The sequence below is a fragment of the Triticum aestivum genome, chromosome 2A (genome assembly GCF_018294505.1).
Source record: "Triticum aestivum cultivar Chinese Spring chromosome 2A, IWGSC CS RefSeq v2.1, whole genome shotgun sequence".
NCBI lineage: Eukaryota > Viridiplantae > Streptophyta > Magnoliopsida > Poales > Poaceae > Triticum > Triticum aestivum.
Genome location: NC_057797.1, coordinates 780,474,475 through 780,546,563, shown reverse-complemented (window position 1 = coordinate 780,546,563; position 72,089 = coordinate 780,474,475). Strand labels below are relative to the sequence as shown.

Here is a 72,089-nt window from a genome sequence, read left to right as displayed (position 1 = left end):
CTCAGGTAAGTCTTCAAGGTAGACTCCCGAACCTTCACAGACTTCGTTCACCGGCAATCCACAATTACTCTTGGATGCTCAGAACGCGACGCCTAACCGTCTGGAGGATGCACAGTCCTCAAGTGTAATAAGTCTTCAGATCACACAGACAAGAAGACTTAAGTGATGCCCAATTTACTCTGGCTCTGGGTGGTTAGGGCTTTTCTCCTCGCTAGGGATTTTCTCTCCAAGGCTTCGAGGTGGGTTGCTCTCAAACGACAAAAGCCGTGCACTGAAATCTGAGCAGCCAACCGTTTATGGTTGTGGGGGTGGGCTATATATAGCCACTTGGCAACCCTGACCTGATTTGTCCGAAATGACCCTGGGTCACTAAGGAACTGACACGTGTACTAACGGTCGGATTTTGAACTCTCGCGGCAACTTTACTTGGGCTGCAAGTAAAGCTGACTTGTCTGACTCTGGACAAGATTTTTCTCTCATTGTCTTCACTTGAAGACATAGGATTTGAATTAGGCATCACTTCAGTCATCCTGACTGGTTTTCTTGGACCCCACTTAACAGTACGGTGGTTCCTATGACACAACATGAATAAAGTAAAGCTACGAAAGATCTAAGTCTTTGAGTTCCAAAAGCTTCATGGGGAGTCTTCATATGTCATTGTCTTCGACATGAATGTCTTCATGAACCACCATTGTCTTCAATATCTTCATACATTTTTGGGGGTCATCTCTGGTAGCTAAACCGAATCAATGAGGGACTTCTACCTGTGTTATCCTGCAATTCTCACAAACACATTAGTCCCGCAACTAGGTTTGTCGTCAATACTCCAAAACCAACTAGGGGTGGCACTAGATGCACTTACAATCTCCCCCTTTTTGGTGATTGATGACAAACTAGTTGAAGTTTTCAACGGGGAATATAATTTGTGAAATTGTAAAGGAATTGTCTTCATAAGCAGCAATGGCTCCCCCTGAAGATGTGCATGTTAAGTGATTTGCTTCTGGAATGCAAATGCACACAACAGGTTGTATTTGTGGGAATCCGCTTCAACTTATGATGACAATCCATCATGCACGTAAAGATATATGAAGATAATGATATGCATAATGAAAAATGGACGTCTGCGAAATGATAAGAGTGCGGAAATTATCGTCGTACATGCGGAATTTATCTTCGCAAGAACACAGTAGCAGACGACCATCAAGTTTAAGTGTTACAACTCAAAGAACCAAAAGTAGCAAAACGAGAGTTGTAAACACGAAGCAAAATGCAAAATATAAAGCACCCGCCCATATTATTGACCCGCTTGAAGACTATAAACATCATATGCTTCTCCCCCTTTTGTCAGTGATGACCAAAAAGGTTTGAAGACATAGAGTTTTCTATGCGTTCCCAGGCGCAGCAGGGTCGGTGGAGGCGTTTGGTGGTGCAGGTGAGCTTGGTGCAGTGACGACGCGCGCTGAAGACATCGGTGGTGATGTAGCGTCGTCTTCTTCTTCAATGATCTTGGCAGATACTGTGGCAGCAGAAGAAGAAAAATCCGAATCTTCAAGAGATGGTGTGCTTCGCATCACAGCTCTTCTGGGAGGTGTGGTATCAAACTTGAAATGCTCTTTGAAGCCATCCTCATGAAGATCAGCTTCTGGGCACATCATGGTGAGACCTTTCCAGGTGCGGCGACAGGTTTCGTGTGCGACGAATGCATTCTTGGTTGCCAGATTGCGGATGCGATTGACGTCTTTCATGATGCACTTCATCTGCCTCTTGAGCCAGTCGTGATGCCTATCTTGCTTTTGATGCAGAGCCACAAGAAGTTCACGATCAGTGAGTGTACGAGCTCGTTTCTTGGGTCTCTGCCCAGCTTCGCTGTCAGTGGCTTCAGTGGATGCAGGGGCACGTGTGGTGCCAGCCATTGGATAGACTCTGGAAATGGCTTCAACACCTTCATCATGTGGAGTGAAGCTTTGGTGTTCTGCATTCTGAAGACTTAGTGGCTGTTTGGCAGGCTCAGGATAAATGGCTTCAGCTGAGGTGTCCACATCTGGTAAGAAGATCCTGTGGTTGCGGGCTGAGGGCTGATAGGAGATTGCAGAGTGAAGCTTAATCAGCCTCATCACCCAGGGAGCATAGATCTTCAATCCAAACAATTCTGTGGCTGACGCTGCAAGTTGACGGATGAAGAGATCCTGTGCGTTGAAGCATTTGCCATGCATAATACAGAAGATGAGAGTCTTCATGGCACCTTCAAGCTTGGCATACCGAGAGTGTCCCTTAATGGGCCAGAGAGTCCGCCTTATGATATGATATATGGTTCTGGGCAGGTACTCTAAGTCTTCAACGAAGAACTCAGTTGGATAAGGTGCATCATGTGCCAATGGCTTCATCATGGAGAGCATCTGACTCATATTTGGTTCTGGACGCTTAAATATGCTCTCAGTTGCTTCAGCATGGAGTTGGCATCCTTCTTCAAAGAATTCGCCAGGAGTGGGAAGGCCAGTAAGCTCAATGATGTCGAAAGCTTTGGCTTCATGATGGACATCTCCTGTCATCCACTCCAGGACCCATGTCTTCGGATCTCGGTTGTAGCCTTTTATATGCAGAGTGGCATAGAATTGAAGCATAAGCTCTTCGTTCCAGTGCTCTTCGTCAGTGATGAATGGCAGTAGACCCACTTGCCTGAAGCAATCAATGGCTTCTTCCAAACCAGGCAGACCAGCAACAGCTTCAACCTCAAGGCGCTGGTGGGGAAAGATGCGGCCTTGGTTGTATAGAATGCATGAATAGTAGCTGCGCTGTTGATGGCTCCAGAACCTATCTGATGCAATCTGTGCCCTTGAATAAGGGTTCGCGGAGCTGTTGAAGAAAGTGTTGTCTGCCCTGAAGTTGTTGATGTTGAAGGAACCAGGAGCTGAAGCAGGACCTGGGAACCTTGGCAGTCGTGGAATTGGCTTCTGAACCTGAGGCCTGTGCGCAATGTGATAGTTGAATTGCGGGCCGGCAGCAGACTCTGGTGCAGAAGGTTCAGGGTCAGCAGTTTCAGTATGATCTGAAGCTATTGTCGGAGAGGGCTCCACATTGGCTTCAGCATTGTGTGTGGCAGCCTCAATGTTTTCATCCTCAGCACGTGCAGTGAGAGGAACGGACTCAGGCACGTTCTCCTGGAGAACGGCCTCTTGTTGGGGTGGTGGAGTTGGAGCTTGGGGTTCCTGTGGTGCTTTCTCATTGTCTTCGGCTGGTGCAGCCGGAATGTCGTCAGCAGCTTGAGCCCTTGGTCCTCTGCGAAGCCTACGGAATGCAGGCGATGCTGGTGGAGTTGCAGTGGTCTGGGGCTCATCCTCTTCCTCCTGTGGGCGATCTTCCCACGATGCATCTTGTGTGATTGGCGTCAAGGGACGACCAATGCTGAGCAATTCACTCGATTCGAGCTGAGGAAGGACTGCATCATCTTGTACATTGTCTTCGAGACCAATGTCTTCAGCAGCGGTGGGGTCGGCTGCTGGAATGTCTTCATCACGCTGAGCCTCGGTGAGAGCAGGCTCATGGACGGTCAGCTGACGATCTTCATTAGGACGGTGAACGGAAAGGGGTTCAACCATCAAGGGCTCTGTGGGAGCAGCCCGAGACTTCTTGGACTTGCGCTTCTTGGCGGTGGGATCTGAAGGAGAGGCTTCAAAGTGTTTCCTCTTCCTTGCTTTGGCTTCGGCTATCCTTGTCTTCTTAAGCTCTGAAGCGGGTGAGCGCTTTGGCTTCGAGCTAGGCTTGGCGGTGGGGAAGACAATTGGAATAGCTTCTTGGCGTGGGGCCTCTTCTTCAGCCACGGTGGGCGTCTTCTTTTTCTTGGCGGCCATCCGGGGGTCGATGCCGGGACGCCCAAGTGCCTTTCGCTTTTCGGCCTCGTTGTAGGCCTGTACGCAGAGATCAGCCAAATGCTTCATGCGCTCGCGGGATCCCTGAGCCTCTGCACGTTTCTGCATGAAGTTTTCCTTCAGTTCATGCAGCATGACCTTGAAGTCTTTGATCTCCTGGACGCTGAGCGTGGCCATGTTTTGCTTAAACTAAGCCTTCTCAAAATCTATCTTTTGCTTCAGTTCCACGATGCGCTGGGCAATAGCGAGTTCTGAAGCGATAGCTCCTTGGAAGGCCACGCTGAGGCCAATGGGCAGCTGCAGATCGTCAAAGCTGATGTTGGGCGTGTCAAACCACTCATCTATGAAGCTGTGGATGATCTTTGCATCGAACAGAGGCAGATCGTTGAAGATTTCAGCCTCCTCCTTGCTCTTGATGAGCTGCTCAAGAGCGTCATCACCAAGATCTTCGTCACTGGACAGATCAATGTCTTCGCAGCGAAGAACGGCAGCGACAATTAGCTCTTTGCTGGTGTGTGGCTGTGGTTTCTTTGCATCTTGAGGCTTGGAGACTCTTGATAAGCCTTCAGACTGCACACTGGCTTCAGGAGGTGCAGTGGCCAATGGCTTCGCTTTGGAGATCTTGGGGGAGGCGACTGGCTTGGAAGCTTTTGGCTTCTTCTTCATCTGCTTTGGCTCTGGGGCAGCAGGAGCATCATCAGACTCAGTGTCTGCTGGAGGGTCGTTCACGGTAGTCCCTTGGACTATAATGTGAGTGATGAGGCCGTCGAGATTGGCAAATGGCCCGATGACATTGGGATTAGCGTCGCGTGTGCCATCTGCTCTTGGTTTGGAGGGACCAGGGTTGAAGTCCAATCCAAACTCCTTCTTGTTTTGCTTCGCAGAGTTCTGGGCAAATTGGAAGTTGCGCTTGAAAAGAGTGTCATCGCGACACCAGAGAAGGGACGATGGATGTGCATCAGCTGGCTGATGTCCCCTAACCATGCATGGAAAGAAACCTTGAGCTATGGCTTCGTCTCTGGTTCGGGGTACAAGATTCTTGTACAAGGCATCTCCCCATGGCCGCTTGATGGCGCACTTCTCTGCATATTCTTTGGTGACGAAGCGGTATAGGAACCACTGCTCCGCCCAGTACCTGCGAATCCATTGGATTCGTGTCTTGCGCTGAGCATAGGTTTCTTCAGGATCTGTTTGGTACGTTTCTGCCAAATCTGCAGGCAGATCCTTTGATGTGTCACCCCGTCTCTGTCTGCCTCCCTTCCTTGATGGTTTCTCGGATGCCATGAAGCTTAACTTGGAAGGCTTCAAAAGCTTCAAAGGCTTCAAAGCTTTCAAAGGCTTCAAAGGCTTCCTTTTGCTTGACCAACATGAACTTGCTTCAGGTGAATTGATGTGACGCTGTAGGAATTCTGCAAATGAATGCAGACTATGAGAACCAAAAGATTCTCCCACGGACATGTACCTGTGACAGCATTAAGGTGCGAGGGAAGGGGAAGAGGTCATATGCATTCTCAGAAGATTTTGAAGATAAATCAGTGTAGAAGACATTGACCTCATCATGCGAAGACATTCACTTTATAGAAAAGAAGTTGGTTCCAGATTTGTACGAACCCATGGATCAGTACAAGTGAGGAATCTAACTACTTCATGAAGAACAAGTGAATATGCTAGGCAAGTTATGAGATTCAGACAAGAGGAATGAAACTTGAAGGAATAGAAACCTCTTTTGGCAGAAAGTGATGGATCAATAGGATCAAAAGAGGCTATAAAAAGCTTGTTATTTACCAGACGTAGAACTGCTAGACGAGAGGAGAGGTGAGGCCGAGCAGTTCGATCCTCCGTGCCCTAACTTGGCGACGGAAGACACTTAGGACGACGGCGGAAAGACTGGTGTCCGCGGTCGGCGTGAGAACGGCGTCGGAGAAGTCGCGGCAGTGAAGCACTTCGTCGCCGGCGTCGTCGAGAGTTAGCGGTGGTGCTAGGGCTTGTGCGAGGGAGGAAGAAGAGATAATGACCGCAGTGAAACGTGTACTTATAGGGATATGGGCGGCACTGCGCTATTACTCAGGTGCCCCTGGCGATTCGCATCTGATCAGTACGTGGCCAGCATGCGGAATTGTGGGGGCAGTTTCACCCCACGCACGCCTGGTTTGTCGGGAGTCGTTCCTACTTCTCCGGAATTCTAGTTGATGGAAAAACATTGAAAGCTGTTTTAAAGTTTGTCTCTGTGTCTTCTTCTGACAAGGATGCAGTGAAGACATTCGACAGTTTCAATAGAGTGCATATGACTTGGAGAGATAGAGTTTGAGGTAGGAAGCATGGAGAGGTTAGGGTCCGATCACATTCACTTAGTTCAAAAGATTCAGACAAGACGACATAGCTATAAGTGAATGCTGTAGAGGACAGAACACCAGTGCATATATATAATCAACATAGTGAAGATAATCATGAAGACATGTTGGGATTGAAGCCAAACCAAATGTGAAGACATTGCGAGGTAACGCCATGAATGAAACACTTCAAATAGAATGTTGGTGGTGGCGTTACCCACCGTATAGGAAGTATTAGACCCAGACACGGCGCACAATTATCGTGGCGCTCCGAAGTCTATTTCCGCATTAATGTATTCACACTTAGAGTGTATGTCTTCATTGATTGAAGATATACGTTACTTCGTGTGTTGCACACCTAAGTCGTCAATATGCATAAGTGTTAGGATGTGTGCCTGATCACAGGACATTTGAGGATTCCAAGATATTTAGCTCACACCGTAACTTGCAAAATCTCTTCTCATCCAAGGGCTTGGTGAAGATATCTGCCAATTGCTCTTCAGTGTTGACGTGTATGATATCAATATCTTCCTTTGCCACATGGTCTCTGAGAAAATGATGACGAATTTCAATGTGCTTTGTCTTCGAGTGCTGAACTGGGTTGTTGGCGATCTTGATGGCGCTTTCGTTGTCGCAGTAAAGTGGCACTTGCTTTAGATGAATGCCGTAATCCTTGAGGGTTTGCTTCATCCATAGAAGCTGAGCGCAGCAGGATCCAGCAGCAATGTATTCAGATTCAGCAGTGGAGAGAGATACACAGTTCTGCTTCTTTGAAGACCAACAGACAAGAGACCGGCCCAGGAAATGACATGTGCCTGATGTGGACTTCCGATCAACCTTGTCACCAGCGTAATCAGCGTCCGAAAATCCAACCAGATCAAACTCTGAGCCCTTTGGATACCATAACCCTAGAGTTGGTGTGTGAGCCAAATATCGAAGAATTCGCTTCACTGCTAAGTGATGCGACTCCTTTGGTGCCGCTTGAAACCGAGCACACATGCAAACACTAAGCATAATATCTGGCCTAGATGCACATAAATAAAGCAAAGAACCAATTATGGAGCGGTATACCTTTTGATCGAACTCTTTACCATTGTCGTCAGGACCCAGATGATGTTTGGCTGGCATTGGAGTCGTGAAGCCTTTGCAATCTTGCATACCGAACTTCTTCAGGCAGTCTTTGAGGTATTTCTCTTGAGATATGAAGATGCCATTGCGTTGTTGCCTTATCTGAAGACCGAGGAAGAATTTCAGCTCCCCCATCATAGACATCTGATATTGCTCTTGCATCATATATCCGAACTCCTCACTGTACTTCTGATTGGTGCAGCCGAAGATAATGTCATCCACGTATATTTGGCACACAAACAGTTCACCATCATATGTCTTCGTGAAGAGAGTGGGATCCAGGGAACCGGGTATGAAGCCTTTGCTCTTCAGGAAGTATTTGAGTGTGTCATACCAGGCCCGAGGGGCTTGTTTGAGGCCATATAGTGCCTTTTTGAGCTTGTATACCATGTCAGGATGTTTTGGATCTTCAAACCCTGGTGGTTGTGCAACATACACTTCTTCTTCAATCTTGCCATTGAGAAAGGCACTTTTCACATCCATTTGATACAGAATTATGTTGTGATGATTTGCATAGGCCAGCAGTATACGGATGGCTTCAAGTCTGGCTACAGGAGCAAATGTTTCATCGAAGTCAATGCCTTCCACTTGAGTGTATCCTTGAGCAACGAGACGAGCCTTGTTTCTGACGACTTGGCCATGCTCATCTTGCTTGTTGCGGTATATCCATTTGGTGCCTATTATGTTATGCTTCCGTGGATCAGGACGCTTAACCAACTCCCATACATCATTCAGCTCAAATTGTTGAAGCTCTTCTTGCATAGCTTGAATCCATTCAGGTTCCATAAAGGCTTCGTCAACTTTCTTGGGTTCTGAGATTGAGACAAATGCGAAGTGCCCACAGAAGTTTGCCAGTTGAGTTGCCCTTGAACGAGTCAGTGGACCAGGTGCATTGATGCTATCAATTATTCTGTCAATTTGCACTTCATTGGCAACACGAGGATGTAGGGGTCGAAGACTTTGCTCTTGCTGATCTACGTTGTCATGGGGAGGAATGTCTTCAGGCTGAGCATTGTCTTCATGTGGATCAGGTGCTGAGATGATAAGTTCTTCTTCAGGACGAGCTTCAGAAGGTATAATTTCTCCAGTTCCCATTAGCTTGATTGATTCACTAGCTGGAACTTCATCTAGCACATCTGGTAGTTGCTCTCTTTGTGACCCATTGGTCTCATCAAACCGCACATCCACTGTTTCAACCACTTTGTAGTGAAAGAGATTGAAGACTCTGTAGGAGTGCGAATCCTTTCCATATCCAAGCATGAAGCCCTCATGTGCTTTTGGAGCAAATTTTGCGGTGTGGTGAGGGTCCTTGATCCAGCATCTCGATCCAAATACTCTGAAGTAACTGACATTTGGCTTCTTGCCAGTCAGAAGTTCATAAGATGTCTTGTTCAGCAGCTTGTGAAGATATACACGGTTGATAGTATGGCATGCAGTGTCAATGGCTTCAGTCCAGAATTTTCTTGGTGTCTTGTACTCATCTAACATTGTTCTGGCCATCTCAATGAGTGTTCTGTTTTTGCGTTCGACGATGCCATTCTGTTGTGGCGTGTATGGAGCTGAGAATTCATGAGTGATGCCCAATGTATCAAGATATGTGTCAAGGCCAGTGTTCTTGAATTCTGTGCCATTGTCACTTCTGATGTGCTTTATCTTGGCGCCATAATTGTTCATAGCTCGATTGGTGAAGCGTCTGAAGACATCCTGCACTTCAGTCTTGTAAAGGATTATGTGCACCCAGTATATCTAGAATAATCATCAACAATAACGAAGCCATAGAGGCAAGCAGTAGTGTTAAAAGTTGAGTAGTGAGTGGGACCGAAGAGATCCATATGAAGCAGTTCGAAGGGTTGAGTAGTGGTCATGATTGTCTTCGAAGGATGTTTTGCCCTCGTCATCTTTCCCAGCTTCACAGGCACCGCATAAGTGATCTTTCTTGAACTTGACGCCCTCGATGCCTATGACATGCTTCTTCTTCGCAAGGGTGTGGAGGTTCCTCATGCCAGCATGCCCAAGTCTTCGATGCCAAAGCCAGCATTCTGAAGCCTTTGCGAGAAGACAAACTGCAAGCTGTGGCCCTGCTGAGAAATCTACCACGTACAAATCATCTTTTCGATACCCTTCAAACACTAGAGACTTGTCAGATTCCATTAGTACCATACAACGATATTTTCCAAAGATCACAATCATGTTTAAATCGCAAAGCATTGAGACAGACATTAAGTTGAAGCCAAGGGATTCAACAAACATGACTTTATCCATGTGTTGATCCTTTGAGATTGCAACTCTACCTAGACCCAGTACCTTACTTTTACCAGTGTCAGCGAATGTGATGTGGCTCTTGTCGGATGGACGTAAGGTTGAGTCCATAAAGAGACTTCTTTTGCCAGTCATGTGATTTGTACACCCGCTGTCAATAATCCATACTGAAGACTCCGAAGTTACTGGTGTCGTACCCTACAGTGCAGTTAGGGGGATAGGCTTCACCAAGAGTGTTGTGAAGCAAGAACATTTGACGAACCAGTGGATTATGAAAACTGAGATCCAGGTTAGGACAAGCAGGGAGAGTAGCATGCGATTCAGATATGAAATACATAGTGATGCCATTTGGGCATTTGATCTTGCGCCCCACAAGTTTTTTAAGGTCCCCAGCAATAGCATCAGAAGATTTTGGTTTTGAGCTGGAGACCTTTCCCTGCAAAAGAGAGTTAAGCTTTCTTAACCACCCACATCTTCAAGGGTGGCTTAGAAGCAATAAGTCTAAGTGCAGCATCTGAGAATTTTGGCTTTGGAGCCCTAGCAAACAGTCTAGCAGGTGGACAATAGTACTCATAAGAATAGGCAGAATAGTTCTTGGTCATATGAACATGACGGTTTGACGAACCGCTTCATATTCATATGCCTGAGTATGGTTTCCCTGCAAAGATTTGCGTTAGTGTGACTCAGTGAGTCCTCTGTCTGTATGAAGCCTTTGGACCGTATGAAGCCTTTGGTCTGGGGTTTGTCTTCTTCAAGTGAGGTGTCATGAAGACATTCACAGGAAGATTTTCCAGACACGTTTTTGGAACCCAGATCCTCTTCATAGGCGGTCCATTCCTGCAGTTAGTACCAATGTATCTGGCAAACACTTCACCATTCTGATTCTTAAACAGTTTATAGTTTGCATCAAAGGATTCATCAATAATAATGGGATTGGCACAAGTGAAGCCAGACAGATTGGATGGATCTGATGAGGATTCCTTTGCAGCAACCCATGTGGTTTTGGGGTACTGCTCAGGTTTCCAGTAAGAGCCATCTGCATTATTTTCCTTGTGAACCCAACACCCTCCTTCCTAGGGTTTCGGTTCAGAATCTGCTTCTTGAGGACATCACATAATGTCTGATGCCCTTTGAGACTTTTGTACATCCCTGTTTCAAGCAATGTCTTCAACCTAGCATTTTCATCAGCAATAGCAGTGGTATCCTCAGCAGAGGGGTTAGTTACCACTTCAACAGTTGAAGATATTGCAACAGCAGTAGCAGTGGAACATTCAGCAACAGAAACAGCATTATCACGCTCAATGCATTTAAGGCATGGTGGTTCAAATCCTTCTGGAGCGGAACTGATCTTTCGGCTCGAAGTGACTCGTTTTCTTTTGAAGATCTTCATGATCCGCTCTCAACTTCTCAAGATCTTGCTTCCTTTGAAGATAATCATAGGAAAGCTTTTCATGAGTAGTTGAGAGAGTCTCAAGACGATCTTCAAGTTCCTGATACTTAACGTGAAGATTTTTTATGTCTTCAATTAAGGATTCAGAACGAGTCATTTCAGCACCCAACAGATCATCGCTTCTTTCTAACAGCTTTTGAATATGTTCCATATCCTTTTGTTGTTCAGTTGCAATTTTAGCAAGAGTTTTGTAGCTAGGTTTCGAATCACAATCAGAGTCATCGTCACTGGATGTTTGATAGTGAGTAGTGCGTTTGGTTACCTTGGCACCACGTGCCATGAAGCAGTAGGTGGGAGTAGAGTCGTCCTTGTCATTTGCATTGGTGATGGTGATGGAGTCATTGTCTTCAGTGTTGAAGATGGACTTGGCGACATAGGCTGTAGCCAAACTTGCAATGCCTGAATCAGACTCCTCCTCAGACTCCACCTCTGCCTCCTCAGAAGCGGACTCCTCCTCTGAATCCATTTCCTTGCCAACAAACGCACGAGCCTTGCCAGATGAACTCTTCTTGTGTGATGAAGACTTTGAGGAAGACTTGGACGAAGACTTTGACAAAGACTTTGAGTATTTCTTCGTCTTCTTATCGTCAGAGTCATATTCCTTGCTCTTCTTCTTCTTTCTGTTCTCATTGTCCCACTGTGGGCATTCAGAGATGAAGTGTCCAGTTTTCTTGCATTTATGACAAGTTTTCCTCTTGTAGTCATGCGCAGAAGCTTCATCATTCCTTGAGCTTGATCGTGAAGACTTTCTGAAGCCTTTCTTCTTAGTGAATTTCTGGAACTTCTTCACTAGCATTGCAAGTTCCCTTCCAATGTCTTCAGGATCATCAGAACTGCTGTCAGATTCCTCTTCAGATGATGACACAGCTTTTGCCTTCAAGGCACGAGTTCGCCCATAGTTTGGACCGTAGATATCTCTTTTCTCAGAAAGCTGAAACTCATGTGTGTTGAGCCTCTCAAGTATGTCAGACGGATCGAGTGTCTTGAAGTCTGGACGTTCTTGAATCATCAGGGCTAGAATGTCAAATGAACTGTCAAGTGATCTTAGCAGCGTCTTGACGATTTCATGTTTGGTGATCTCAGTGGCGCCGAGGGCTTGAAGCTCATTTGTGATGTCAGTGAGCCGGTCAAATGTGTGCTGGACATTCTCATTGTCATTTCGCTTGAAGCGGTTGAAGAGATTGCGAAGAACACTGATTCTCTGATCTCTCTGGGTTGAGATGCCTTCATTGACCTTGGAGAGCCAGTCCCAGACCAGCTTGGATGTCTTCAAGGCACTCACACGGCCGTACTGTCCCTTGGTCAGATGACCACAGATAATATTCTTGGCAGTGGAGTCCAGTTGAGTGAACTTCTTGACATCAGCAGCAGTGACACCTTCTCCAGCCTTGGGAACGCCGTTTTCGACGACATACCATAGGTCGACGTCAATGGCTTCAAGATGCATGCGCATCTTATTCTTCCAGTAGGGATATTCAGTTCCATCGAAGACGGGGCACGCAGCGGAGACTTTAATTATCCCTGCAGTCGACATAGCTAAAACTCCAGGTGGTTAAACCGAATCACACAGAACAAGGGAGCACCTTGCTCTGATACCAATTGAAAGTGCGTTATATCGACTAGAGGGGGGGTGAATAGGCGATTTTTATGAAAGTCTTCAAAACGTGGAAGTTATGAAGACAAACAGTGAAGATATGCCTATCACTATGCAGCGGAAGTTAGATTACACAAGCAAGCTAAGTCAAGTATTCAATAGAGTGAAAGCACAGAACAATAGCTTCAGTGTAATTAGGATCAGGTAGGAAGAAGTTATGAAGCCAATCAAATCATACAGTTATGTTGTGAAGACAAAAGATTAGAGCAAGCATGCAATGGCTTCTCAATGAATAACAGTAAGTTGAAGGGAAGTGAAGATGAAACCAGTGACACGTTGAAGACAATGATTTGTTGGACCAGTTCCAGTTGCTGTGACAACTGTACGTCTGGTTGGAGCGGCTAGGTATTCAAACCAAAGGACACACAGTCCCGGACACCCAGTCAAGGACACTTAGTCCAAGACACCCAGTCCTCACCGTATTCTCCTTGAGCTAAGGTCACACAGACCTCGCCCAATCACTCAGGTAAGTCTTCAAGGTAGACTCCCAAACCTTCACAGACTTCGTTCACCGGCAATCCACAATTACTCTTGGATGCTCAGAACGCGACGCCTAACCGTCTGGAGGATGCACAGTCCTCAAGTGTAATAAGTCTTCAGATCACACAGACAAGAAGACTTAAGTGATGCCCAATTTACTCTGGCTCTGGGTGGTTAGGGCTTTTCTCCTCACAAAGGATTTTCTCTCAAAGGCTTCGAGGTGGGTTGCTCTCAAACGACAAAAGCCGTGCACTGAAATCTGAGCAGCCAACCGTTTATGGTTGTGGGGGTGGACTATTTATAGCCACTTGGCAACCCTGACCTGATTTGTCCGAAATGACCCTGGGTCACTAAGGAACTGACACGTGTACCAACGGTCGGATTTTGAACTCTCACGGCAACTTTACTTGGGCTGCAAGTAAAGCTGACTTGTCTGACTCTGGACAAGATTTTCTCTCATTGTCTTCACTCGAAGACATAGGATTTGAATTAGGCATCACTTCAGTCATCCTGACTGGTTTTCTTGGACCCCACTTAACAGTACGGTGGTTCCTATGACACAACATGAATAAAGTAAAGCTACGAAAGATCTAAGTCTTCGAGTTCCAAAAGCTTCATGGGGAGTCTTCATATGTCATTGTCTTCGACATGAATGTCTTCATGAACCACCATTGTCTTCAATATCTTCATACATTTTTGGGGGTCATCTCTGGTAGCTAAACCGAATCAATGAGGGACTTCTACCTGTGTTATCCTGCAATTCTCACAAACACATTAGTCCCGCAACTAGGTTTGTCGTCAATACTCCAAAACCAACTAGGGGTGGCACTAGATGCACTTACAAGCTTAAATAGTCTTGATCGCGAGGGTGCGAGATTGCTGAGTCCTTGTGGCTCACAGATTACTATATCACCAGATGTAGGGACCGATGATACTCCTACGGATGGCGCGCTCGAGCTGAAGTGGGAGTACGACGAGGACTCTCAGCGATACTATGTTTCTTTTCCGGATGATCAGTAGTGGTGCCTACTCGGGTTCGATTCAGGGATTAGTCGCATGTTGGGGGTCTTTTCTATTTTGGCGCCGTAGTCGGGCCATGAGTGTTTGTATGATGGATGCTATTTATGTACCTTGATGTGACGTGGCGAGTGTAAGCCAACTATTATATTTATTTCCCCCTTTATATTATATATGTACATGGGTTGTGTGAAGATTGCCTCACTTGCGACATATGCCTTCAATGCGATTATGCCTCTAAGTCGTGCCTCGACACGTGGGAGATATAGTCGCATCGAGGGTGTTACAAGTTGGTAATCAGAGCCTTCCCCGACCTTAGGAGCCCCATTGCTTGATCGTTTCTAGCAGCCGAGTTGTGTCTAGAAAAATGTTTTGAGTCCTTAGGAATTATATATCGGAGAGCTTAGGAATTCTTTTACTTCCCAGTCTCCTCATCGCTCTGGTAAGGCATCCTGACGTAGAGTTTTGACTCTTCTCTTCTCAAATTTCACTAAAAAAAATTTTTTAGGTTCACGCGAGTATCTTAGTTTTGTTCCGATGGCTTATGATGAGAATACTGTCTTGGTGCCTCCTGTCAGGGGTTTAGTGGAAGTGTCCCGGGGAGTTGAGCTCTGAGGTGTTGTCATCATAATTCTATCGTTGCAATTCTGGTATACTTGAGATATGTGCGCGACATCGAAAATCTCCTTTATGCAGTTCGTTGGTGAGATAACCTCAACGCCACCCAGTACTGGGGCGGGAGTTCGGGAGTATCGCCATAACTTGTATAACGGATGCTTTTCGAAGGTTGAGATAGATGGTTTCCGAAGGTTTCTTGGTTATGTGTTGAAGGATGGATGCAGCTGGATGTAGGATTTGCTAGCTTGGGTGAGATATTATGCTTCCCCTGTATCCTCAACACCTGATTGCATAACCGGAAAGTTTCGGGAATTTCATAGGTGGGAATTCAAGTAGCCTTAGGATATCTTTCCAACAGATGTGTGATATGAAATTGGGGTTCGACGTCTAGTGGTTCGCCTATTCACGGTCGATTTTACAGTGGCCTCGTTGTGTCTTAAAGAGTCCTTGGCTATGCTGACTCGGGGACGCTTCGTATGTCATGTGCACTGCCTTGTACATGATGGTGCTGTACGGTCGAGCCCGTGTAGGTCCTACCACGAACACTTCGGACGAAATTTCTATCATGTGTTTGTTCCGGCTTATTCCGCAAGCCAACCCTTGGTTTTATTTCGAGTTGTGGTATTCGTTCTTCTTCGACGTCATATGTTGATTCCATCCCTCGTTGATGTACCTCTTCTACCTGATTCTTCGTGGCTTCGCAATTTAGGAAGATGTGACCACTTCAAGAGAAGTGCATTCGTTCATTTTGTTCGGATGTGAAGACTTATGTTGCAATTTTCATTCCGTTGGTTTCACCTTCAATATTTCTCTATTTGTGTGCTAATGGTGGTCAACCTCTTCAGGATGGCTCCCGCTAAGAGCACCAGTCAGAACCAGAATCAAGATCCTCCGCCACCTCCGCCTCCTCCGGAAGCATGGCAGGCTGTGATGGCTGCTACTAATGCAAATACTCAGCTGATCATGCAAATCATCCAAGAGCGGAATCAAAGCAGTCAAGCGAATCAAGGCAACAACCAGAACCAATTTGCAACTCTGAATCAGTTCCTCGCAAATGGTCCAAAGACGTTCAGCAACTGCGTTGAGGCTACCGATGCTGATGATTGGTTAGTCGATCTGGGCAAGCATTTTGAATGTAGCAACGTCAGACCTGAAGATTTCGTCAAGTTCGCGTCTTTCCAGCTCAAGGATCAGGCCGCAGAGTGGTTTCAGCAGTACCGGGATTCCAGAGGTGGACGTTTGATCACTTGGGATGATTTCCGTCGTGATTTCGAGCTCATCACATTCCTCAAAGTGTGACTGAAAGCAAACGTGAAGAATTCCGCAATCTGAAGCAAGGCTCTTTGTCTGTCTATGACTACAACAAGTTGTTCCAGAAGCTCGCCCGTTTTGCCAAGCAGGATGTTCCTGATGAGAAGAGCATGATCTATCAGTTCAGGGGTGGTCTTCGTGAAGAAATTCAGCTCGCTCTTGTCCTCTTCGAGCCGCTGAGATACGATGAGTTCTACAACATGGCACTGAAGCAAGAGGCTGCTCAGCTCAGGTGTGATGCTTCCAGGAATCGAGTCAGAGACACTTCGTCTTCGTCCTCTACTCAAGTGACCAAGCAGCAGAAGTATTGGCTTCCTCCTCCTCCGTTCCGTCAGCCGTATCAGCAGAAGAGCAAAGGTGGCAGTGGTTCTTCCCACCCACCCAACCCAGGCTTTCAGAACAAGACTTCGTCTCAAGCTCCAAGATCGAGTGCTCCGTACCACCGTCCGCTCTCAGAGGTCACGTGCAACAAGTGCCAACAGAAGGGTCACTACGCCAACAAGTGTTTCAACCAGAGGCGTCTTCCTCCTCCTCCTCCTGTCAGGTCGGCAAGTACAGCTGTGGTCAAGCATAATCCCAAGCACGCCAAGGTCAATATGGTGAATGCAGCTCAAGCAGAGGATTCGTCAGATGTGATCATGGGTAACCTTCCCGTTAATGATATTCCTGCAAGAGTTCTTTTTGATTCAGGTGCATCGCATTGTTTCATGTCTAAGCCATTTTTTACCAAGCACGAGTTCGTTTCTTCGCATTTGGGTAAACAAATGGATATTGTTTCTCCTGGCAAACGATTGAGTGCAAGTCTGGAGGTGCCAGATGTCTCTATCACGTTGGGCGATTTCAAGTTCTTGGCTTCTCCAATGGTTCTTGGCAATTCTGATATCGACCTCATTCTTGGGATGGACTGGCTCTCTAAACATAAAGCTCAGCTGGATTGTGCAGCCAAGCAGATTCAACTGACTCATTCGTCTGAGGAAGTAATTGTCTTTGCTGCTCGGGATAATACCATCCGGTTGTTCTCTCTCAATGAGAAGGGTGAATTGGATGCTATTTCGCAGATTCCGGTTGTTTGTGAGTATCAAGATGTCTTCCCTGAAGAACTCCCATGCATGCCTCCAAACCGGTCTGTTGAATTCGTTATTGAACTTGAGCCCGGTACGGAACCGGTGTGCAAACGGCCTTACAAGCTCGGCCCCGAAGAGTTGAAGGAGCTGAAGAAACAGCTCGATGTGCAAGAAAGAATGGGTCTCATTCGGCCTAGTACTTCTCCGTGGGGTTGTGGTGTTCTTTTGTGAAGAAGAAGGATGGAACGGACCGACTTTGTGTTGATTATCGTCCATTGAACAAGAAGACCATCAAGAACAAATATCCACTTCCCAACATTAATGAGCTGTTCGAACAACTCAAGGGTGCCCAAGTATTCTCCAAGCTTGATCTCCGTATGGGTTATCATCAAATTCGCATTCGTGAACAAGATATTCCAAAGACGGCGTTCAGAACAAGCTATGGGTCATATGAATACACTGTTATGTCTTTTGGCCTCGCCAATGCTCCTCCGACGTTCTCTCGCATGATGAAATTCATCTTCAACCCCTACACCAACGACTTTGTTTTGGTCTATCTCGACGATATCCTGGTTTTCTCGAAGAACAAGGAAGATCATGCCAAACACTTGCGTTTGGTTCTTGACAAGCTAAGGGAACATCAATTCTATGCCAAGTTCTCCAAGTGTGAGTTTTGGCTCAATGAGGTTCTTTATCTTGGCCTTATTATCTCTGCCAAGGGCATTTCCATGGATCCTGAGAAGGTGTCTGCAATCGTTAATTGGGAACCTCCTCAGAATGTGAAGCAACTCCGTAGCTTCCTCGGTCTTGCAAGTTATTGCCGAAGATTCGTTGAAAACTTCTCCAAGATCGCGAAGCCTCTCTCAAATCTTCTTCAGAAGCACGTCAAGTACGTTTGGTCTCCGGAGTGTGATGTTGCTTTCAACGCTTTGAAAGAGAAATTGATCACTGCTCCAGTTCTAACTCCGCCTGATGAAACCAAGCCGTACGAGGTCTTTTGTGATGCCTCTCTCCAAGGTCTCGGTGCAGTACTGATGCAAGAGAAGAAAGTTGTTGCTTATACCTCTCGCCAGTTGAAGCCTAATGAGAAGAACTACCCCACTCATGATCTCGAGTTGGCGGCAGTTGTGCACGCATTGTTGACTTGGAGACATCTTCTCTTGGGAAGGAAAGTGGACATTTTCACTGATCACAAGAGTCTCAAGTACATCTTCACTCAGCCTAATCTCAACCTCAGGCAGACTCGATGGGTCGAAATGATTCAAGAGTACAATCCGAGTATCGAGTATACTCCAGGCAAGGCTAATGTGATTGCTGACGCTTTGAGCAGAAAAGCATATTGCAACAGTCTGATTCTCAAGCCTTATCAACCCGAGCTTTGTGAAGCTTTCCGCAAACTTAATCTGCAAGTTGTTCCTCAAGGTTTCCTCGCCAACCTTCAAGTTTCTCCTACCTTGGAAGACCAGATTCGCCAAGCCCAGCTTCTTGATGCTATGGTGAAAAAGGTGAAGATTGGTATTGCAAAGAGTCAGTCCAAGTACAAGTGCTACCGACTTGATGACAAGGACACTCTCTTCTTCGAGGATCGAATTGTTGTGCCCAAAGGTGAACTTCGTAAAGTGATCATGAATGAGGCTCACAACTCTCTCCTCTCCATCCACCCTGGGAGCACGAAGATGTATCAAGACCTGAAGCAAACTTATTGGTGGACTCGAATGAAGCGCGAGATTGCTCAATTCGTGAATGAATGTGATGTCTGCAGAAGAGTGAAAGCAGAACACCAAAGGCCAGCAGGTCTCCTCCAACCTCTCGCCATTCCAGAATGGAAGTTTGACCACATTGAAATGGACTTCGTGACTGGGTTTCCAAAGTCCAAGCGTGGCAATGATGCTATATTCGTTGTCATCGACAAGCTGACCAAAGTGGCTCATTTCCTGCCTATCAAAGAGTCAATCACTGCAGCTCAATTGGCGGAGCTCTACACCTCTCGCATTGTCTCTCTGCACGGTATTCCTCAAGTGATATCTTCAGACCGTGGCAGCATCTTTACCTCCAAGTTCTGGGATTCTTTTCAGAAGGCCATGGGCACCAACATTCGCTTCAGCACTGCTTTCCATCCTCAAACAAGCGGTCAAGTCGAGCGTGTCAACCAGATTCTTGAAGATATGCTCAGGGCTTGTGTTATCTCCTTCGGCATGAAGTGGGAGGATTGCCTTCCTTATGCTGAATTCTCGTACAACAACAGTTTCCAAGCAAGTTCCGGCAAGGTCCCGTTTGAAATTCTGTATGGTAGGAAGTGCCGTACACCTCTCAAATGGTCTGAAACCGGTGAACGTCAGCTGCTGGGTAATGACCTGATCACAGAGGCAGAAGAAATGTGCAAGGTCATTCGTGATAACCTCAAAGCAGCCCAATCTCGTCAGAAGAGCTACTACGACAGCAAGCACCGTGATTTGGCTTTCGAGATCGGAGATCATGTCTACCTCCACGTCTCTCCTATGAAAGGGACTCGTCGCTTCGGTATCAAAGGGAAGCTTGCCCCCAGATACGTCGGGCCTTTCAAGATTGTCAGCAAGAGAGGCGACCTCGCCTATCAACTCGAGCTTCCTGCAACCTTTGCCAATGTTCATGATGTGTTCCATGTCTCGCAACTCCGAAAGTGCTTCAAGACGCCTGAGCGCACCGTCAACTTCGAGGACATTGAGCTCCAAGAAGATCTCTCCTACCGTGAGCACCCAGTTGCAATCCTTGAAGAGACTGAATGCAAAACTCGCAACAAGTCAATCAAGTTTCTCAAAGTTAAGTGGTCACACCATTCCGACCGTGAAGCTACCTGGGAACGCGAGGATCACCTCCGTTCTGAGTACCCGGAGTTCTTTCAGTCCTAGATCTCGGGACGAGATCTTTTCGTAGTGGTGGAGTGTTGTAACGCCCCATATGTAACCTTCCCCAATTGTACTCCAACTCTTGCCGTTTCCGGCATTAAGTTATATTTAATTCTCGGGTTCGGGTCTTTGTCTCCGTGTGTTGTTTTGTTTTTCGTGCATCTCATATCATGTCATCACGTGCATTGCATTTGCATACATGTTCGTCTCATGCATTCGAGCATTTTCCCCGTTGTCCGTTTTGCATTCCGGCGCTTCGTTCTCCTCCGGTGGCCATTTCTAGCTTTCTTTCGTTTGTGGGGATTAAACATTTCCGGATTGGACCGAGACTTGCCATGCGGCCTTGGTTTACTACCGGTAGACCGCCTGTCAAGTTTCGGGTCATTTGGACTTCGTTTGATACTCCAACGGTTAACCGAGAGACCGAAAAGGCCTCGTGTGTGAGCAGCCCAACACCCCTCCATTTTGGCCCAAAACCCACCAAACTCAGCTCCATTGTCTCGGTCGTTCGATCACGATCATGTGGGCGAAAACCGCACCTCATTTGGACTCTCCTAGCTCCCTCTATGCCTATTTAAAGGCCCCCATTTTTCGGATCCCGTCTTCCTCCCCGTCCTCCTCGAAAAAAAACCTCAGATCTCCCCTCCACCGCGCCGACGGACGTGTCCGCCCCCGGCCGGACAACGTCCGCCGCCGCCGCAGGCCACTCAGCCGCCGCCACGTGGCCCGGGGGACCGCTTCGCCGCCGCCGGCCCGCAGGCCCACGCGGGGCCCCCCGAGGCCCATCGCCACCAACCGCGCCGACAGAGGGAGGCCGCGCGCCCGTGCCCGTCTTCCACGGCGCCGGACGCCGCCCTCGCCCGCCGCCTCGTCGCCGGTGCGCCTCGCCGGGCCGGAGCTCCTCGCCGGCGTCCTCCGCCGCCGCACGCCGCCCGGTCGCCGGATCCGGCCCCGGCGACCGCCGTCCTCGCCCGGCCGGCCTCGTCCCCGGCCCCCCTCGCCGCCGACCCCGCCGGCCGCCGCCTCGGCATCCGCGCCACCGGCCGTGAACAGTAACTCCGGCGACCTCGGTTTCCGTGCCCGATCCAGATCTGGATGTGGGATATTTTCGGTTGACTTTCTCCTCCCGAAACCCTAATTTTCTTGCTACTTTGACCGCTCATATCTCCTCATCCGTAGCTCCGTTTTGGGTGTATGATATGTCAAAATCTTCGTCTCGACGAGTAAATCATTTCATTCCATTGCATCATTTGCATTTGAGGTCATCTTGTTGCCCAAAATGCTGTTGGAAGGAGACATGTTGAGTTAAATTGCAGATCCGTTAGTTCAACATGCACTTTTGTCATTTTTTCCATATTTAATCCGTGCATGATATGCCTGTGCCCCTTTGGGATGAATTGTTAAGCATGTTGTCTTCTTTTCAGAGGTGCCTTCCATGTATTTTTAGGATGTGTGTGTTGTCTTGTGCAAGCTTGCGAAGAGGGCTACCTGAGATTACAGATTTCAGGGACTTGGTGATTTTCACAAAGTCTGAGCCGTTTTAGTTCACGATGCTATATGTCCGGCTTGTTTCCTAGTGATCCGTGCCTCTTTTGAGGATGATCAGTAAGAGTGATTTGTTATGCTTGTTGTGCTTAATCCATCCATGTCTTTACTTGTTATGTTGGAGCAACCTAGGTTGACACAATCGAGCTCAACTTTTGGAAAGTTGCTGTTTTGGGCAGATCGTAAACTCTTTTGCGATTTTGCCGGAGTTATTGCTAGTGATCCATGCATGCTATGCCATTGTTCTTGCCATGTCTAGCTAGAATTTTGTGCCTTCTTAATGGATATATGCTTGCCTTGCCATGACTTGCACCGTAGTGAGAGCATCGAGCTCGTTTACACGCCTCCGTGAGTTATTATTTCAGCATGTCCCAGTTTTCACTAAGTCTGAAAACTGATTGTGTTTCATCAATGTTCGTGTGCTCGGTAGAGTATTTTTGTGAACCCTTTTGGCCCCAGGTCATTTTGGGTGTTTTGTTAAGCTTGTTGAGTAGCTCCATGCCATGCTCTTACTTGCCATGTTCAGGTTTTCCTTCATGTTGTTTTTCTGCTCCGAAGAGAGCATCGTGGTCTGAAATTTCAGACTAGCGTTAATTTCGCTAAGTCTGAAATCTGTTTTGCTTAATCAGTTTTGCCATGCTTGTTTGAAGCCCTTAATGGATGAATTTGTCTATGCCTCAATCATGATGATTTGTTAAGCTTGATGAGTACATCACTGCCATGTAATTTGTTTTCATATTGGGTGGCTGTAGCATGGTCATTTTGTTGCATTTAGGAGCCTACTTGCTGTAAATCGCAGATCGGTTCGTTTAGTAAAACGCTTGCCATTTCTAAACCGTAGCTCCGATTGCCATGATCTTTATATCGTTTTCAGGGGATTTCTTCCCCTCTATCCAGTGGCACACTTGGATTTCCAAGTTGAGGCCAGGTTCATGCATTTCCTGTTACATGTTGCATTTTGCATCCCGCATCGCATCCCGCATAGCATATCATCTTTGCATCTTATTGGTTGCCTTTGCACGGGGTTGATTGTATCCTTGTTGCTTGTTTGTGTTGTTGGGTAGAGCCAGGAGACGAGTTCGCTAACGAGGAGCCCGTTGAGTTTGCTTTTGAGGATCCAGTCAATTCTGACAACTGTGCAGGCAAGATGATCACATCCTTGAAATCACTTCTATCTTTGCTATGCTGGTACGCTCGCTCTTTTGCTTTGCCAATGCTAGGATGCCTACCACTTGCTTGTCAGCCTCCCAATTGCCATGATTGAGCCTCTAACCCACCTTTGTCCTAGCAAACCATTGATTGGCTATGTTACCGCTTTGCTCAGCCCTTCTTATAGCGTTGTTAGTTGCAGGTGAAGATTGGAGCCGTTCCTTGTTGGAACATTTATTTACGTGTTGGGATATCATTATATTGCTATGTTATCTTTACTCATCTATATACTTGGTTAAGGGTGGAAGGCTCGGCCTCTCGCCTAGTGTTTTGTTCCACTCTTGCCGCCCTAGTTTCCGTCATATCGGTGTTATGTTCCCGGTTTGTTGCGTCCCTTACGCGGTTGGGCTATAATGGGAACCCCTTGATAGTTCGCCTTGATGAAAGCTTTTCCAGCAATGCCCAACATTGGTTTTACCATTTGCCACCTACCTTTTTCTTTCCCTTGGGTTTCCGGAGCCCGAGGGTCATCTTTATTTTAGCCCCCACGGGCCAGTGCTCCTCTGAGTGTTGGTCCGAACCAGGCAGCCTGCGGGGCCACCTCGGGGAAACTCGAGGGTTGGTTTTACTCGTAGCTTGACCTATCCGAGCGTGCCCTGAGAAAGAGATATGTGCAGCTCCTATCGGGATTTGTCGGCACATTAGGGCGGTGTTGCTGGACTAGTTTTGACCTGTCGAATCATCTTGTTGTACCGGGATACCAAGTCTGATCGGTGGGTCCTGGGTGGAGGTCTATTCCTTCGTTGACCGTGAGAGCTTGTTATGGGCTAAGTTGGGACCCCCCTGCAGGGATTGATCTTTCGAAAGCCGTGCCCGCGGTTATGGGCATATGGGAATTTGTTAATGTCCGGTTGTAGACAACTTGAACTTAATTAATTAAAATGAATCAACTGCGTGTGTTGCCGTGATGGCCTCTTCTCGGCGGAGTCCGGGAAGTGGACACGGCGTTGGAGTTATGCTTGCGTAGTCTACTCTATTTAGTTTCCGCTCGTGCTTTGCCTTCTCTTCTCGCTCTCCTTTGCGAATAAGCTAGCCACCATATATGCTAGTCGCTTGCTGCAGCCCCACTACATTACCCCTTCCTTACCTATTAAGCTTAAATAGTCTTGATCGCGAGGGTGCGAGATTGCTGAGTCCTTGTGGCTCACAGATTACTATATCACCAGATGCAGGGACCGATGATACTCCTCCGGATGGCGCGCTCGAGCTGAAGTGGGAGTACGACGAGGACTCTCAGCGATACTATGTTTCTTTTCCGGATGATCAGTAGTGGTGCCTACTCGGGGTTCGATTCAGGGATTAGTCGCATGTTGGGGGTCTTTTCTATTTTGGCGCCGTAGTCGGGCCATGAGTGTTTGTATGATGGATGCTATTTATGTACCTTGATGTGACGTGGCGACTGTAAGCCAACTATTATATTTATTTCCCCCTTTATATTATATATGTACATGGGTTGTGTGAAGATTGCCTCACTTGCGACATATGCCTTCAATGCGATTATGCCTCTAAGTCGTGCCTCGACACGTGGGAGATATAGTCGCATCGAGGGTGTTACAATGACGTTCAAAACGTCTTTGAAGTCCCGATTCTAAGCCATTAAGCATGGTGCACTAAACTATCAAGTAGTCATCATATTGAGCTAGCCAAACGTTCATAACGTCTGCATCTGCTCCTGCAATAGGTCTGTCACCTAGCGGGTCATCAAGGACATAATTTTTCTATGCAGCAATGAGGATAAACCTCAGATCACGGATCCAATCCGCATCATTGCTACTAACATCTTTCAACACAATTTTCTCTAGGAACATATCAAAAATAAACACAGGGAAGCAACAACGCGAGCTATTGATCTACAACATAATTTGCAAAATACTACCAGGACTAAGTTCATGATAAATTTAAGTTCAATTTAATCATATTACTTAAGAACTCCCACTTAGATAGACATCCCTCTAATCCTCTAAGTGATCACGTGATCCAAATCAACTAAACCATAACCGATCATCACGTGAGATGGAGTAGTTTTCAATGGTGAACATCGTTTATGTTGATCATATCTACTATATGATTCACGCTCGACCTTTCGGTCTCTGTGTTCCGAGGCCATATCTGCATATGCTAGGCTCGTCAAGTTTAACCTGAGTATTCTGCGTGTGCAAAACTGGCTTGCACCCGTTGTAGATGGACGTAGAGCTTATCACACCCGATCATCATGTGGTGTCTGGGCACGACAAACTTTGGCAACGGTGCATACTCAGGGAGAACACTTCTTGATAATTTAGTGAGAGATCATCTTATAATGCTACCGTCAATCAAAGCAAGATAAGATGCATAAAAGATAAACACCACATGCAATCAATATAAGTGATATGATATGGCCATCATCATCTTGTGCTTGTGATCTCCATCTCCGAAGCACGGTCATGATCACCATCGTCACCGGCGTGACACCTTGATCTCCATCGTAGCATCGTTGTCGTCTCGCCAATCTTATGCTTCCACGACTATCACTACCGCTTAGTAATAAAGTAAAGCATTACATCGCGATTGCATTGCATACAATAAAGCGACAACCATATGGCTCCTGCCAGTTGCCGATAACTTGGTTACAAAACATGATCATCTCATACAATAAAATTAGCATCATGCCTTGACCATATCACATCACAACATGCCCTGCAAAAACAAGTTAGACGTCCTCTACTTTGTTGTTGCAAGTTTTACGTGGCTGCTACGGGCTTAAGCAAGAACTCATCTCACCTACGCATCAAAACCACAACGATAGTTTGTCAAATAGACTCCGTTTTAACCTTCTCAAGGACCGGGCGTAGCCACACTCGGTTCAACTAAAGTTGGAGAGATAGTCGCCCGCAAGCCATCTATGTGCAAAGCACGTCGAGGGAACTGGTCTCGCGTAAGCGTACGCGTAAGGTTGGTCCGGGTCGTCTCGTCCAACAATACCGCCGAACCAAAGTGTGACATGCTGGTAGGCAGTATGACTTGTATCGCCCACAACTCACTTATGTTCTACTCGTGCAAATAACATCAAACCATAAAACCTAGGCTCTGATACCACTATTGGGGAACGTAGTAATTTCAAAAAATTTCCTAAGCACACGCAAGATCATGGTGATGCATAGCAACAAGAGGGGAGAGTGTTGTCTACGTACCAACGCGGACCGACTGCGGAAGCGATCACACAACGTAGAGGAAGTAGTCGTACGTCTTCCTGATCCGACCGATCCAAGCACCGTTACTCCGGCACCTCCGAGTTGTTAGCACACGTTCAGCTCGATGACGATCCTCGGGCTCCGATCCAGCAAAGCGTCGAGGAAGAGTTCCGTCAGCACGACGGCGTGGTGACGATCTTGATGTACTACCGACGCAGGGCTTCGCCTAAGCACTACAACGGTATGATCGAGGTGGAATTTGGTGGCAGGGGGCACCGCACACGGCTAAGGAACGATCTCAAGGATCAACTTGTGTGTCTAGAGGTGCCCCCTGCCCCCGTATATAAAGGATGAAGGGGGGAAGGCTGGCCGGCCAAGCTAGGAGGCGCAGGAGGAGTCCTACTCCTACCGGGAGTAGGACTCTCCCCCCCCCCCAATCCTATTCCTAATAGGATTCCCCAAAGGGGAAGAGAAAGAGAGAGGTGACCGGCCCCTCTCCTAGTCCTAATAGGACTAGGGAGAGGGGGGAGGCGCAGCCCTATGTGGGCTGCCCTCTCACCTTTCCACTAAGGCCCATGTTGGCCCATTTGGCTCCCGGGGGGTTCCGGTAACCCTCCCGGTAATCCGGTAAAATCTCGATTTCACCCGGAACACTTCCGATGTCCAAACATAGGCTTCCAATATATCAATCTTTACGTCTCGACCATTTCGAGACTCCTCGTCATGTCCGTGATCACATCCGGGACTCCGAACAACCTTTGGTACATCAAAATGCATAAACTCATAATAACTGTCATCGTAACGTTAAGCGTGCGGACCCTACGGTTCGAGAACAATGTAGACATGACCGAGACACGTCTCTGGTCAATAACCAATAGCGGGACTTGGATGCCCATATTGGCTCCTACATATTCTACGAAGATCTTTATCGGTCATACCGCATAACAACATACGTTGTTCCCTTTGTCATCGGTATGTTACTTGCCCGAGATTCGATCGTCGGTATCCAATACCTAGTTCAATCTCGTTACTGGCAAGTCTCTTTACTTGTTCCGTAATACATCATCTCACAACTAACATCTTAGTTATAATGCTTGCAAGGCTTATGTGATGTGTATTACCGAGAGGGCCCAGAGATACCTCTCCGACACTCGGAGTGACAAACCCTAATCTCGAAATACGCCAACCCAACATCTACCATTGGAGACACCTGTAATGCTCCTTTATAATCACCCAGTTACGTTGTGACGTTTGGTAGCACCCAAAGTGTTCCTCCGGCAAACGGGAGTTGCATAATCTCATAGTCATAGGAACATGTATAAGTCATGAAGAAAGCAATAGCAACATACTAAACGATCGGGTGCTAAGCTAATGGAATGGGTCATGTCAATCAGATCATTCAACTAATGATGTGACCTCGTTAATCAAATAACAACTCTTTTGTCCATGGTTAGGAAACATAACCATCTTTGATTAACGAGCTAGTCAAGTAGAGGCATACTAGTGACACTCTGTTTGTCTATGTATTCACACATGTATTATGTTTCCGGTTAATACAATTCTAGCATGAATAATAAACATTTATCATGATATAAGGAAATAAATAATAACTTTATTATTGCCTCTAGGGCATATTTCCTTCATGTAGTACTCCTTTATAATCACCCAGTTACGTTGTGACGTTTGGTAGTACCCAAAGTGTTCCTCCGGCAAACGGGAGTTGCATAATCTCATAGTCATAGGAACATGTATAAGTTATGAAGAAAGCAATAGCAACATACTAAATGATCGGGTGCTAAGCTAATGGAATGGGTCATGTCAATCAGATCATTCAACCAATGATGTGACCTTGTTAATCAAATAACAACTCTTTGTTCATGGTTAGGAAACTTAACCATCTTTGATTAACGAGCTAGTCTAGTAGAGGCATACTAGTGACACTAAGTTTGTCTATGTATTCACACATGTATTATGTTTCCGGTTAATACAATTTTAGCATGAATAATAAACATTTATCATGATATAAGGAAATAAATAATAACTTTATTATTGCCTCTAGGGCATATTTCCTTCAGTCTCCCACTTGCACTAGAGTCAATAATCTAGATCACATCACCATGTGATTAACATCGATAGTTCACATCATCATGTGATTAACACCCATAGTTCACATCGCCATGTGACCAATACCCAAAGGGTTTACTAGATTCAGTAATCTAGTTCACATCGCTATGTGATTAACACCCAAAGAGTACTAAGGTGTGATCATGTTTTGCTTGTGAGAGAATCTTAGTCAACGGGTCTGCCACATTCAGATCCACATGTATTTTAAATATTTCTATGTCAACAATGCTCTGCATGGAGCTACTCTAGCTAATTGCTCCCACTTTCAATTTGTATCTAGACCGAGACTTAGAGTCATCTAGATTAGTGTCAAAACTTGCATCGGCGTAACCCTTTACGACGAACCTTTTGTCACGTCCATAATCGAGAAACATATCCTTATTTCACTAAGGATAATTCTGACCGCTGTCCAGTGATCTACTCCTAGATCACTATTGTACTCCCTTGCCAAATCAGTGTAGGGTATACAATAGATCTGGTATACAGCATGACATACTTTATAGAACCTATGGCCAAGGCATAGGAAATGACTTTCATTCTCTTTCTATCTTCCGCCGTGGTCGGGCTTTGAGTCTTACTCAACTTCACACCTTGTAATACAGGCAAGAACTCTTTCTTTGATTGCTCCATTTTGAACTACTTCAAAATCTTGTCAAGGTATGTACTCATTGAAAAAAAACTTATCAAGCGTCTTGATCTATCTCTATAGATCTTGGAGCTCAATATGTAAGCAGCTTCACCGAGGTCTTTCTTTGAAAAAACTCCTTTCAAACACTCCTTTATGCTTTACAGAATAATTCTACATTATTTCCGATCAACAATATGTCATTCACATATACTTATCAGAAATGCTGTAGTGCTCCCACTCACTTTCTTGTAAATACAGGCTTCACCGCAAGTCTGTATAAAACTATATCCTTTGATCAACTTATCAAAGCGTATATTCCGACTCCGAGATGCTTGCACCAGTCCATAGATGGATCGCTGGAGCTTGCATATTTTGTTAGCACCTTTAGGATTGACAAAACCTTCTGGTTGCATCATATACAACTCTTCTTTAATAAATCCACTAAGGAATGCAGTTTTGTTTATCCATTTGCCAGATTTCATAAAATGCGACAATTGCTAACATGATTCGGACAGACTTAAGTATAGATACGAGTGAGAAACTCTCATCGTAGTCAACACCTTGAACTTGTCGAAAACCTTTTGCGACAATTCTAGCTTTGTAGATAGTAACACTAGTATCAGCGTCCGTCTTCCTCTTGAAGATCCATTTATTTTCTATGTCTTGCTGATCATCGGGCAAGTCAACCAAAGTCCACACTTTGTTCTCATACATGGATCCCATCTCAGATTTCATGGCCTCCAGCCATTTCTCGGAATTTGGGCTCATCATCGCTTCCTCATAGTTCGTAGGTTCGTCATGGTCAAGTAACATGACCTCCAGAACAGGATTACCGTACCACTCTGGTGCGGCTCTCACTCTGGTTTACCTACGAGATTCCGTAGTAACTTGATCTGAAGTTACATGATCATCATCATTAGCTTCCTCACTAATTGGTGTAGTAGTCACAGGAACAGATTTCTGTGATGAACTATTTTCCAATAAGGGAGCAGGTACAATTACCTTATCAAGTTTTCTACTTTCCTCCCACTCACTTCTTTCGAGAGAAACTCCTTCTCTAGAAATTATCCATTCTTAGCAACGAATGTCTTGCCTTCGGATCTGTGATAGAAGGTGTACCCAACTGTCTCCTTTGGGTATCCTATGAAGACATATTTCTCCGATTTGAGTTTGAGCTTATCGAGATGAAACTTTTTCACATAAGCATCGCAACTCCAAACTTTAAGAAACGACAGCTTAGGTTTCTTGCCAAACCATAGTTCACACGGTGTCGTTTCAACGGATTTAGATGGTGCCCTATTTAACGTGAGTGCAGCTATCTCTAATGCATAACCCCAAAACGATAGTGGTAGATCGGTAAGAGACATCATAGATCGCACTATATCTAATAAAGTACGGTTATGACGTTCGGACACACCATTACACTATGGTGTTCCATGTGGCGTGAGTAGTGAAACTATTTCACATTGTTTTTAACTGAAGGCCAAACTCGTAACTCAAATACTCTTCTCTATGATCAGATCATAGAAACTTTATTTTTCTTGTTACGATGATTTTTCACTTCACTCTGAAATTCTTTGAACTTTTCAAATGTTTCGGACTTATGTTTCATCAAGTAGATATACTCACATCTGCTCAAATCATCTGTGAAGATCAGAAAATAATGATACCTGTCACGAGCCTCAATATTCATCGGACCACATACATCAGTATGTATGATTTCCAACAAATCTGTTGCTCGCTCCATGTTTCCGAAGAACAGAGTCTTAGTCATCTTGCCCATGAGGCATGGTTCGCAAGCATCAACTGATTCATAATCAAGTGATTCCAAAAGCCCATCAGCATGGAGTTTCTTCATGTGCTTTACACCAATATGACTTAAACGGCAGTGCTACAAATAAGTTGCACTATCATTATTAACTTTGCATCTTTTGGTTTCAATATTATGATTATGTGTATCACTATGATCGAGATCCAACGAACTATTTTCATTGGGTGTGTAACCATATAAGGTTTTATTCATGTAAACAGAACAACAGTTTATTCTCTTACTTAAATGAATAACCGTATTACAATAAACATGATCAAATCATATTCATGCTCAACGCAAACACCAAATAACACTTATTTAGGTTCAACACTAATCCCGAAATTATGGGGAGTGTGCGATGATGATCATATCAATCTTGGAACCACTTCCAACACACATCGTCACTTCACCCTTAACTAGTCTCTGTTTATTCTGCAACTCCCATTTCGAGTTACTAATCTTAGCAATTGAACTAGTATCAAATACTGAGGGTTTGCTATAAACACTAGTAAAGTACACATCAATAACATGTATATTAAATATACTTATGTTCACTTTGCCATCCTTCTTATCCGCCAATCACTTGGGGTGCTTCCAGTGACCAGTCCCTTTGCAGTAGAAGCACTCAGTCTCAGGCTTAGGTCCAGACTTGGGCTTCTTCACTTGAGCAGCAACTTGCTTGCTGTTCTTTTTGAAGTTCCCCTTCTTCCCTCTGCCCTTTTCTTGAAACTAGTGGTCTTGTCTACCATCAACACTTGATGTTTTTCTTGATTTCTACCTTCATCGATTTCATCATCATGAAAAGCTCGGGAGTCGTTTTCGTCATCCCTTGCATACTATAGTTCATCACGAAGTTCTATTAACTTGGTCATGGTGACTAGAGAATTCTGTCAATCACTATCTTATCTGGAAGATTAACTCCCACTTGATTCAAGCGATTGTAGTACCCAGACAATCTGAGCACATGCTCACTAGTTGAGCGATTCTCCTCCATCTTTTAGCTATAGAACTTGTTGGAGACTTCATATCTCTCAACTCGGGTATTTGCTTGAAATATTAACTTCAACTCCTGGAACATCTCATATGGTCCATGACGTTCAAAACGTCTTTGAAGTCCCGATTCTAAGCCATTAAGCATGGTGCACTAAACTATCAAGTAGTCATCATATTGAGCTAGCCAAACGTTCATAACGTCTGCATCTGCTCCTGCAATAGGTCTGTCACCTAGCGGTGCATCAAGGACATAATTCTTCTGTGCAGCAATGAGGATAAACCTCAGATCACGGATCCAATCCGCATCATTGCTACTAACATCTTTCAACACAATTTTCTCTAGGAACATATCAAAAATAAACACAGGGAAGCAACAACGCGAGCTATTGATCTACAACATAATTTGCAAAATACTACCAGGACTAAGTTCATGATAAATTTAAGTTCAATTTAATCATATTACTTAAGAACTCCCACTTAGATAGACATCCCTCTAATCCTCTAAGTGATCACGTGGTCCAAATAAACTAAACCATAACCGATCATCACGTGAGATGGAGTAGTTTTCAATGGTGAACATCGTTTATGTTGATCATATCTACTATATGATTCACGCTCGACCTTTCGGTCTCTGTGTTCCGAGGCCATATCTGCATATGCTAGGCTCGTCAAGTTTAACCTGAGTATTCTGCGTGTGCAAAACTGGCTTGCACCCGTTGTAGATGGACGTAGAGCTTATCACACCCGATCATCACGTGGTGTCTGGGCACGACGAACTTTGGCAACGGTGCATACTCAGGGAGAACACTTCTTGATAATTTAGTGAGAGATCATCTTATAATGCTACCGTCAATCAAAGCAAGATAAGATGCATAAAAGATAAACATCACATGCAATCAAAATATGTGACATGATATGGCCATCATCATCTTGTGCCTTTGATCTCCATCTCCAAAGCATCGTCATGATTTCCATCATCACCGGCATGACACCATGATCTCCATCATCTTGATCTATATCAATATGTCGTCACATGGTCGTCTCGCCAACTATTGCTCTTGCAACTATTGCTATCGCATAGCGATAAAGTAAATCAATTATTTGGCGCTTGCATCTTATGCAATAAAGAGACAACCATAAGGCTTTTGCCAGTTGCCGATAACTTCAACAAAACATGATCATCTCATACAACAACTTATATCTCATCACGTTTTGACCATATCACATCACAACATGCCCTGCAAAAACAAGTTAGACGTCCTCTACTTTGTTGTTGCAAGTTTTACGTGGCTGCTACGGGCTTAAGCAAGAACCAATCTTACCTACGCATCAAAACCACAACGATAGTTTGTCAAATAGACTCCGTTTTAACCTTCGCAAGGACCGGGCGTAGCCACACTCGGTTCAACTAAAGTTGGAGAAACTGTCACCCGCAAGCCACCTATGTGCAAAGCACGTCGGGAGAACCGGTCTCGCGTAAGCGTACGCGTAATGTCGGTCCGGGCTGCTTCATCCAACAATACCGCCGAACCAAAGTATGACATGTTGGTAGGCAGTATGACTTATATCGCCCACAACTCACTTGTGTTCTACTCGTGCATACAACATCAAACCATAAAACCTGGCTCTGATACCACTGTTGGGGAACGTAGTAATTTCAAAAATTTCCTACGCCACGCAAGATCATGGTGATGCATAGCAACGAGGGGGAGAGTCTGATCTACGTACCCTTGTAGATCACAACGGAAGCGTTGACATAACATAGAGGAAGTAGTCGTACGTCTTCTTCCCGATCCGACCGATCCAAGCACTGTTACTCCGGCACCTCCGAGTTCTTAGCACGCGTACAGCTCGATGACGATCCCCGGGCTCCGATCCAGCAAAGCTTCGGGGAGGAGTTCCGTCAGCACGACGGCGTGATGACGATCTTGATGTTCTACCGATGCAGGGCTTCGCCTAAGCACTACAACGATATGATCGAGGTGGAATATGATGGCAGGGGGCACCGCACACGGCTAAGGAACGATCACGTGGATCAACTTGTGTGTCTAGAGATGCCCCCTGCCCCCGTATATAAAGGAGCAAGGGGGAGGAGGCCGGCCATAGGAGAGGCGCGCCAGGTGTGGAGTCCTACTAGGACTCCAAGTCCTAGTAGGAGTCCACCAAGAGGGGAGGAAGGGAGAAGGAAGTGGAGGAGTAGGAAAGGTGGCCGGCCCCCTTTTCCCTAGTCCAATTCGGACTAGAGGGGAGGGGGGCGCAGCAGCCTTTTTCCTCTTCCCACTAAAGCCCATCAAGGCCCATTACTTCTCCCGTAACTACCCGGTACTCCGAAAAATACCCGAATCACTCGGAACCTTTCCGATGTCCGAATATAGTCATCCAATATATCGATCTTTACGTTTTGACCATTTCGAGACTCCTCGTCATGTCCCCGATCTCATCCGGGACTCTGAACTCCTTCGGTACATAAAAACTCATAAACTCATAATATAACTGTCATCGAAACCTTAAGCGTGCGGACCCTACGGTTCGAGAACAATGTAGACATGACCGAGACACGTCTCCGGTCAATAACCAATAGCGGGACCTGGATGCCCATATTGGCTCCTATATATTCTACGAAGATCTTTTATCAGTCAGACCGCATAACAACATACGTTGTTCCCTTTTTGTCATCGGTATGTTACTTGCCCGAGATTCGATCGTCGGTATCCAATACCTAGTTCAATCTCGTTACCGGAAAGTCTCTTTACTCGTTCCGTAATACATCATCCCACAACTAACATATTAGTTGCAGTGCTTGCAAGGCTTATGTGATGTGCATTACCGAGAGGGCCCAGAGATACCTCTCCGACAATCGGAGTGACAAATCCTAATCTCGAAATACGCCAACCCAACATCTACCTTTGGAGACACCTGTAGTACTACTTTATAATCACCCAGTTACGTTGTGACGTTTGGTAGTACCCAAAGTGTTCCTCCGGCAAACAGGAGTTGCATAATCTCATAGTCATAGGAACATGTATAAGTTATGAAGAAAGCAATAGCAACATACTAAACGATCGGGTGCTAAGCTAATGGAATGGGTCATGTCAATCAGATCATTCAACCAATGATGTGACCTTGTTAATCAAATAACAACTCTTTGTTCATGGTTAGGAAACTTAACCATCTTTGATTAACGAGCTAGTCTAGTAGAGGCATAATAGTGACACTAAGTTTGTCTATGTATTCACACATGTATTATGTTTCCGGTTAATACAATTTTAGCATGAATAATAAACATTTATCATGATATAAGGAAATAAATAATAACTTTATTATTGCCTCTAGGGCATATTTCCTTCAATTGCAGCAGTGTTTAATTGTGCGTTCAAAAGAAGTTAACATATACTCCCTCCGTTCCTAGATATAGGGTGTATAGTTTTTGGCACAGAAATTAAAGAACGCACGTGGAATGAAAATTTTACAAGTTTTGGGCGAGATTACACCTGACTAATTGACACGAGGAAATAGAGGAGCTTGCCCGATATAAGGAAATGTAATCAAATCCCTACAAAAATTATCCAAATGAGTGGTGCAATGCAATACACCTTATATTTCAGACTTTTTCTCAAAAATCTATACACCTTATATCAAGGAACGGAGGGAGTATTATGTAAGAGTTAAAGAAAACCCGGATCCTGGCCGACTTTACTGTAAGGATGTGCCTAGGTTTCAGTCGACTGTGATTTAACCAAGTCTCAGTCAAGTGACATAACATGCAAGAGAAAAAAAAGAAAAACTAAAAAGAAAATCTTACACTGATCTAAATGCAAGATCTCATGGATATAGTATTGGTCGAGACTTAACGAAGACTCAATCAACTGAGACTTAGCAAAACTGTTAAAAGGTAGGTATTTTGTCAAGACTATGCACGGGGTGCATGGCTCATGAAACGGCGAGTGCTAGTTGGTAGAGAGGGTTCATCCCTTTTAATTTGTAGGAGAAGAAGTACATGCACGAGGGAGCGCGCGGCCGGACCAAACAAACGTACAAACGTATGCCCATCCCATCCCAGAGAAAAGAAAACGTAAGTTGCGGGCATGTGATAGACAGACGACGGGGCCGTGAGGATCATGGACTGCCCAAAAAGTTTGCATTTGCATCTTCCTCCTTCCTTCCTTGCCTAAAAACGGAAAGAAGAAGGATCGACCGGCACTCTGCACAGCCGACCCAACCGTCGCTTCTTCACATGCATTCCTCTTGTCATCTACTCCGCTCCAGTCCAGTCCAGTACTCATCTTCTTCATAACAGAGCGACTGATATGAGCCAGCGAGCACTCTCTCTGAGTCTGAGTTACCGTGCGTGCGGTGCGGGACTTGGATTCCTCGCCGCACGCCATGGCGACCGCGAGCACCGACCCCTCGTCGACGCCCGCGGCTTCGTCCCCGTCATCCTCGACCACAACAACTCCACCTAGAAGGTCTGCTTCCGCCGCTACTGCCTCCTCGACCACGTCGTTGCCTACGCACGCGCGAGTCCTCACCACGTCGTTGCCGACGATGACACCGAGTGGCGCGCCATCGACCTCCTCGTCCTCCAGTGGTTCCGCGCCATCATCTCGCAGGGCATCCGCGGCCTCGTCGCCCGTGAGCGTGAGGCCTGGACGGCCATCTGCGGCCTCTTCCACGACAACCACCTGGAGCAGGCCTGTGCTTGCTTGCTACCCAAAGCGTATCTATCTAGTCAGATACTACTACGTGCCTACCTACACAGATACCACACAACAACAACAATAATAATAATCTCCAAAGCAGACACACATCTCACGACCGAACCACATATTTCATCATCAGGTAACTTCTGTCGGTGCCAAAACTTCATTTACGACGATGGTAAAGAATAGAATTCAACGCGACTGACAGCTAGGAAATCTTCTGCAGGTACATGGACTGTTGACTCTCACATATGCATATGCAGACAGAGAGGGTTATGGCAGCAGGATACAACTGCAGGTCCATGACCATGTATACCCACCTAAACAGCCAAAACATTTACCAGGAGGACAACAACATCTTGTTGATGAGCAGCTAACCACGGCAACACACAGCATGTCTGACTATGAACAACAACCAACAACATTACACTCCACTCCTTTTGGCTTCACTTCTCACATCACATCACATCACATCAGATTGAACCAGGTGGTGGTGGTGGCCCTGCATGCACAATTAAACACAGCAAAGTACAGCAGTCAGTGCCTCAGCCTTCCCATTCCCGCATGTAACTATTCATGCAAGGGGATTGCTTAGAGGGGTGCTTGCTTGTAAAAATAATACCCGTCCTGTTTTCGGTTAAGCACCGCTGCTGGTTTCTATAGCAGACAAGAGGTGCTTAGTAAGTACTCGGCTGCGCTATGCAAATAAGGACCGGTGGCGCTTATGAAAAAACCAACCGCTTCGGTTTTACAAGCAATTTGCACCATTGTACAAGAATTCCTACACCGGATAATCATCACTACGTAAAAAGGACACATGGATGCAACAACAGACCCAGGACGAAACAATCTTCTACTATCCTCTGATTATATCCACGCATTACCGAATAAATACTACCAATTTGTTTTTCTTTAAGCGGATTTTAATGATGTCACAAGCGAAACAATCATAGCAGTACTTGTGTTTTAAGGGAAAAAAAGCAAAGCACGTTAGCCCCCTCTTGTGTTTCAGGTATGAACCGAGGTGTGAAATTCAGCGAGAAAAAAAAGAAAGGCCCTTGTAAAGTCTTTAAAGAGAGAGTCGACGAACCTCTAGGCGCACCACCGCCTTCATTGGGGCCCATCTGCGGTCCAAACATCTGCATCACAGCTCTCAGAGCCTCAGCAGCCTGCTCTGGGCTCACCATGCTCTCCCCAATATTTATGTGGATGCCAGCGTCTGTCTGGGCACCTGGTTCACTGTGCCCTCCTCCATGTCCGCCTGAAGCCTGCTGTGCATGGTTTGCTTCGGTGCCTGAGCCCATGAAGGGAAAAGCTGGAGGGACTCCAGCGCTGGCTGGGAAAGGAGCTGATGGGGTATGGGTGCCTGGATTCCCGGACGGTGGTCCTTGGGCATTCCCATTGACGCTTGCATGACCAAAGAAGTCGTTCAGATTTATATTTACGGAGTGCGGAGGTGGCTGTTGCCCATTACCAGACCCACGGTTCATCATATTGAAGAATTCAGGAGGAGGTGGAGCACTTCCAGGAGGGAATACTGTGAAAGGAGCACCACTGCTCGCCTGGCCACCAAACCATGAATGAGGTCCATGTGTGTTCTACAAACAAGGAGATGGATTACTCGGTGATTTTGAGAAGTCCAAGTGAAGAAATTAAATCATACACACGTAGCCAAACAATATCAACATTCTATACATATTAACATATCATGGAGGTTCCAAGTAGGAGCCCTGATCGTGCACATTGTTATAAGAAAAACAACGGTCCTGATTTGTTAAGCCAATGGGATATATTTCATAGTTCATTTCAAAAAGCACATGTAGATTTCTGATTACAGTACCTGTCCTGGTGCAGTTTGCTGTTCAGCCAGCTTCCTTTTGGTGGCCTAAAGTTTTCGATGCAGAGGAAAATAAAAGTTCAATAGTGATTAGTGCTAACAAAAGGAAAACAAACTCTATCCAGATCCCTGCTGGAAAAGAGAAGAGAAGAACACAAGTCTACCTCAATATTCAGTCGAACATTTTCATTGCCAGGCTCAAGTTCAGAGGCTGCAGGAAGAACAGAGTTGAGCACAAGATGAAAACAATTATTACAGCTAAATATTACAATCACTGTCACTGGAATGTGAAGAGAATATACCCAATAAATAAACCAGAGTTTACACAGTACTGAATGCAAGCCACCATCAGATAACATGGCACGAAAAGTAAATATCTGTTCGACTTGATTGGTTGTATGGTAACACTATAAATGTATAAAATTAGAGTCACATCAATCTAGTAGGTTGTGGGACAACAGGTCATAAGAGAATGATCTACATAAAATACAAAAAAAATACTGTACTTAGGTTAGGTTGGATACTAGTGAAGTTAAAAGTTAGGAGAAGGCTCAATGTTTGAGCCCAAAATTCAAATAAACAATTCTTACCAAAAGAACTAGTTAACACTTAATACACAACTGTACCAATAAGGACTTCCATATGCATCTCATAATGTAATACGTAGCATTATACATCACTATTTCAACAAAATCAACTAAAAGTTTCTACTCTGCCCACCTTTCAAGTATCCCTTGTGTAAAGCATCATGAAAATTCCCCATTGCAAAATAAGCAGATCCAAGTCGGCTATATGCTTTGCTGTAGTTCGGATCAATTTCAATTGACTTCAGGCAGTCCTCAACAGCTTCATTGCACATATTAAGAAGCGTATATGCAGCAGCCCTGAAAGAAGCATGTACTTTTCATGTTACATGAAAGCATGAATAGAATAAATGATCTTGTGAACAGCAATCAAGAGTACTTGTTATAAGGGTTCATAACACCGCTACCGGAACAAGAATTAGCATAAAGTTCACTCTGGCAACCAGAGACGAAGCCAGGGAAAAAATGGCCAGTGTTCATTCTTCTAAATAGACCGGGGTCACTGCACATGTGTAACAGTACTTTGTCACTACAGAATAGTAGTACAAAATCGTTGGTAATCATTTCACACCATAAATGATTTATGCTAGCTTTACCCCTGCTGGCATAAGAAATCAGCCAGTATCTAAGGGAGATCATTCATTCCATTTCATGAATTCTGAAGTGCCAAGCTTGTTTTCCTAAGCACTCTATAATCTCTAATATCAGATTTCCAGGAGTTTTCTGGTGAAACAGCCCAAGAGATGTAAAGTTTGTAACCAGCTGTAGCTTGGTTTGAAGTGGTTTTCAGAACTCTTAGGGTGTGTTTGGTTCAGGTCATCAAGTGGAATGTAGTACCAGCAGCCAAGATTAGGAATCAATAAGAGACTCATCACCACATCGCAGGCTATATAAGCAGTAGGAATAAGAGTGCAGGAGCAGGAATTTGGGGGCAATGTAGCAATATGCATTTAAACTAGTTTATGCTGACAGGCAGAGTTGATGCTTATAAAGAAGCACTATTAGATACTTGACTAATTAAGCCATTCAAAAATTCCATTACACGTTACTAATGAAAGATCCACTTTTAAAGTTCCACCCATTCTGATCATCATCTCTGAAATTACTCGGCGAAGTTCAACTTGGTACGAGATTTCACAATTAGATCCAACAAGCTGCAATTACACATTCATGAGCTACGCGTTTACTAAAACAGTCATCCGAAATTCCAGTAAATTAATGCATACCTGTTACAATAGTAAATGGCATTTTTTCGGCTCAATGCAATGGCACCGGTGTACAGCTCTACAGCTTTTAGGTGTTGTTTTGATCTCATGAAGTCATTGCCTGATGAACAAATATGGAGTTAGCTACTAAAACTCTGCACATCCGCAGAAATAACATAATGCACATAGAAGGCCTGAACTGCAAAGCTCTTTATGACAAAAGAAAAAATAAAGATTTCTAAGTCATGCTATGCGCCTATGCTGTAAATTTGCTCCACAAACTAATGAACGGACAAAAAAGATTGTGACACCAAAACTTACATATGAAACAACCAAGGATTCTAGCTAAGTACCTTTTGATTTAAAGAATTCTGCAAGGTCTACTAAGCTTGCCACTTTTCTTCCCGACTTGCGCACCTCCTAAACAGAGATAAACTATACTTTATCACTAACACAATGTAAATAATGAAGTGGAAAAGTAATAGTCTTCCCTTAGGCCTGAAGATGCTAGACAAGCAAATAACAAAAACAACACATCATACCAGTAATGCATCATCGAAGAATTGTGATGCTTTTGAAAGTTGATCAGGATCCTCAGCACCAGCTGGTGATGTCTTGAAGAAATTTATTTCATCAAGCGCGGCAAAGAATTTTGCAAACAGCTCATCTCCTGCATGATCTGACAAAAAAATTAAATGCCCTGAGACAAACTCATTCTTTCTACATCCCTCATTAGGAGATAATGACCCCGAGACCCTACAAATGGAATCAAGTAGCACAATGGCAGCAAAGATTTACAAAAACTTGAAAGTTTCCGACAATGTATGGACAACTTGTTATGGATGGTCTACAGTTTAAGCCATAGTCATACCTAGGTCAAAGGTTTCTTCCGCTTGGCCTTCACTCTGATGAGAAGATGCAGAGAATATATCAAAAGCTCATATCTTATGAAGGGTATTTCCGGAAGAAAATAGTAAAAACTGAGCAAATAAAGCATAATGAATATATCTAATTGATGCGCAATGGCATGCCAATTGAAGAAAAAGGCATGCATTGATATGTATTAATATGAAAAGGATAGGTGATGATGGGAGATATATATATATATATCATATAACATGAAAATCGTGTGACAAATGAGAGGGGACATACATTTGATGTTGTACATTTATTTGACTCTTCTTGGATACTGGGAGTACTTGCACTGCAGGAAGGTTTGTTTGACACTGATCGTGACACGGGATCTGGTCTTGCCCTATCTTGTTCATTAGCTTGCAGAGAAGTAAAGAGTTCAAGTAGAAGTCCTGGCTGTATCCTCTCGCTAGTTGATGATGAGTTGATGCTAAAAAGGGACTCCAGGCAATCCTTAGCGACTTCAAGAGCTTCAGGGTCAGCCCCAGGAGCTAACTCAACTGCATTCCATATATGCTTCCAATGTCACAAGGATCGATGGTAAATAAACATATATAAAAGGAAAACATAGAGTAGTAATGTGCCTCAGCTATGACCCTTTTCTTTCTCTGTGTGCAAGTTATGTTATCAACAAATTTGCCTCTTCTGATTAAAAAAAAATCAGCTGGTGGTTTGTTCACTTTTTTCTCGGAAAACAGTAAGGGAGTTCCCTGCTGAAACATATTAATAGATAAAACAAATTTACTATTGTAACAGACTGCAAGGCTTCATTGTCATAAGAAGCCTACACAATCTGGAAACTAAAATAACCAAAACCTAAAACTGAAACCAGCAACCAAAATAAGAACGCTAGAAGAACAAAAAGTGCACAAGAATGCCTTTATTCATCCTAAATAAACTCAATATCTCAGCCAATTAGACAAAGCATCAGCGAACTGTTGAAGCCCCACGGTATTGCACCTAGAACTCTAAGTTAAACCGAAGGAGAAAAGGGCCCAAACCCTGTCAACGACCCGTAGGGCCCGTCCCCACCGTCACCCGCTCCCAGGAACAGGCCAGCGCAACAGCAACTAACAGGGAGCCAGCGAGGGGCCTTTTTTTTGGTTCCACAAATCATTGGAGCCACCTGGGTTCGAGCCCTGGCTGGCAGCTCCTTCACTCGGGAGCCAACCGTTACGCTATACGAGAGTTTGCGCCTCTTCTAATTACAACTGTAGCAAGAAGCCAACAAATCTAGCTGGTAGCTTTTGCCAAATTCCATGCGATTTTAATGAAATCTGACTTTTTCGTCTAGAGACAGAAAAAAGAAACAAGAAATACATACTGATTGCAGTAATGATTTTAACACCATATATTTTTAATGAGAAAAAAAGAGGTACGCAGTTGTATACGATGCATCCACCATCTATCGCACCAGCTATATATAAACGTGTTAAAACTAATCCTATACCCTGTGAATATGATAAACTTCTATTAGTTTCATGTTTGGCAAGTCGGCATAAGATCAATAACCCCCTTAAATTTTCAAAGTATAAGGCCATACCCCCATTAGGGCTCCACGAATCCAGATTTTAGGCGGTTTGCCAAGCATAGTATGACCTTGCGACAATTGTTGACCATGAAAGGCTTTCTGCAAGTCAGCGGGTTGTGGCTCGATTTTCTAACTCGTATTTGCTCACCCATAACCACCATTTAAGATCCATATCCCTTTTCACCGATTGAAAGCCACAAATGCGAAAAGGCACAGAGCAACACGACACAATGACATCGCTAGCCTGCACAAGTGACAAGTAAATGTATCACGAGGACCGTGACCGCAGATTCCATTTTCAGCCAGATCCATGGTATGGCCTCATAACACGGTACCACGTGCCCGATAAGGCAAATAGACGGAGATTAACAAGTGGCATGTGCACATGAACCGTCTAACCAGCCAGCGTCCCCTCGGCAAGCCTCCGCTTCCTAAAGAAACCTATAATTGCCACTTTGAGCAATGCAATCTGGCCATACGCATGAATACCAGCGGTATCACACCAAACAGAGCCCAATTCCAACATCGTGAATTCTAGTCAGTTAAACTGCCTGACAAAGGTCGCGGGATCCGAAATCGAGCCAGGCTACCTAGTCGGCGTGGCTACCTGAACCCTAGCATATCAGAATCGCTTGGCCTGGCCGGCGCAGGCGATCCGATTCCCTCCCGCTCAGGAAGCAAGCCACGCATCAATCTACCAGCGCGGGGAGCTAATCGAAACGACGGCGCGAGCTCCGGCAGCGGCGGGCAAAGGTAGAGGGGGGCGGGGAACCGGGTCCGGGAGGGGGGAGGGGGGGCGGTGGCGGTGCTGACCGGAGTTGAGGAAGTCGAGGAAGGAGAGGACGATGCGGCGCGAGACGGGGGAGTCCGACCGGGTCATGTTCCCCATTCCCCCGCCGGGTCGGGCCGGAGCGGGCGGCGGCGGAGGCGGCGGGCGATGGCGACGGACGCGCGCAGTGGAGCGGAGAAGTCAGATTTTTTTTTTTTGAGCGGAGAAGTCAGATGGCTGACGGGGAGACGGGGACGGGAAGGCAGTTAGATTCGGGAGCTGGGCCGAGGACGGCGCAGACTGGACTGGGCTTTCGGTGACCCGTCCAGCGCAGCCCAACGTTCGCCCAAGTGTGCATCTCCAAGTGGATCGTCACAAGATTCTCAAAAACCAAAAAAGTTTCTAAAAAAAAGTGGATCGTCACACGGGCGAAATCACTAACACTGCGTTTGGATGTCTCCATTGGAGCCCAGGAAATGGATTTGGTAATCATCTGGGGTCAATACGGATGTTTGGCTGGACACTGAATTCGTATTGGAAATGAAAGAGCAATTTAGGCCCGTTTTCGCTCCGTGAAAATCTTCCTCCCACGTTTCGGAGGGGTGGCGCTCCGAATTGGCCCGATTTCGCTGTCTCCCGCAAAACTTACCGCTTCAGCCCACCAAAGAGAAATAGAAGGCAGCGAAGGGGAGCGGGAGGGGCGAACTCGAGCGCTGACCTAGGTCGTGGCGGCGGCGACCTAGCAGCAGGTGGCGGCGGCGACCACCACGGCGGCAGGCGGCGGCGCAGGCCCGCCCCTCCCCTCTTCCCCACCCCATTTCCCGTCGCCCCTCGCCATCTCCCGTCGGCCTGTGCTGCACCCCGCCATGGAGGTCGACGGCGGCCCAGGACCGGCGCGCCCCGTCGTCAGCTCCGCCCTTCTGGCCACGTGTGGCCGTCGTCCTTGCCTATCGTTGCCGGGCTCAAGTCCTCCTTTCTCCATGAGCTGCAGCTCCTCCTGTACAACACTCCACCATTATGCACGAGCTACTCCTCTTTTTGTGCAGCCACAACACTGCTCCACCATGGATCCATGGCTACGGCCTAGATCTTTTTGTCAAACCCCTCCAAATCCTGAAAATCCCTCTGTCTTTGCACCATTTTTAATTTTTTTCAGTTTTGTCTACTGTGCAGATCAAGGAAGTTTTATTGATTCCGCTTTTTCTGATGTATTTCTAGAATATTTATTTATTTTCATTGCTATATATTCATTCGTATTCAGATTACATTTTTGAGTCATGTAGGGCAAGGTATAACCTGGTAAGGTAATGTAGCTATGCAATTTCAAAGTTTGTCATCCAAACATGATTTGGTATTAAAATCTCAGAGGCATTTCAAGGGCCAATTCACTGGACAACCAAACAGGTGAATTCGTATTCGTGCCATTTCAGTTTCCTCACTGATTTGGAATTCAGACCAATACAATACGGAGCTCCCCAATGGAGACATCCAAACGAAGCATAACTGAGGATGAGGCACTCCCACCTCCCTAGATTGTACAAGGGGCGTGTTGTATGTTTTTTCATAAGAAAATGGACGAAAAAACCAAATTGGGAGCACATTTTTTCTTTTCTGGAAGCCGTTTCTGAGAAGCACGACCGTGCCTCTCGCGACCGAAAAGAAGAAACGAAAAAGGCAAAAAAAGGCCATGCCTCTCGCGAAAGCAAAACCATGGCTCTCACAGAAGAAAAAAAATGTGAAAACGCATTTTTCGTTTCCTGTGCCTTTTGCAGAAACAAAATCATGTCTCTCATGGAAGCAATACCATGCCTCTCACGGAATCAAAAAACGTGTTAAACAAATTTAAAATTCTTTTTGTCGAAAAGTTAAGAAAGACAGCTGAAAAACCAAAAAGTTAAAAAAGAAAAGAAAAAAACACATATAACAAAACCGAAAAGGCATGCGAAAAAATAAAAATAAAAAAACAGGAGGGAGCACCCAAGGCGCAACATGTGACGGCGGCTGAGAGCGCATCAAGTTGCGAGGCTCCCGAAGGAGAACTCGTCAACTAATTGCTCCCTCGCACGGACATTCATCAAATGTCTGCAGTGTCTCAAATAGATAAATCAAATGTCTGTGGTCCGAGGACAGCAGGCCATGAAGCCTATTTGCATAACATATCAGCTAGATTGAGCCCCCCCTAAAAAAAGCCAAATTGAGCTCGATCCATATAGAATTTACTTTGTGTTGTATACATACTTATAAAAAAATTATGGTCACCTAAAATGCAAATAATTATTGTCTCTTTAACTAAAAAGATAATAAAAAGTTGAAATAGAAAACACAAAATTGCAATGTGATATCAACTCAAATTCTACTTGGTTGAATTCTTACCAAATTTTGTCTTACTGCAACACAAAAAAAAAGGAATTTACTTATGAGAGATTTGACTGGATTGGAAGTTATCTTTGAAATGTAGTGAAAGTGATTTTTTAGGAAAATTCCAATTGTTCTAAAAAAAATCTCAGATAAAACACAGAATTTTGGTGTGATATCGACTCAAATTCTAAGTGGTTGAATTTTGTACCAAATTATATCTGATTGCACCAAAAAAGCGAAACCATTTCTCAGAGATTTGAGTGGGATTGGAAGTAATCTTTGGAATGTAGCAAAAGTGAATTGTTAGGAAAAAATTGGGTTGTTCTAGAAAAAGTAAAAACCTCCCATCCTCCAAAAATTAATTAAAAAATATCTGAAACAAATACTGTAATGAAAGAGAACATATTGCCCACAACACAAAAGCAAAAAAAAGTGATGGCACGATATAGAAGATTAAAAACAAAATCCCATGCAACTAAAGCAAACCTAATTGAAAGAAATAGGATATAGAAGATAAAATTGAGAAAAAAAGCTTCAGTATCAAGGATAGATTACATAGGCGAATGCATCATGAGCTTAATATACTAGTGCACAATTTTGTGGGTGTTTGATCTATAGTGTATAGACGATTATTATGCTAAGTAAAAGTATATAGCGAGATTGACAATATTATTATGCTAAGTAAAAAACTAAATGAAGAATATTACAACACCAAAATGTAAATCTTTCTCAACATGTTACAGTAAAATGAACGAAGTGTTATAGAAGTGGTTGATTAGGAGCAAAAATAAAAATCAAAGTTTTTGTATAAAAAATATAGTGCCTATGCCTAAAATGCTTTTCACATAATCGATCATACGCACATGGTTTAATTAAGGAAGTGGTATGAATCATGATTCGTGACCAAATATAGTTGTGTACAATACTACAAGTATTTGAGCTATAAGTTCTAGATGATTATTTTGTTAATTCATATTATAACGATATTATAATTTGAATTGAATTCGAACAGTGAACAATGCCTTCTAGACCAACAATTAAGGAACTAGGTTTGCTCATAGTAACATTACATGATAGCATGTTTTCTACAATTAATCAAACAAGTCAAACAAACCATTAAGCTTATTCTTATGGGAAATCTTCCAAAATTCAACACATCCCCTTTCTTTCTTTATGTGTTACCTCTCTAATCAAGTAACCCTAATATACTCACAAATTTGAATTGTGTCTACTTAGAAATTAATGTGTTTTATACATGAATTTCATATGTGTCGGACAATATTGCTATGATAAAAAAAATGTGGACAGCGAGCGAGAGAGAATATTTATCAATTTTTAGTAACTATACCAATAATTGCATTTCCTTAGATGATCAAACTATACAGGAAAATGTATGATGAGCATACATGAAAATACCTTGTGGGATGGTATATTGGTATTGCACAAATAAAAAAACACAAGTGCATACAACCAATATGTGTGTAGAAGATAGCATTTAGTGTTTAGTTTTAGTTTTTGATGGAAGATAGACACGAATGGATGATAAAAAAAATCGAGTGGAAGCTAAAGTAGTATGCGGGCTAATACTTTTGCATATAAGCTACTAACATATATTTTGTCTTTTACAGTACTGGCATATCAGGATCCTTACCAACAACTCATTCAACTAAAGATAATGTTTTAACTAAAGTTCAATAATTGTTTCACAAGATATGCATGTTGTTGTAATCATTCTTATATATTGAACACTAGATTAACTGTAGTGTAGCAACAATTACCTGAATAAGATATAACAAAATAAGTGCTCGCATGGTGTATTTAGGCTATAAGTAAATTTACAAAAGCGCAAACACAGCAACCTACAAATCTAAATCTAGCCGCGCAAATGCGCGGGTAACCATGCTTGATTTTTTTTTTACAGAGAAGGAAGATAAAACATAAGAGTTCACGATGACTATCAATTATGCTTTACACGGTCTTCTTGAATTATCATGTGTGTTGTGCGTAAAAAGACTACCATATTGCTTTGGAATACAAAGCGGAGGAAACCCTTTTTCGATAAAAAAAGACTACCATACATGGTGTATATTGAGTACATACCTTTGAATTATTCTAGCTCCGCCCCTGCCCGAAGTATCAAGAACCGATGAGTTGTTGATGACAAATATTCCCGGAGGAGACTAGCATAGGATCTGCCCTTTAGGTGATCCGCCCAAATATTCCTACTGTGGGATATGAGTTGTTGATGTGTGTGGTGGCATTGGGGTGGCTGAAGATGAATCAGGACAAGGATTCAGGGGAAAAAACGACGACTTACACTGCAAATGGACTTTGCACAAATGACTCGAGACATGTATCCAAATCCAAATCTAGCAGGATGGGATGGGAGAGATGTCGCTGTGTGGAATCAACACTGTCATAGTCGACAGTAACAAGATGAGGCAACGTTGCAAAGCTGGTTGTTGGCCTGTCCTACTCCTACTCATGGCATTGGCATCACATCGCATCATCTACAGGGTTAGGACAACTAGGACGACTAGGATGGATGGCGATGCAGCAGCACGCAGCTACGTACTACTCTATCAGCTCCAATGGCCACCACGTTAATTCTCATCTACCAGCTGAACATAATTGTTTTTAGAGGAAGCCAGCTGAACATAACCCACTCCTAGCAAAGCAATGGCGCACCGCTGGCTGCTGCTGCTGCTGCTGCCGTTCCAGATTCAGCTGCTCCTGCCCTGCGCCGCTAGCGCTGACGCTGCCACGCCGCCGGTGATCACCACGAACGCCGTCACGAACCTGCCCGGGTTCAGCGGCCCCCTGCCTTTCTCCCTCGAAACAGGGTGCGTACTCTGCTCTGCTCTCCGTTTTGGTATCTCGGAGTCGGAGTGGCTGATGACGCGACGGCCGTCGCTGCCGCTGCAGGTACGTGGAGCTGGACGACCACGGCGTCCGCTTCTTCTACTACTTCATCCAATCGGAGCGCAGCCCGGAGGACGACCCCGTGCTGCTCTGGTTGACGGGCGGGCCCGGCTGCTCCGCCCTCTCCGGCCTCGTCTACGAGGTCGGACCTCTGGCTTTCGACTTCGATGGCTACCGAGGAGGGTTGCCTAGCCTGCTATACACAGCAGACTCTTGGACTCAGGTTAGCCTAGTATCCCTTTTTGTAGTATAAAGAATATAAAGAATCCATCTGTTAATTAGTTTGTCAAATTACTGCCCAGTAAATTTAGGTTACTCTTCTCAATTTGGTTCTTTCTATATTATTATCCTGCCTTTTTTTTCAAATTATTTGGATTGCTTACCACATATGTCATGTGGCTATTACCCTGACTCCTGGACTCTAGGTTACTCTCGTATATCTTTTTTTTATAAAGAAAACGGGGTTTCTGTAGTACAATTTACTAGTGCTACAGGAAATATTTTCTCAAGCGTGTATTTGGTTTTGTTTGATCCAATGGGCTCAGTAATTCAAAGCCTTGTGAGATGCCCCTCGTGTTTCTCTCTCGCTCCTCATGTGGTCTTGCTCTAGCACTGGCCATCGCTTTATCCCATTTCTGCGTTCGGCTACTCTAATTTCTACTCCCTCCATCCGAAAAAGCTTATCCCAAGCTTGTTCCTTAAATGGATGTATCTAGCACCGAGTTAGTGCCCAGTAAGTCAAAAGAATCCATCTGTTAAACAGATCGTCAAACTACCACGCAGTAAGTATAATCAATTACCTAACTTGTGCTACTCTTATACTGTACTTAATTTTGTTGTTGTTGTCTTCTTCTTCTTCTTCTTCTTCTTCTTCTTCTTCTTCTTCTTCTTCTTCTTCTTCTTCTTCTTCTTCTTCTCTCTTAATTTTTGTTTCAATCGATGACTATAGGTTAGCAACATCATCTTCGTGGATTCTCCAGCAGGGACTGGCTTCACCTACGACCCCACGGACAACAAAATGACGCCCAGTGACACCATCATTGTTCGCCAGCTGCACACTTTCCTTGAAACGGTTTGTCACATCATCTAAAAAAGATAGTTTGTTACATACAAACTCTCCATGTATACGACTCCCTTCTTTGTATGATTTACATGCAAATTGTCCATACTTTGTAGTGGTTTGATGAACACACAATGTTCTTGTCAAACCCTCTCTATATTGCCGGCGATTCGTACAGCGGCATGGTCATACCTTCTCTCACTATAGAAATTGCTAAAGGTAACTAAACTTCCCTCGGTGTGGAATATTTTGTCTTCCAAGTTGTTCACTGATTGTTTCAAATACATGTTGCTTTAATTTTAGGTATAGAATCCGGTGACCAGCGGCTTCTTAACCTCAAGGTATTTCATATTTATTACCATGACTTCTCTACCCCCACTTCTTAAACAAATCGTGTTATGTTTAGCGCTGTTGGAATGCTTATTCTCATTGTGATACTTAAAAAAGCCGGTTCTATTTGTACCATCCTGGGACGGTTCACATGGTTCTAAGGGAAGTCCCAAGGAGCCATCTTTGATAACTTATGCATCATGAGTTTGCAGAAATGACTAAATCTGATAATCAGGGATTCACCCTTTTACGTTCATTGTTTGGTCAATCTTCATATATCTCTGCATTGCGAACTATCCAATATTTTATCATCTTTTGTGAAATGAAATCTACCAAACGTAGCGTGTGTGTGTGTGTGTGTGTGTGTGTGTGTGTGTGTGTGTGTGTCTTTTTATTGCTTTTTAAGTTAGTAAAAAGGCTGAGGACTAGAATGTCAATATGTTGGAGCTGAGGGAGTGTATATATGTGAAATCCCCATAATATCTTTATAAGCAATGCTTAATACTTGGGAAGAAATTTATCTGACTTTTTCAGGGTTACATTGCTGGCAATCCGGTGACTGATTTGGCACGGTTTGACGGCAATTCTAAATTCCCATATCTTCATAGGATGGGATTTATACCAGATGAACTCTACAAGGTGAAAAAATTAAAAAAGGCTTACATATATATAAATCTCCTTTTATTTATTTTGTGCTATGTCAGACAAAATGATATGTACAAAAATTCTGCACGTCATATTTATGTGTTGCTTGGTTTTCTAGCTAACTCCTAAAACAAATGTACTCCCTCCGTTTTTATTTACTCCGCATATTAGAGTTGACTGAAGTCAAACTTTCTAAAATTTGACCAAGTATATAGAAAGGAATATAAATATTTACCATAATAAATCTATATGATGTGGAAGTACTTTCAACAATGAATCTAATGGTATTGATTTGTTATTGTATATGCCAATATTTTTGTCTATAAATTTGGTCAAAATTTATAAAGCTTGACTTTGACCGAAGCTAATACGCGAAGTAAATAGAAACGGAGGGAGTAAATTATAATGCTTGTCATTATATTGCTATAAATACCGATGCTTTTCAGTTAGGTTAAATGAAGACATATTGATTTCATATTAAGTTTGGTTCATGTAATTTGGAATAGCACAAAATGTACCAATTGAACTGATCTAATTTGCGCACGATCATATTGACTTGTATATATCCACCTATTAGGTTGCTTCGGAGAGTTGTGGGGGGAAATACACCAGCCCGTCGAATGCTCTATGTGCCAAGTCCGTCCAATCAATCTATTACGTAAGTAATCCATTTACTACTTTCTACAACCTCCTAATGTTGAGAATTTTATGTTGAAAACTCCAATAGAACTTGCACAAGATCTATGTAAACTTATTAATCAGAATAGTTGGTGGGATGCAGCTCATAAAGGATTTAAATGGTATGCACATTTTGGAGCCAAGCTGTGATGCATATCCAAGCCCCACCCTTCACAAGGCCGCATCCCAAGATGAAAGGAAAAGGCTACAACAATTCCCATTCTAAATTTTATCTAGCCACTCTTTTCATTCAACATCCTAGTGTTTTTAGTCTTATGATTAATTGTGCATAGTTTTATGCATCATCTTTCCGTGCTTCATTTTGTTGCAGAATGCCACTTATGTTCTTGCCGACTTATGGGCAAACGACGTACATGTGAGGGAGAGTTTGGGTATTCACCAGGTATATATACGCACTCCTATTTTTTGCTGCGGATTTTCCCCTCTTTGCTGCATTATTTCTAATTTGTTCCGAGATGTTGTAAGAAATATGTGCAAGTACGTTCTAGTTAATGTTTCTTTTCAAGATCATGGGAACTGAGATGCTTCCCAATCCGTATTTGAATGAAAGGGCATTAACAAATGAAGAAGAGCCGTTTGACAATGATCCTTACCTATCAATTCATTAAATTGGAGTTTGATCTTGTGTTGTAAACGAAATGTTCATTGAAATGGAAGACACGGACAGTATAGATTAGTTAAATATTTTGACACATACTTTGATGTCTCAGTTTTTATCAAGATAAAAAACTTGACTCTTTTTCAGGGAACCGTTCCATCATGGAGAAGACATGCTCATTTCCCTTACATACAAGACATCGACAGTACAGTGGGGTACCATTTAAGCTTGATTACCAAAGGATATAGAGCCATGGTATACAGGTAAGAGTGAGATTATACTAGCTAGTGCTTATGAAATGCTTATAAGTTACACTAGAGTAACTCTAGCAGATCCATGCCTAAAGACTGCCAATATAGGGTATACGAAAAATCTAGCAAACATCTTATTACAGATATGCAACACCCATATTGTGAAATTTTCATCGACATGGCGTGCAAGAAGTTCAACCCACCATCACCCTCCGAACTTTCCATCCATTGTCTTCCATATTGCCTCCCATCGGCCGCTAATCTCCCTCTCATCCTCTTGTGCACCTTCCCGCCTACCCCCATTGGCTCGCCGTGTCGTTAGCGGCACTCCTGCAATGCCATCATATGTGTCCCCATGGCCACTAACAATGCACACTTTTGGCACTCGGCAAAGTTGTCAATTTTGGTAGTGGATTTTGGCACAGACTTTGTTACTCAGCAAAGACATTAATTCCGAGCGTGATGTCATCTCCAACCACAAATTATCTCCATTTTTACCGGCACACTTAGGTTACCATCAACCCTAGGAGGAACCCCGTTGCTCGGACCTCCATCATGGCAGGGAGAGGACGCCAAGCACAAATGCCACCCTATCTCTCCCGAACTTCTTCTCATCGCACTCTCGTGATTGCTGGAACCTCACTGTTGTGCCCGCCTACAACCTCTCAGACCCCTTTCACAGAAAAATCATGCCATGAAGCAAAACTCACCGACAGTTGGAGGAATAGGATATCATTGTCGTAGGAGCAGAGGCCCATCACTGATGGCTCTAAAGTGGAAGTATTGCTTCTTGGGTGGAGGCTGGGAAGCCGAACATTGTGGTGGCAGGGAGAGAGGCGTAAGCATGATCTACAGATTTTGGGGAGGACATACACAAGATGAGCCATAGGTGCAGGGCTATGAGGAGCTTTAAAGGAGGTGTGTGGTTGCGAGAGTCGAAGTAGAGGTGGAGTGAAATTCACTAACACAATGATGAGTGGGCTCCACATTTTTTTGGATGTGAACATCAACGAAAATGTTCTAGCAGCTTACCCTAAACAGTCTGAAAAGGTTTTGGGGCAATACCCTAAAATCAATTATAGGGTGTGGATTTTAAGGTATCTCCTAGATTGGATTCTAGTTTTGGCACGATAATCAGATCTATGTACGGCTAACTATTAGGGAATCACAACTAATATGCATGCCTAGTTCAATCACTTGTAGGTAGGTAATGGCGGAGGCAGGGGGACCGGTCAGGGCCAGGGCATAAACCCATAATCATACATTAGCTTGTAATATGCATGTGAACAACAACACTTTACAAAAAAATTCCTTCCATCCCCTTCCTAAACATGAGGACTAATTTAGGCATTCCTTTCCCCACCACTACTTGTAGGTTCATTTGTTTTCTCCAATTTTTCTGTTGATCAAATGTGTTCTTCCAATGCTACAGCGGTGATCATGATAGTGAAATATCTTTTGTGGGCACGCAAGCATGGATAAGATATCTTAACCTATCCATCACAGATGATTGGCGACCATGGTATGTCGATGATCAAGTTGCAGGGTAAGAATGGTGCCATTGGTTTTATACATAGATGTATATACATACTCGTCTCAAGCATACTAATGATAAAGAGGTTTGTTACAATTAGTGGGCCCTATAGAATATCCAATACACTCTAACTTCAGACATAATTAACCTAGACTATGTGTAATGTTCAAAATGATATTTATCCATGATAGGTGAGAGGGTAATTGTGCTAATACTAACTAGTTACATTTTCAAATAACTATTATTGACATGTCTTACACCATTTTTGTAACGCCCCATATGTAACCTTCCCGAATTGTACTCCAACTCATGCCGTTCCCGGCATTAAGTTATATCTAATTCTCGGGTTCGGGTCTTTGCCTCCGTGTGTTGTTTTGTTTTTCGTGCATCTCATATCATGTCATCTCGTGCATTGCATTTGCATACATGTTCATCTCATGCATTCGAGCATTTTCCCCGTTGTCCGTTTTGCATTCCGGCGCTTCGTTCTCCTCCGGTGGCCTTTTCCAGCTTTCTTTCGTGTGTGGGGATTAAACATTTCCGGATTGGACCGAGACTTGCCATGCGGCCTTGGTTTACTACCGGTAGACCGCCTGTCAAGTTTCGGGTCATTTGGACTTCGTTTGATACTCCAACGGTTAACCGAGGGACCGAAAAGGCCTCGTGTGTGTGCAGCCCAACACCCCTCCATTTTGGCCCAAAACCCACCAAACTCAGCTCCATCGTCTCGGTCGTTCGATCACGATCGTGTGGGCGAAAACCGCACCTCATTTGGACTCTCCTAGCTCCACTTATGCCTATAAATAGACCCCCCGTTTTCGGATCTCTTCCTCCCCCCGAAACCCTAAAATCGCCCCCGCACCCGGCCGGACACGTCCGAATCCGGCCGGATGCGTCCGCCCACCGCCGCCAGCCAGTCGCCGCCCGCCACGTGGCCTCCCGCCGTCTCTCCCCGCGCCGGCCCGCGCGGCCTAGGGGAGGCCCTCCCCGGCCCGCGAGACGCCGCCGCCCCCTCGCCCGGCTCGGTGCCTTCTTCCCCGAGCCCGGCCGTGCGCCGCCGCCGCCGTGGGTGCTCGCCGCCGCCGACCTCGCCCACCGAAGCTCCCTGCCGCCCCGTCCAGCGACTCCGGTGGCCGGATCCACCACGCCGCCGCGCCGGCCACCGCTCCTCCTCGCCGCCCGACGCGCCGGCCATCCCCGCGCCACCCCGGCGTCCTTCTCCGGCGACCCCCGCCGCCTCCTCAACTCCGGCCGGCCGGATCCGAGCTCCGGCCGCCGCACCATCACCGGATCCCGCGCGAGCTACAGTACCACGATCCGGATCCGATCGGATCTACAGTAAACCCTAACCCCCGTTGACTTTCTTCTCCGTTCATAGATTTTCGTGCAACGTTTGACCAGTGATATCTCCACAACCGTAGCTCCGTTTTGGGCGTATGATATGTCATAATCTTCATCTCAACGAGTACATCATTTCATTCCATTGCATCATTTGCATTTGAGGTCATCTTGGTGCCCAAAATGCTGTTGGAAGGAGGCATCATGAGTTAAATTGCAGATCCGTTAGTTCAACATGCACTTTTGTCATTTTTTCCATATTTAATCCATGCATGATATGCCTGTGCCCCTTTGGGATGAATTGTTAAGCATGTTGTCTTCTTTCCAGAGGTGCCTTCCATGTATTTTTAGGATGTGTGTGTTGTCTTGTGCAAGCTTGCGAAGAGGGCTACCTGAGATTACAGATTTCAGGGACTTAGTGATTTTCACTAAGTCTGAGCCGTTTTAGTTCACGATGCTATATGTCCGGCTTGTTTCCTAGTGATCCGTGCCTCTTTTGAGGATGATCAGTAAGAGTGGTTTGTTATGCTTGTTGTGCTTAATCCATCCATGTCTTTACTTGTTATGTTGGAGCATCCTAGGTTGACTCAATCGAGCTCAACTTTTGGAAAGTTGCTGTTTTGGGCAGATCGTAAACTCTTTTGCGATTTTGCCGGAGTTATTGCTAGTGATCCATGCATGCTATGCCATTGTTCTTGCCATGTCTAGCTAGAATTTTGTGCCTTCTTAATGTATATATGCTTGCCTTGCCATGACTTGCACCGTAGTGAGAGCATCGAGCTCGTTTACATGCCTCCGTGAGTTATTATTTCAGCATGTCCCAGTTTTCACTAAGTCTGAAAACTGATTGTGTTTCATCGATGTTCGTGTGCTTGGTAGAGTATTTTGTGAACCCTTTTGGCCCCAGGCAATTTTGGGTGTTTTGATAAGCTTGTTGAGTAGCTTCATGCCATGCTCTTACTTGCCATATTCAGGTTTTGCATCATGTTGTTTTGCTGCTCCGAAGAGAGCATCGTGGTCTGAAATTCCAGACTAGCGTTAATTTCGCTAAGTCTGAAATCTGTTTTGCTTATTCAGTTTTGCCATGCTTGTTTGAAGCCCTTAATGGATGAATTTGCCTATGCCTCAGTCCTGATGATTTGTTAAGCTTGATGAGTACATCACTGCCATGCAATTTGTTTTCATGTTGGGTGGCTATAGCATGTTCTTTTTGTTGCATTTAGGAGCCTACTTGCTGTAAATCGCAGATCGGTTCGTTTAGTAAAACGCTTGCCATTTCTAAACCGTAGCTCCGATTGCCATGATCTTTATATCGTTTTCAGGGGATTTCTTCCCCTCTATCCAGTGGCACACTTGGTTTTCCAAGTTGAGTCCAGGTTCATGCATTTCCTGTTACATCTTGCATTTTGCATCCCGCATCGCATCCCGCATAGCATATCATCTTTGCATCTTATTGGTTGCCTTTGCACGTGGTTGATTGTATCCTTGTTGCTTGTTTGTGTTGTTGGGTAGAGCCGGGAGACGAGTTCGCTAACGAGGAGCCCGTTGAGTTTGCTTTTGAGGATCCAGTCAATTCTGACAACTGTGCAGGCAAGATGATCACACCCTTGAAATCACTACTATCTTTGCTATGCTAGTTTGCTCGCTCTTTTGCTTTGCCAATGCTACGATGCCTACCACTTGCTTGTCAGCCTCCCAATTGCCATGATTGAGCCTCTAACCCACCTTTGTCCTAGCAAACCATTGATTGGCTATGTTACCGCTTTGCTCAGCCCTTCTTATAGCGTTGTTAGTTGCAGGTGAAGATTGGAGCCGTTCCTTGTTGGAACATTTATTTACTTGTTGGGATATCACTATATTGCTATGTTATCTTTACTCATCTATATACTTGGTAAAGGGTGGAAGGCTCGGCCTCTCGCCTAGTGTTTTGTTCCACTCTTGCCGCCCTAGTTTCCGTCATATCGGTATTATGTTCCCGGATTGTTGCGTCCCTTACGCGGTTGGGCTATATGGGAACCCCTTGATAGTTCGCCTTGATTAAAGCTTTTCCAGCAATGCCCAACATTGGTTTTACCATTTGCCACCTACCCTTTTCTTTCCCTTGGGTTTCCGGAGCCCGAGGGTCATCTTTATTTTAGCCCCCCACGGGCCAGTGCTCCTCTGAGTGTTGGTCCGGAACGTCAGCCGCCGGTGGCCACCAGGGGCAACTCTGGGCTGGCCTACCGGAAGTTTGGACAATCTGAGTGTGCCCTAAGAAAGAGATATGTGCAGCTCCTATCGGGATTTGTCGGTGCATTCGGGCGGTGTTGCTGGACTAGTTTTGACCTGTCGAATCATCTTGTTGTACCGAGATATCAAGTCTGATCGGTGGGTCCTGGGTGGAGGTCTATTCCTTCGTTGACCGTGAGAGCTTGTTATGGGCTAAGTTGGGACCCCCTGCAGGGATTGATCTTTCGAAAGCCGTGCCCGCGGTTATGGGCAGATGGGAATTTGTTAATGTCCGGTTGTAGATAACTTGAACTTAATTAATTAAAATGAATCAACTGCGTGTGTTGCCGTGATGGCCTCTTCTCGGCGGAGTCCGGGAGGTGGACACGGCGTTGGAGTTATGTTTGCGTAGTCTGCTCTATGTAGTTTCCGCTCATGCTTTGCCTTCTCTTCTCGCTCTCCTTTGCGAATAAGTTAGCCACCATATATGCTAGTCGTTTGCTGCAGCTCCACTCACATTACCCCCTTTCCTACCGATTAAGCTTAAATAGTCTTGATCGCGAGGGTGCGAGATTGCTGAGTCCTTTGTGGCTCACAGATTACTATTACACCAGATGCAGGGACCGATGATACGCCTCCGGATGGCGCGCTCGAGCTGAAGTGGGAGTACGACGAGGACTCTCAGCGATACTATGTGTCTTTTCCTGATGATCAGTAGTGGTGCCTATTCGGGGTTCGATTCAGGGATTAGTCGCTTGTTGGGGGTCTTTTCTATTTTGGCGCCGTAGTCGGGCCATGAGTGTTTGTATGATGGATGTTATTTATGCACTTTGATGTGACGTGGCGAGTGTAAGCCAACTATTATTATTATTTCCCCCTTTATATTCTATATGTACTTGGGTTGTGTAATGATTCCCGACTTGCGACATTGCTTTCAATGCGCCTATGTCTCTAAGTCGTGCCTCGACACGTGGGAGACATAGCCGCATCGAGGGCGTTACAATTTTCTTTGTTTTTCTTATTTTGCTTAGATACACAACAACTTACTCCAGTAACTTAACATACGCAATAGTGAAGGTACGTGGTTTACGTTTGACCGCTTTCTGTTAGATGGAACACCATGAAACAAATTAATTTCTTGAATATTGTCCTTGTAGGGCGCTGGCCACACAGCTCCTGAGTATATGCCCAGGGAGTGTCTAGCTATGATTGATAGATGGCTTTCTGGTGAACCTCTTTGATCGATCCGAGTAACCTAGATATTGATTATCATATTGTTAAACTAATATTACACAAAGTTGTCTTGCATTTGAATATAAGATTTTCATGTATTTCAATAAAGTTGCAATGTATTTGAATGAAGCACCACCACCCTCATCATTCTTGTGTGGCGGCCACGCATATGAGCGCTCCTCCTTGTGTTGTCTGGGAGGTGGCGCCACTGCCCTTGCACTTCCCGTATGGTGGTAATGTCATGGAGGAACCCTTCAAATCGTGTGATACCCCAATTTTTGCTCCATTATTTTTCCTTGGATTTTATTTCCATTTTTACTTGGATATTGATTCTTCGATCTTTTTCTAGAAAGGTCATTTGGAATCACTTATTTTTCTTCCAACCTTTACTAAATGGTTCCAACCTTTCTTGAACTTCTCAAGTCATTGCCATTCCCATCTCAAGTTACCATAAATTTCTTTTCCCTACTAGCTTTATTTTCTACTACAAAGAATGCCATTTCCATGTTGATTACAAAGGAATCTCCATTTCTACTTATCTCCAGCCTCTCCAAAAATTCCCATATATTATACTACATATATAAACACTATCTACACCAGAACACATGATTCACACGTGCAAATTTGGAGTGGATAATTGAACCCTAGATTTTGCCACCATATCCACCATTGTAAATCAAGTACTATTTCTCCAGATCCAGTTGAGCAGGAATTTTGTCACATTGGTCACCCTAGCAAGCTGCCATAACTGACAAAAAATCAGCTCAACTCTCCAATCCAATCTCTCAGAAATAAGTACAAACACCTTGCATCTAGAAGCTATCATCTAACTTAGCCATCACCACACGCCACCATTCTTGCGAAACCTCACCAAAGCATTGTATGAGCAACGAGGCAGTGGAGGCCCTGGACCTCCTCTATGCTCTCTCAGCCCCTGGCTCTGTACATGCTGAAAAACATCAGACGTATTTTAACACTAACACTTTCGACGACGCCACTTCCCGATCTGATGCGATCTTCGTTTTCTCCCTGTTCTGGCACCCTACTGGAGGTGGCAATTGATCTTCTTAGACCTTTCCAGCATCCCTTGCTTCTTCTATGGTAGAGAGAGAGAGAGAGAGAGAGAGAGAGAGAGATAGATTAAACACATAGCTACTGGTACAAACCCTCAGCCCCGAGGGTGGACTACTCCCTCCTCATCATGGTGGCTGCCGGGATGAGGAAGATGGCCACCGGTGATGATTTCCCCCTCCGGCAGGGTGGCGGAACGGGGTCTAGATTGGTTTTTCGTGGCTATAGAGGCCTGCGGTGGCGGAACTTCTGATCTAGGGTTATCTTCGGGGGTTTTGGAATATTTGAGAATTTATAGGGCGAAGAGGCAGTGCGGGAGACCACCGAGGTGGGCACAACCCACCAGGGCGCGCCTGGGCCCCCAGGCGCGCTCAGATGGGTTGTGCCCCCCTCGGGGCACCCCTCCGGTACTTCTTTGGCCCACTAGATGTCTTCTGGTCCAAAAAAAATCTCCAAAAAGTTTCGCTGCGTTTGGACTCCGTTTGGTATTGGTTTTCTGCGAAGTAAAAAACAAGAAAAAAACAGCAATTGGCATTGGGCACTATGTCAATAGGTTAGTCCAAAAAAGATATGAAGTTGCTATAAAATGATTGTAAAACATCCAAGAATGATAATATAACAGCATGGAACAATCAGAAATTATAAATACGTCGGAGACGTATCAGTGCGGTGGCCTAGATGACGGAGAAGTTCGAGGAAATATCATGGCGAGGAGGAGGCATGTGCCAAAAGCAATGAGCTCAAGAAGGAAAAGAAGGCGGAAATATTTAACGCTTTCATAAAACTACAAAAGAAGAAGATGAAGCTCGAGGAGAGGAAGCTTGTGATCAAGCAAGCATGTGAGGAGCAAAAGATCTTGTATGTGAAAACCGACTACTTGGATCCCGGTGTGGCAAATTTTGTTCACCAAATGTGTGGTGGAATGATCTATGCACGCTATGCCCAAAAGGAGGGGAAAAGGAGTCCGAAAAGTGAGTGATTCGATACATACATCCGATGCTTTATTTTTGGTTATATGGATGTATACAACTTAGTGAAGATCCGATACTTTTGCTATTAGATGCATTTGATTGCAACTATTAAACAGTATTGTCAAATTGTTATTAGTTGAGAAAATTTGACAAAGAAGGGGAGAAGAGAAATAGGAAAATTGTGAGGGATAATGCTGGATCGCCGATGCTCGGCGAGATATTCATAGACACATCCTTGTGTTGTCTGGAGGTGGCGCCTCAGCATATTTCTCCAAAAATCGGTGCAAAGTTAGTTGTTGGCCTGTTATACTCATGGCATCACATTGCATCATGTCGCCACACTAATTAGCGGTCCGTCAGTTGCAATCGTGAACCAGTACTGAGGTTTGTGGTCACGTACGAAGTGCAACAGTACTCTGTTCGAGGTGTGACCGTGAACAGTTGGCAGTTGTCGGTTGATTAGTTGCTCTCAGGCTAGTCATAGTAGGAGTAACTTAGATAGTAACATAACGCATCTCAAAATATATATGCTTATGTGGCATGGAGTTAATGAGTAGAGAGGTGCTAGTGGTAACATAGGCCATGTTTGGTTCATAAGTCCTACTCCCTCCTTCCATCTATATAGGGCCTAATGCATTTTTTGAGGCTAACTTTGACCAAATATTAGAGCAATAATATATGACATGCAACTTACACAAAGCACATCGTTAAACTCGTGTGTGAAAGGAGCTTTTAATGATATAATTTTCACATTGTGCATGTCATGTACTATTAATCTTGCCAATAGTCAAAGGCGGTCTTAAAAAACGCATTAGGCCCTATATAGATGGAAGGAGGGAGTAGGACTTTTTCTAGTCCCAACTAAAAAGTCCCTCCCTGTTTGTTTTCAGAGACTAAAAAGTCCTTAGTCCCTTCCTAGAGGTTATTAAATGACCATGTTGCCCCTAGTATATAGAAAAATAACAATGAAACAACACCATGGGGTGTCGGGCCATTGAATGCATGGAGGGGCATTTGTTGGAAAAGTCCCAAAAAAGACTCTCCTTGAGAGTCTTCTTCATTTAGTCCCAAATGTCTAGATTAGTCCCTAAAAAGTCCCTCCCGTTTGGTAAAAAAGTCTCTAAGAGGGACTTTTTCTAGTCCCTACATAAAAAAGTCCCTGAAAACAAACACCCCCATAATATGTTACCACAACATAACGCACCCCAATGTAAAATGAGTCTACAACATAATAAATGAAGGCTTGCATGACACTACACTTATGTTACTACTCACTATGATGATAGTAACATAGACTAGTAACATATGCATGTTACTAGTCTAAGTTATTCTCCACTATGACCAGCCTCAGGTACGGAGTGCAGTAGTGCTCTGTTCGAGTTGCAACTGTCAACCAGTGGGGAGCGTTGGTGGTTGATTGATCAAGCCATAGTGGGAGTGACTTAGGTAGTAACATAACGCATCCCAAGACATATATGCTTATGTGGCATGAAGTTAATGAAGAGAGAGGTGCTTGTAATAACATAATATGTTACCGTAACATAACGCACCCCAATGCAAAATGAGTCTACAACATAATAAATGAAGACTTGCATGACACTATACTTATGTTACTACCCACTATGATGGTAGTAATATAGACTAGTAACATATGCATGTTACTAGTCTAAGTTACTACTCCCTCCGTCGGGTTTATTAGGCCTCTCAGCATCACAAGCATGTCCCTTTTTTATAAGGCCTTGCTTTGAAAAGGTGCATGCATGCAACCATTTCATTGGTTGCATTGAAAGTCATTGTTGTTGGTGCCATGGCTAGGAAATTAATACACTTCATGCAAGCTTTTTCATTGGCTACATGCATGTGAGAGAGTGCATTGGGAGTGGAATAGAAGAATTAATATAAGCAAATTACTATGTGTCTTGGTCTAAGAGAAGTTATCTTTAGGCCTAATAAACCCGGACGGAGGGAGTACCCACTACCCACTATGACTAGCCTCAGTCCCTCTCGTCTATTTACTTCTGTCCTGATTTATTGATCCCTTTTGTAATTTGTATTAAATTTATTTAAAGATTTTAACTAATAGAATAATATTGTATGTCAATAAAAATTATATCATTAAATTCATATTAAACATAGTTTTCAATGATATAATTTTTGATGACATACAAAAACATTTTGTTAGTCATATCTATGGTCAAAATTGACACGGAACACAATAAGGACCCATAAATAGGAGGTAGTACCTTCGGAGTGCATGGAGTGGATGGTTTGGAGGGATTGACGAGAGTACGCATCGCCAGCAAGTCGCAGCCATGGATGCCAAAGGCTCCTCTTCGGCTATGCCGCCGCCGCTGCGGGTCGTGATCTGCCCCTGGCTCGCGTTCGGCCACTTGCTGCCCTACCTGGAGCTCGCCGAGCGGCTGGCCTCGAGGGGCCACCGCGTGTACTACGTCTCCACGCCGCGCAACATCGCGCGTCTCCCGCCGCTGTGCCCCGCGGCCGCTCCTCGCGTCGAGCTCGTCGCGCTCCCGTACCCGTGCGTCGACGGCCTCCCCGACGGCGCCGAGTCCACCAACGACGTGCCCGCTGACAAGCGGGAGCTGCACTGGAAGGCCTTCGACGGCCTCGCCGCGCCCTTTGCGGAGTTCATGGCCGCCGCGTGCGCCCGCGAGGACAGCAAGCCTCACTGGGTCATCGCCGACGGCTTCCACCACTGGGCCGCCGCCGCCGCCGTCGAGCACAAGGTTGGTTGCTTGTTTACATCTCATTGATCACATGTGTCTCGTTGGCCTGATTATCAATCAATCCATGGATCGGTACATCAGGTGCCGTTCGCACAGCTTCTCCCTACTGCTGCGATGATGGTCGCTGCTACCTCGTCGTCTACGCCCCGTTACGAGCGCGAGGGAGCACGGTTCTTCACCGACATTGACGCGTCTGGTATGTCCTGTGCCCAGCGCTGCTCCTTGGCAGGGGAGAGGAGCACGCTGATGGCCATCCGGAGCTGTCCGGAATGGGAGCCCGAGTGCTTCCAGCAGGTGGCGGCGATCTGCGGCAAGCCAGTTGTCCCCCTTGGCCTTCTGCCGCCGTCGCCCGACGGAGGCCGACGCGCGGCATCAAGCGCGAACGAGATGGAGAAGGAGGCCACCATTGGATGGCTGGACGCACAGCCGCCCAAGTCAGTGCTGTACGTGGCGCTGGGGAGCGAGGTGCCGCTGCGCACGGAGCAGGCACACGAGCTGGCTCTCGGGCTGGAGCTCGCCGGGGCACGCTTCCTCTGGGCTCTGAGGAAGCCGCTAGGTGCTGCCGGCGGCGCCCTCGAGGCCCTTCCTCCTGGCTTCCAAGAGCGCACCAGTGGCCATGGGCTGGTCACCACGGGGTGGGTTCCTCAGATGAGCGTGCTGGCGCACGGTGCCGTGGGGGCGTTCCTGACACACTGCGGCCGGAACTCGCTCATCGAAGGGCTTCTGTTCGGGCACCCGCTCGTGATGCTGCCCATCCAGGGGGACCAATGGCCGAACGCGCGCCTCATCATGGAGGGGAGGAAAGTCGGGCTGCAGGTGGCACGGGACGAGAAGGACGGGTCATTCCATCGCCATGGCGTCGCCGCCGCAGTCCGGGCCGTCATGCTGGAGGGAGAAGCCAGGAGGGGCTTCGTGGCAAATGCTCTCAAGCTGCAGAAGATTGTGGCCGATGAGGAACTCCATGAGAGGTACACCGATGAGCTCGTAAAGCAGCTCAGATCTTACACCTAGCACCGCGTGAAACCGGCTGATCCATGCCGACTTCACTAGTATCTCGGCTTGGTTGTTCGATATTTTGTTATTTACGCGTCCTATTATTGTATGTGTGTTGTTGTTTTATTTTTCGGGGAATCGCACCTGAATGTATGTCATCTCACTCACACAGAAGTGAGGATCAAAGCCTGATTTTAAGTATTGCTGTTAATCATGCTTGTGGCATATTCTTGCCATTTACGTGCAGTTAGCATTAGTCCTTCAACGTGTTTAGTTAGGCTCATTAGAATTAGAGAATGAGATTTGATGGGTACGATACTTTAAGGGTGTGACTGGATCTTAGTCGACTCAGACTTAACCAAAAGAAGAAAGAAAAAATTAAAAGAAAATTTTGCACCAATCTTTCACGTAAAATACACGAATATAGCATTGACTGAGACTTTATTAAGTCTCAATCAACTTAGATTTAGCAATCCCGATACTTTAAATCTATCATTTGATTATGGAATTGAGAACTGAGAAGAGATTAGGCATGAGAATTGAGACTCCAACTCCTGATGTTTTATTAACATGGGAGGGATGGTAGTTGGAAATGAATTATTTTAGTGAGGACACGAAGTATCTACACCAAGCTCAAATGCACCTCGATGAACAATAAAATCAAAAAAATAGTAAGAAAAGATTATGTGCTTGCAAAAACTTATCATAAAAGAACATTTCTGGAAGTCATGCGAAAAAAATAGATACTCCAAAAATGCTATTTTTTAAAGCATTTGAGAGTGATGATTTTTTTTTTGCGATGCCTTTCAGAAATGTTGTTTCCGGCTGAAAATTTGCATGCACTGAGAACATTTGTGAAAGTTTGCACCCAAACAAATCAGATTTTGTTTCATTTTATTTCATTTTTTGGAGTTTACTGTTCATCCCGGGCTCAAATGAGCATGGGAGTAGAAGGATACTTTCGTTTTAGTGAGTCCATCTTAACCCTTCATCATTAGTTCATAACCTACATTATTTTTCATAAGTCCCTCCTCAATCCCCATGAATCAAACAAGTGAACAAAGTTTTCCCTCACATTTCCACACACGTCATCCTATTATGCGACTAACAAAGGATTGGAAAATAAAACACATCACCTCTCCTATCTAATTTCAATACAACTCCCTATTGTAAACTTCGACCCCCCACCCCCCTTCTTCCCAAATGTTGTCAGATGCATAGATCCAGTCACTAGAGTCAAGCTTGGTCTACATGGTAGTGAGCTCTTGGATAAAAGCAGGAGCCTATTGCCTTTTCTCTAGAAAAATGGGTAGCATTTTCTATGACAGCCTTCGCATCGAGTGCTAGCGATCGGATCGGACTAAGATAGTTGGCTTCCCACTAGACTACTAGTGCAGTTGTTGGATTGATGTCTCCTACAACGTCATTGGAGACGTGGTTCTAAGAGCATCTTCAGCCGTTGGCCCCCAGGCGACGATTTTACGCGGGGTGAGTCGGCGCTAAAATCGGCACGGGGGCGAGCGGGTTCCCAGCCGCTCGCCCCAGGGTCGCCCCAGATGCGGTTTTTTAATTAAAAAAAACTGAATTCGGCAAACTTCGGCAAATTGGACCAAATGTTCGGCAGATTTGACATAATATTCGGTATGTTCAGCATTACATAAATTATTAAAAAAACACAACTTCTACGGGGCGAAGAAGTCACGGAGCGCGGCAAAGTCGCTGACGTCGCCGCCGTCCTCGTCGTCGGCTGCGGCGGCCTTCTCCTTCTTGATGGCGCGGCCTCCCCTACTGGGCCCCTGCCCGGCGTCTCCATGGCAGACAGGTGGCGGCGGCGCGTCGTCGTCGTCGTCGAGGACGACGACGCCTCCCTCGTCCCGGCCATGTCGCCGAGCTTCAAACCGCACGTAGGCGGCGCACTGACGCTCCAGCTCCGTGTATGCCCAGTCTTCGCGCGCCTATTTGAGGGCCGCTTCGTCATCGAGCTCCTCCTCCTTGACGCCGCCAGCGAGCCCGGGCTCCGTCTTGACGATGGGGAGCCCCGGCTCTGGCTTGACGGTGGCGAGCCCCGGCACCGTCTTTGGCTTGACGAAGCGCGGAGGAGCCGAGGAGGAGGCGCGCCAGCCGCCCTCATTGATGACGATGCCGGCGCTGCGGGTGCGCCAACCGAGCAGCGTCTCCGCGGCGGGCTCGGCCTTACGCCGAAGAGTGCCGGCGAGCCGAAGGAGTGGGAGGAGGAGCGGGAGGAGAAGGAAGAGGAGGAGGAGCCGAACCTCCTGGGCACCCACGGCCCGGCGCTCCGGCAGGGGGTCGGGATGGCCGCCGCGGCAGGGTATGCCAGCGGCGGGTTATTGCCGCCCTCGAGGTACTCCAGCACCTCGTGCAGTGTGCAGCCGGGGACGCCCCACCAGACGCGGTGGCCATCGCTGTTCTTGGCGCCGCCCACCACCGGTGCCCCGTTCGTGGATGCCAGCTGCTGCGCCTGCCGCCGCTGGAAGTAGTCCGCCCATGCCGTATGGTTGTCGGCGGCGTACTGGGGAGGGCGCGCTACTCCTCCGTCAGGGACGACCGCACGCGGTTCACCTCGGGCACCGGGGGGATGGGGCCACCGCCGTTGCTGAGCCTCCACCCCATCGGCTCGGTGTGCATGTCCGGCGGCGCTGGGATGTTGGCCCCGAATAGGAGCCACGCCTCCCACCCCTGGAGCGAGCGGCGGCCGAATCCGTTGGCCGCCGCGGCGTCGCCGGGGAAGCATTCGACCATCGGAGGGAAGGGAAGGAGAGGAAAAGGAGTTGGCAGAGCTCGAGGCGGACGGGAGCGAGGTAGCGATCGGCGGCGGGTTTTGGGCTCGGGCTGGTGTGGCCAGCTGCGAGGGGGAGCCGCTGGTTTTATAGCCCGCGACGTGTGTACGTGTGGCGGGAGGGGAGGCGTCACCGCGCCGCCCGTGACGCGCCGCCCGTGAGGAATCAATGGCAAGGCTGACCGGCGGCAGCCTTGCCACTGATTCCCCGCGGGAAACCGAGGCACTTCTGAGGGAAGACGAGGCATCGTGTCGCTGACGCGGCTGGCCCACAGCTCTTTCTTGCCAAAATGGCTCGCCCCGGCGCCTCCGGGCACCCCCAACGCGCCAGGTTCGGCCTGGGTCCGCCGGCGCCAGTTTCGGCCCAAACCGGCGAAAAACGGGCTCCTGGCGGCGCGACTGGGTCGATTTTTGGGCGCCGGCGCAGCAAAAACGCCTGGGGAGGTCCTTTTGGGGGCGCGGCTGGAGATGCTCTAAGTAGTTTCATTGGAGTCGTGCGCCGAGCATCAGCAGGCCTATGGAAGCATTCGTCGCCGGCAACTAGGTGGTGGTGATGGGTCTTGTTCCCACATCACATTCACCCTCCCCCAAACTCCTCGCCGCCACCGCCGGGTCACCACTAGACAAAGGCTGGCGGCAGAGCCTTCCTCCGTTGTCGCTCTAGGGCGTGGTTGCGGCAGATTCTTGTGCGTGTGCCCTGGTCTCCCCTTGCGCGTTTGGTCCCCACCACAGTTACACATTGAACCAGTGGTGGTGGCTCGACCCGACGGCGTGACTCAGTGCTCCTTCAACCGTGACCAGTGACCTTCCTCGTGGCCGGTGGCGCGCGCGATGGGTAGGATGGCATCTCCCACATCCCTCTCCGTGGAGTTCTTGACTCTGGAGGTGTTGCCGTATCACATTTGTTTCGGCCGGGTCTTGCCTGATCTAGCCCATTGATGGCTGCCGACGGCGTGGATGTGGAGGAACGACTGTCGATGTAAACTGAGCCGACCTCTGTCATGGCGGACAATGGTGGCATCTTTGCGTCGTTACCCTGATGAAGGCATCACGTCTTGCAGTTCTCGCCTCCTCACTCGGGCTACTCTAGGGGAAACCCAAGATCTGGATTTTCTACATTGGACGACGGCGACGCGCAGCATCGTTATACCTCCTGGGGGCATCGTCTTGGAGTAAGCGCTGAAGGGGTCAGAAGGCGAAGCAGTGTGGCATCTCCCGCATCAACGGCGACAGTTCTCGGCGGCGTGGCATGGCGGGGTCTCGCGATAGATGCGAGATGATGGACGCGTGCAGGGAGGTGATGTTTTCTCGCGTCATGGCAGCGTCGACAGTGGTACATCCTGACAAGGTGAATGTGTTGGTCGCTCCTGAAGATGCGATGATAGAAGATGGCGATGACAGATACAGAGCACGCGCATGCGGTGCACGCTGCGGGTTGGCCAGACTGGGTGGTGCTCTCGGCCCGATGCAGGGCAGCTGCGAGAGGCCACCGAATTAGATATGGCATGCTCATGCGGTTCGGGCACAATATCAAGAGTGTAGGTGTTGCGACTTTGTCCATATATAGGAAGCTTTGAGTGGATCTATCTATTCATGTTGTCAGACTCTGTTGAAAGTTGTGTGCATCGATTTATGCAGAGGTCAGGGGTAATCCTCCTTTAAAAAAACAACAACCCTATGTTTCAGGGCATAACCATTTTATTGTAGCAAACGCAAAATCGTGCTGCATGGACGCTAACTGTCGCCTTCCCGACATTCCCCCTCCAGCGCCGGCACCGCCCAGATGAGTCCACCAAGATCTGGCCACTCCCGCCCCAGCCGCACCACCTTGCCGCCCGGACCCGCCGCCACCCTCATCCAATCGACTGCACTGCACCCACTGTTGCGCCACATTTGCTACCCTACCACACCGCCGAATGGCACTGAAACAAGCGAAGGGGCAGTCTGGCTACCCCGATGTTCGGTCGCGGCCATCTGACTGCTTTGGCATTGAGTTTCAGGGCGACGACCGGCGGTATTGGCTCGATGTTGGGGAACGTTGCATGGGAAACAAAAAATTTCCTACGCTCACGAAGACCAATCTAGGAGATGACCATCTACGAGATGAGAGATTGCATCTACATACCCTTGTAGATCGCTAAGCGGAAGCGTTAAGAAACGTGGTTGATGTAGTCGAACATCTTCGCGATCCAATCACGACCCGTCCCGCGAACTCCGATCTAGTGCCGAACGGACGGCACCTCCGTAGTCAACACACGTAAGGCTTGATGACGCCTTCACCTCCTCGATCCAGCGAGCGATGGTGAAGTAGTAGCTCGAGTCGTCTGGCAGCATGACGACGTGGTGGCGTTGGTGGTGGAGAAATCTCAGCAGAGCTTCTCTAAGCACTACGGAGAAGAAGATGGCTATGAGGAAGAGGAGGAGCAGTGCCGTGGCACATATAGATGCGTATGGGTGCGGTTGCCCTCTCTCCCCTCCTCTATATATAGGGGGAAGGGTCGAGGGAGGGGCGCCCCTAGATCCCATCTAGGGGTGGCGGCCACCAAGGGGAAACCCTAGATGGGTTTGGGCGCCTCCTCCTAGGTGCCTTGGCCCCCAAAGCAAGTGGAGGAAACCCTAGGGAGGCACCCTGATGACCCACAAGTATAGGGGATCTATCGTAGTTCTTTCGATAAGTAAGAGTGTCGAACCCAACGAGGAGCAGAAGGAAATGATAAGCGGTTTGTAGCAAGGTATTCTCTGCAAGCACTGAAATTATAGGTAACAGATAGTTTTGTGATAAGATAATTTGTAACGAGTAACAAGTAACAAAAGTAAATAAAGTGCAGCAAGATGGCCCAATCCTTTTTGTAGCAAAGGACAAGCCTGGACAAACTCTTATATAGAGAAAAGCGCTCCCGAGGACACATGGGAATTGTCGTCAAGCTAGTTTTCATCATGTTCATATGATTCGCGTTTGGTACTTTGATAATTTGATATGTGGGTGGACCGGTGCTTGGGTGCTGTCCTTACTTGGACAAGCATTCTACTTATGATTAACCCCTATTGCAAGCATCCGCAACTACAAAAGAAGTATTAAGGTAAACCTAACCATAGCATGAAACATATGGATCCAAATCAGCCCCTTACGAAGCAACACATAAACTAGGGTTTAAGCTTCTGTCACTCTAGCAACCCATCATCTACTTATTACTTCCCAATGCCTTCCTCTAGGCCCAAATAATGGTGAAGTGTCATGTAGTCGACGTTCACATAACACCACTAGAGGAGAGACAACATACATCTCATCAAAATATCGAACGAATACCAAATTCACATGACTACTAATAGCAAGACTTCTCCCATGTCCTCAGGAACAAACGTAACTACTCACAAAGCATATTCATGTTCATAATCAGAGGAGTATTAATATGCATATAGGATCTGAACATATGATCTTCCACCAAATAAACCAACTAGCATCAACTACAAGGAGTAATCAACACTACTAGCAACCTACAGGTACCAATCCCAGACTTAGAGACAAGAATTGGATACAAGAGATGTACTAGGGTTTGAGAGGAGATGGTGCTGGTGAAGATGTTGATGGAGATTGGCCCCCTCCCGATGATAGGAGCGTTGGTGATGATAATGGCGATGATTTCCCCTTCCCGGAGGGAAGTGTCCACGACAGAACAGCTCTGCCGGAGCCCTAGATTGGTTCCGCCAAGGTTCCGCCTCGTGGCGGCGGAGTCTCGTCCCGAAAGCTTGCTTATGATTTTTTCTTGGACGAAAGACTTCATATAGCAGAAGATGGGCACCGGAGGGCCACCAGGGGGCCCACGAGGCAGGGGGCGCGCCCAGGGGGATGGGGCGCACCCCCACCCTCGTGCCCAGGGTGTGGGTCCCCTCTGGTATTTTCTTCGCTTGGTATTTTTTATTATTTCCAAAAGTAACTTCCGTGGAGTTTCAAGACTTTTGGAGTTGTGCAGAATAGGTCTCTAATATTTGCTCCTTTTCCAGCCCAGAATTCTAGCTGACGGCATTCTCCCTCTTTATGTAAACCTTGTAAAATAAGAGAGAATAGGCATAAGTATTGTGACATAATGTGTAATAACAGCCCATAATGTATTAAATATCGATATAAAAGCATGATGCAAAATGGACGTATCACGCCCCACCTCCTCAAGCAACGTGGGAAGGGGGATTGGGGCGCAAAACCCCTTAGTGGGCTGCTGTGCCCCCTCCTCTAGGCCCATGAGCGCCCCAACACTTGCGAGGGCCTCCCGAAACCCCTTTCGGTCATGCTGGTCATCACCCGATACCCCCGAAACACTTCCGGACTCCAATACCCTTCGTCCAATATATCAATCTTCACCTACGGACCATTCCGGAGTTCCTCGTCATGTCTGGGATCTCATACAAAACTCCGAACAACCTTCGGTAACCACCATAATGACTCAACTATACTTATATCATCACCAAACGTTAAGTGTGTAGACCCTGCGGGTTCGAGAACTATGCAAACATGACCGAGACACCTCTACGGTCAATAACCTATAGCTGGACCTGGATGCCCATATTGGTTCCCACATATTCTACAAAGATCGTATTGGTCGAACCTCGATGTCAAGGATTCAATTAATCCCTTATGCAGTTCCCTTTGTCTATCGGTATGTTACTTGCGCGAGAATCGATCGTCGATATCTCCATACCTAGTTCAATCTCGTTACCGGCAAGTCTCTTTACTCGTTCCGTAATACAAGATCCCGTGGCTAACTCATTAGTCACATTGCTTGCAAGCTCATTGTGATATTGTATTACCAAGTGGGCCCTGAGATACCTCTCTGTCATACGGAGTGACAAATCCCAGTCTTGATCCATGCCATCACAATAGACACCCTCGGAGATACGTGTAGAGCACCTTTATAGTCACCCAGTTACGTTGCGACGTTTGGTACACATAAGGTACTCCTCCGGTGTCAGTGAGTTGCATGATCTCATGGTCATAGGAACATATACTTTACATGCAGAAAACGATAGCAATAAACTTGACACGATCATATGCTACGTTCATAGTTTGGGTCTTGTCCATCACATCATTCTCCTAATGATGTGATCCCGTTACCAAATGACAACTCATATCCATGACTAGGAAACCATGGCCATCTTTGGTCAACGAGCTAGTCCGGTAGAGGCTCACTAGGGACACATTGTTGTCTATGTATCCACACATGTATTTGAATTTTCGATCAATATAATTATAGCATGGATAATAA

General features: G+C 45.8%; 2 protein-coding genes and 1 pseudogene across 3 annotated transcripts; 2 read left to right on the top strand and 1 right to left on the bottom strand.

Annotated features, from left to right (window-relative positions):
• Positions 1-36,352: 36,352 nt before the first annotated feature.
• LOC123191199 (small glutamine-rich tetratricopeptide repeat-containing protein) lies at positions 36,353-43,313 on the bottom strand. 2 transcript variants are annotated; one of them, XM_044603991.1, is made up of 11 exons: positions 43,124-43,313; positions 41,020-41,279; positions 40,739-40,772; positions 40,410-40,546; positions 40,221-40,287; positions 39,889-39,988; positions 38,799-38,962; positions 38,243-38,289; positions 38,082-38,126; positions 37,332-37,839; positions 36,353-36,743 (listed from the first exon to the last, which is right to left on the bottom strand). In XM_044603991.1, the coding sequence occupies exons 1-11, from the start codon at positions 43,197-43,199 to the stop codon at positions 36,715-36,717; spliced, it is 1,467 nt and encodes a 488-aa protein (XP_044459926.1). In that variant the 5' UTR covers positions 43,200-43,313; the 3' UTR covers positions 36,353-36,714. The 2 variants fall into 2 exon arrangements, with proteins under 2 accessions (XP_044459926.1, XP_044459928.1); XM_044603993.1 differs by having other exon boundaries at positions 40,410-40,537.
• A 4,723-nt stretch (positions 43,314-48,036) lies between these two features.
• LOC123186726 (serine carboxypeptidase-like 7) lies at positions 48,037-57,892 on the top strand (annotated as a pseudogene).
• Positions 57,893-62,581: 4,689 nt separating this feature from the next.
• LOC123186725 (UDP-glycosyltransferase 91C1-like) lies at positions 62,582-64,280 on the top strand. The gene is made up of 2 exons (XM_044598438.1): positions 62,582-63,041; positions 63,123-64,280. The coding sequence occupies exons 1-2, from the start codon at positions 62,610-62,612 to the stop codon at positions 64,050-64,052; spliced, it is 1,362 nt and encodes a 453-aa protein (XP_044454373.1). The 5' UTR covers positions 62,582-62,609; the 3' UTR covers positions 64,053-64,280.
• Positions 64,281-72,089: the final 7,809 nt, after the last annotated feature.

Bases quoted from the DNA above. Each gene is read 5' to 3' on its own strand.
- LOC123191199 (XM_044603991.1), bottom strand. From the start codon at position 43,199: ATGGGGAACATGACCCGGTCGGACTCCCCCGTCTCGCGCCGCATCGTC. The intron at 38,963-39,888 runs GTATGCATTAAT...TGCTTCTTTCAG, and splicing joins GCCATTTACTATTGTAACAG to GGCTGCTGCATATACGCTTC. The intron at 38,127-38,242 runs GTAGACTTGTGT...CGAAAACTTTAG, and splicing joins ATGTTCGACTGAATATTGAG to GCCACCAAAAGGAAGCTGGC.
- LOC123186725 (XM_044598438.1), top strand. From the start codon at position 62,610: ATGGATGCCAAAGGCTCCTCTTCGGCTATGCCGCCGCCGCTGCGGGTC. The intron at 63,042-63,122 runs GTTGGTTGCTTG...TCGGTACATCAG, and splicing joins CCGCCGCCGTCGAGCACAAG to GTGCCGTTCGCACAGCTTCT.